This window comes from Abrus precatorius, unplaced genomic scaffold (assembly GCF_003935025.1).
Source record: "Abrus precatorius isolate BTA unplaced genomic scaffold, Abrus_2018 Scaffold9, whole genome shotgun sequence".
Taxonomy (NCBI): domain Eukaryota; kingdom Viridiplantae; phylum Streptophyta; class Magnoliopsida; order Fabales; family Fabaceae; genus Abrus; species Abrus precatorius.
Window position 1 is genome coordinate 18,050,341 of NW_020874439.1, and position 72,089 is coordinate 18,122,429.

Here is a 72,089-nt window from a genome sequence, read left to right on the forward strand (position 1 = left end):
ATTATTTATAAAATTGTATAAAAAATTTTACAATTATTTAATAATTATCAATAACACAAATCAAAATTTGAATATATGTACACTAATTTTATAATCAAATAATTATATTTTTATTAATATTATTCAATAACAACAATCATTATAAATTTTTAATATTATACAAATTTTATTTTATTTTTTTATCTTTTTTAAGCAATTTTATTGGTATAAAATTTATAATAAAAAATTTCAGTGATTCTATTTACTACATCACAACAAATCATAAACCTAGTACAACCTGTACCTCTAAGCCAAAGCTGCTATCGCATTTATTTTTTATTCTTATTTTATTATTATCTATAGTTATTTTGAATATAAATATAAGGTAAATTATTATATTTGTTTGAACAAGTTAAAGAGCAACAAAGTCTTCAAATAAGATTAGAACGCAATCAAAATTAAAGAAACTAATATTTAAAAATAAAATAATAATATTATATTAATTTATTTTTTATATTCTTAATTTTATTATTATTAATATTTAATTATTATATTAATATATTATATTATAATTTTTTATTTATAATAAATAAAAATTATATTATACTCAAAACTAAAAATATTTATACACGATTACACGTGTTTAAAAAATAAATTTATTTAATTATAAATTATTATATTTGTTATATTTAAACAAGCTGAAGAAGAATAAGACACGATCAAAACTAAACGAATTAAAATTTAAAAATAAAATATTAATATTCTTTTTATAAATTTTTTATTTTTTTAATTTTATTATTATTAATATTCAATTATTATATTAATATATTATGTTATAATTTTTTATATTTATAATAAATAAAAATTACTTAAATATAAATTGTATTTTATTTGAAAGGAAAAAATTATAAAAAATGAAAAGAAAAGAAAATAAAAAATTTATTATAATATATATATATATATATATATAATCAGACCATGTAGCAAATAATATAAATAATATAATTATAAATAAATTATATAATAATATATATTTTTGTAACTTACACGTATTTTAATTAAATTATTAGTTAATTTATCATTTTATATGTAATATATAAGTGTATGTTTTAATTTATTATATCAGTAATATTTTCTATATTACATTAATGTTATAATGTAGTTAATTTTATATTTATTTGTTAATTTAAAATAACAAATTAATGAAATAAATAAAATTAAATATTTTGTAATTATTTTTTTAATTTAATAGTTATTATTATTGTGATTATATATATATATATATATATATATATATATATATTGCATTAAGTTTAAATTTATTTATTTTTTAAAACATAATAACTTTCTTTTAATTGATTCAAAAAATTGTTTGAATATTATTTTTTTTATCAATTTTATATGTTTACTGTAGCTTTATTTGTTGAATATAAAATGTCTTTAAACAAACAAAATATGTTTTTAAAATAAAAATAAAATATTTACTATTTATATAAATTTTAAAAAATAAATCAAAAAAAATATAAATATAAATTTTATTAATATAAAATATTTATAATTAATATTTAAATAATATTTTAAAAATTATTTATAAAATTATATTAATATTATTATAATTTTTTAATAATTATTAATTACATAGATAGAAATTAAAAAAATATATAAACTAATTTAATAATAAAATATTTATATTTTTATTAATATTAAATTTTTTTTTAGTAACAGGCTTTGTTAGCAAACTTCAGGTCAGGTCAAGCCACTTAAACAAAACAGGGTAGACCTAAAATAAAGCCTTTAACAGGTAACAAGTCTGGCTCAAGCCTAATAATTATGTTACAGGTCAAGCCTATTTAGAGTAAAGCCTAACCTGACCTGCTTTGTTTTCATCCTTATTACGTAGTTTAAATTAGGAAGGAATTATGTACAAAGTATAACATAGACTCAATGAATTCACTCCAACCGTGGATTTATAAAATTAATTGTAAAGTTAAAAGATTGAAGAAGAAAAATTCATTAGGAGAGTTAAAAGAGATAACTGTTACTCCTGGATTTATAAAATAACAGTTAACAACAAACAATGATTTTCATTAATCAACGTTTTCCAAAAGAATTCATATACAGAAGTCTTGTATATCGATCCAAATAATTTTCAATTCAAGATGGAATCTGACTTTGGTGAGATGATTCCCATTGAAGTGATGCTGGGTTCTCTCGGTGCCGGAGAAATTCAGGGTTGCAGCATTTCCAGAGTTCCGGATGAGCTACGATACCGAAAGAGGGCATTTTCAAGCCAAAAGTGGTCTACAAAGTTTAAATGTTCATTCAAAATTTTGGCTCATGCTTACAGCAGTGAGCAAGGAAGTGCATGGCAGTTCGAATCTTTGATATGCGAAACCAATTTTTCATATATTTATGTTTAATTCTTCCTAACAATTTACACAATAGGACCCGAGTATGTTTCCTTTTTCCACATCGTTTCCTGGGTCATTCTTATTTCCCTCTTCTTTTCTTTATGAAAAAATATTTTTTTTTACTAGTTCAATCCCATGATACAGATTCGCGGAAAAACCCTAAAGCGTAGAAAGAAGTAAGAACTTATTTTTGGCTCTACGCAAGTGATTATGGCGGTTGCTGAGAATGTGCTGAGAAGGAAGTAAGATGTTTAAGGACAACAGTGTAGTGTCGGCGGACTCCATTAAGGTTGAGGAGAAAACATCGCATTATATGACATTAATGACCAGTTTTTATATTTTATCATTCTATTAGTTAATTTTTTATTAATTAATTAGGATTTTAGCCATATGTCACAAAAGTATTGGTTGGGACCACAAATTACGTGCTAGTTTCTGACCATGCTAATTTTATTTATTAATCAAATCGTGTCCCTTAAAAATTAAGAAAAAAAAATGACAAAAGCAAAACATGCTAATTCAATCAAAATAGCAAAATATTAGTTAGGATAATTTCAATTTCTTAATCTGATCTAAATAAATTATAAGTTTTATTTATAATTAACTTCGATGAATTTTTATCTCAAAATTTAATTTAAACTAAACTGATAACATCCCTAAAACGGATCAATAAAAGAATAATTCAATTCATTAATCTATTAAATTTTTTGTTTTATAAATGAATGGATCAGTTAAAGGCCAACGGCAATTAAATGTAGTGAGGCTAATAGTCCTGTAGAATCTAATCGATCCACATGGGAATATATAAAAGTTCGTAGAAGATGTTATTGTTATTCGGCTGGTTCTGGATGTCGTTTTATATATCTAATCCTCACTAGTATAATTGACTCAAGTCGTCGTACATAGACTATGCGTACATTGAAATTTGGATATACTATCGGGTTTGTATTTGATGGATGGTTGAGGATTATAAAATCAATGATACACTTTATTGTTTAAGGTTTTTTATTCATTTTTAATTAATAAGTGATTCCTATATAATTCCAAAATGTAAAGGAAAAAACTTGTTTCTAAAATTTTCTTTACTATACTGTCAATTAATAATAATTATATTTATTATGTGATAATTGTTATTTAAATCTTTAAAAAAATAACTTGAGAATTTCATAAGATATTTGTTTTAAATTAAAAGTTTAATTATAATTTTTATTCTTGTATCACTCTTTCAAATTAGTTTTTTTTTTAATTATTAAAATTTAGTCTTTTATATACTGTCAAAATATTTAGAACTAATTTCTGCCATTAATTATTATCTATTAAGTGATAAGTTAAATAATAAAAATTTAATTTATTATTATTTTTAATATTTTATTATTTAAATATTAATATTTTTAAAAAGTCCTTAAACATCTTAAAAATTAAGAAAAAAGCGAAAAAATTGCATAGGAGTGAGAAGTTAACATTGAGGATATTATAGAGGTATGAGTATCTTCTTAAAGGCTCAACGGAATTATTGTGAGGTGATCATCAATCATTGTTACGGTGACTGCAGTCAGGTAAGAAGATATAATAGAATAAGACAAAGAAAAAAAGTAAAAAAAGAAAAAGACATTATTATCTGAAAATTTTAAAAATTAAGAAAAATAAATTATTTTTAAATAATTTTAAAATAAACATTATTTCTTATGTATAATAAGATTTAACGTGTTAATTAACGTAACAAATTGTTACTTTCTCTCTCTATACTTAATTTTAATATTTTTAATAAAAAAACTAAATTAATTAACAGTTAATATGACAGATAAGAGAATATTTAATTTACTTTTTAAAAATAGTTTATAACTTTTAAAAATAAATTAATTTTTTTTTAAAAATAGTTTATAACTTTTAAAAATAAATTAAAATACAATTTTAAAAAAAATCAAACATACTCTAACTCTTGACAATCTTTTTTTTTGTAAATTTTAAATAAATAATATATAAAAAATTATTATTATTATTATTATTAAAATTTTAAGTTGATACTTGTTATATGTTTATAGCAACTATTTACTATTGTTTAATTTGCTGTAAAGTCAAAACAATTTGAAAATGTAATCATTGTACATTATTTTTTATTTTTAGGTAAGAGACCATGAGTGTCTCCAAGTTCAAAGATTTAAAAACAAATCCTTACTATAATTCATAACTGTCATTGGCTTAAAAAAAAAATTACGCACGGTAAAATTTAAATACCAATTTTTTGGTTAAATAGATCAGTACACAAGTATCAACAACGTCTACTAGCACTAGGAAAGTCCATCTAAAAGAAAACCGCTAATAATATTATTTTCTTTTTATTGCTTAAATTCAGTGTAAAGTTCGATGCTCCATCCTCACTCTTCGAGTAATCCAACGGCTTCCCAGAAGTTACAGCGAAAGTTCTAATTTGTGTTTTTCATTTTTCCAGTTTTCTGTCCCATCTATAAAAGCATGTGTCGGGTTACAGCTGGAACAAAGGGTAAAGTTACATGCACTCAAGAATCTTTGCTCTATCTATTATCTATCTCTCTCTTTCCCCATTCACTGCTTCCTCTTCCTTGAAATCTTAGTAGTGTTACCCATTTCAGGTTTTAGCTCTTCCCGTCGACCCAATCAATTTTGCTAACTCAAGATGCAACAACAAGACTTTAGTTGGATGGTTCCCATCGAAGTGATGTTGGGTTCTTTCAACCACGGAGAAGTTCAGGCCTGCAGCATCTCTATCGTTCCGGACGAGATCCGAGAAGAGAAAGAAAAGTCTTTCAAGCCAAAATTTGTCTCCATAGGACCCTTACACAGGGGAACCACAAGGCACCTCCAATTAATGGAAGAACCCAAATGGAGTTACATGCGCGAGTTTCTCAACCGAACCGGAAACCGAACCGAAAACCGAAGAGCAGAGACACGGCTCAGAGACTGCGGCGCCGACATTCTCAAATTAGTTAAAGTAGTTAGCGCAAGCTATGGCGGTACTGTCCAATCAGAACCTAACGAGTTGGCTAAAATAATGATAGTAGATGGTTGCTTTCTGTTGGAGCTTCTAATCAAGCTCGGCGATTATATAACCCAACAGGGGAACCAAAGTAGTAGTAATTCCAACGACACCATTCTAGAAAACAAGGAAAAGGTTGTGTCTGTTTTGAACGATATCACAATGCTTGAGAATCAAATACCTTTCATTGTTCTGAAGAAGTTATATAGGAAGGTTTTCCAAGACAACAGTGTCATCGACAATGATCACCGTGTTGCTAACATTGTGCGCAAAGCCTTTGGCTACCCTGAAGTTGATAGTTCAGGAGGAGCTCATGTACTTCACCTAATGCACTTGTCCACTGTCCAGCAAGACCAACAGCAACAGAGTGAAGTTAATAAACGTGCAAAGAAAGAACTAAAGCGTTGTGCTGCAAGGCTTATAGCTGCTGGTGTAACAATTCAACCTGCCAAGGACGGCTCTCACCATAACTTAGTCGATAAGTTCAACTTTATGATAAATTTTAAAAACAGTGCGCTGGAAATTCCGGAGTTGCGTGTTAAGGAAACAACGGAAGTGAGGTGGAGAAATTTGATTGCTTGGGAACAGAGCAAGATTTGGGTAAGTTGCAAATACACTTCGTATGCTTTATTCTTTCAAGGTTTGATCTGTTGTAAGCATGACATTGAGATGCTTTTGGAGAAGGAAGTTATAATAAATGAGGCTAATAAGAGCAAGGAAGAATTGTTGGATCTGTTTCGCACAATGTCCAAGGGAGCTGAGCGAATGGATTCGAGTTATAGTGAAATTTGCAACAAGTTAAATGAATACCGAGGGAGAAAAATTAAAACGGTGTTGCAAAAGAAGCCTTTAGTCATTTGGCATAAGTGTAGACATGTGTTTGAGATCATGTTGTACTACTGGGGGAATTGGTACAGGATTTTGATTCGCGATCATATACCCACCGTGTGGAAATTTATAGGAGTGCTCGCAGCTGTTGCGCTTCTTGTTCTCACTATTATGCAGACTTATTATTCAGCTGAATCAGCTCACAGCAGTGGCAGTGGCAGTGGCGGTGGCGGTGGCAAAGGCAAAGGCTAGTTAACATTTAACTATTTCCTTGTTTCTGCAAGTTTCCACTGGTCAAAAGATTGCAAGAGATATGTAATCATGTGTTCATATTTTAGCTGTTATGCCAAATGAAAAAAGAAATGTGTAATCTGTTTTAAGCATAATGATTTTTCTGCCAGGAAAGTTGAAAAATCCTCTATAGCTGAATTTGGTGGGTGTCTGTACATATGTGCTTTATATCCAGGTAGATGAGTTCGGGACTTTTGAAGAGCTTCAACTCCCTGTTGAAGAGATGGGAAAGTGAAAATGCCTCTACTGCGTTTATTTATAAATTTATTATTTCACGATTCTTGCTCAACTATCTTCTAAGTATTGCTTAAAGAATTAATCAATAACAATTTTATTAAAAATAATACTAAAATATGTTAAAATACATTAAAATAAATATATTTAATTTTTAGTTTTTTCTATTAGAGCTCTTTGAACACTGATTAACATTTTTTTATTTCACTAGGAATAGTATTAATATGTAATTAAAAGTTCAGTAACAGCTATTATATTCCAACGACTTCGCCACATGATTCCATCAAGCTGCAATCCGTATTAAATATGGCTGGACAACACCACTTTTGTTTTAGTCGAGAACCCCACAACTTTACAAATATCACAATAAAAAATGTTTTAAGACCCCACAACTTTTGTTATTTTTTATCATATTTTTCTTTTATTTTCAACGAATAAATCGACAATAACCTATTTTATAATGTTTATTTACGTGCCTTGGGATTACTAATTTTATGTCATCTTTCATGTGAAATGAGTTCCAAGAGTCTGGATCACATGATGATTCGAAAAATTAATATAAAGGATTGATCAGAGAGGATTCGGATATTTTGTGCAGTCGTGCTGCCTCTACAGCAGGGATCACAGTCATTAATTTTATATCCAACGGTTATAAATAATTATAATATTTTCTAATTATTTTTAACATAAATCATGATTGGCTATTTTTGTGAGGGAGCAGGTGGGAGGGCTGCAGAGGATCCAAACTGGATTGAAGAAGAGAAAAGTAATAAAAAAAAAAAAGGAGCAAGTTATTTTTGGCAGAATATGTAAGTCAGTAAGTGCATTTATAATAATAAACAACATATAATTAATAGCTTTTTTCCATTCTACTGTATGATTTCTTTGTAAATACTAGAAGACCGCAATTGCTGAGGTGATATTATCTTCTATTTTATTTTATGAACTGCATTAAATTGTTTTAATTTACACAATCTTATTTTTTTTTACTTTCTAATTTTATTGAACAATTATTGGCATTAATTTATTTATTTTTTTGAAATGTCAAAGTGATCTATCTTCAATCTCACAATTTGGAGATGATGGGCTTTTTAAGGCAGAAAGAAGTGATTTAGAAAGTAAAATACACCTTAAGCACAAAAAGTGGTTAGGAACAAGGATATGAACTATTAAATTCTTGTAAGGCAAGATATATGAACAATAATGTGGGCGTTAATATTACATATAAATACATAACAAAATTAAAGTATTCACTTAATATGAGTTAATATATTTATCATTGAGAGTGTGCTATTTTCTTTGCATTTTCATACGAAAATCTCATATATGCTATTTCCATGAATTTATGAAATCTTTTATGTATTAAAAGTTTATGATTTTCTTTTAACGTTGGACTATAAAGTCTACATTTTGTGTTTTGCTAATTGTTTGTTTTAGTCTATTAAGACATGTGATTCTTTTATTCCTTATTTTCTCCTTGAACTTCCATGTCTTTGGTCTGTATCATGCAAATTGCTCTTGAAAGGATTTTCTTTGTTTATTACAATATACAGTTTGATAAGCTTAATCTAAGAGGATTAATCCTAAGCTTAGGGTGTGAGGCCTCCCTATAAAAAAATTATAAATTTATACCTATCATATCTCATCTGAAAAAAATATTAATTTTTTGTTTGATTGGTCAGATATAAAAGAAAAATATATTCATTTATCATCTTAAACTAACACTATTGATTTTTCCTTTAATTACTTTTAAGATTTCACAATCACAAATAGGATCAAAACCCTAGCCTATAATCAAGTGGTGCTTAATTCTATTCATAGACATTAAATTCATTGGTTTCGTTTTCTTTTGTATTAATATCTATTTCTTATTCCAACTACGTCATGCTCCAACTAATTGTTTCCTATTTAAAATTTCTTATTTTGTTGAAAACCGAATTTAAAGAAAAACTTGATTTTCGATTTGTTAATTTCTTATCATGTGTAGCAGAAAGAACCATTTTTCGGAGAATTTTCTTCGAAGTTGACTGTTGTATATGGTTATAAATCTTTGCTATGAAGTCTATGTCAAAAGTGTCATAATAAATAGGATGAGAAAAATTAAGAATATATATTTAGTGAATCTTTGGAGAAAAATAACCCGCAAAGGGGTTTTGGAACAATTTTTGCATATACTCTTTACTTTTTTTTATGCTTTCCTTAATCTATATCTGTTTAATTAAATGAGCTTAATGAATGTTAAACTATCAATGATTTATAGACACACTTAAATTATTAACTACAAATCATACATAACTATATTATCTTAATTGTTTTTAATTTAATTATCATATGCTTATAATTTAAATGAGTTTGAGTATATAGATTACCATGCTGGAAGGTTTAGTCTGTCATATAATATAGACGATGAAGTGGTGAAAGAAAATATGATAGTCGATAGTATTTAGAGGAGAATGAATCTATTTTATCTTATTGGTGATTAAAAGTTTTGCATTGATTCATCATAAAAGATGCAAATGATAGATTTTCGGTTATTGTGGCTATTGTCTTTTGCTTGAAAATGTAATGAGACATGAGAGAGAATTTATTTATGATTAGATTAGAAATATACATATCACTGTAGGCAAGAATTTTTGTTTTCATTTTGGAATGTCAAACTAATTCAATAATAAAAGAAATTAAGTCTATTGTAATTGTTTGTGTTTTGTTGCATTGAAAAATTTTAGTTGTTCTTATTTGGGAAAACAAAAATTTTACTAAATTATTACCAGACACTCATAATCTTTAAAGAAAGTTGAGTTAACCTTAAAAAATTGTTGATAGAGATATGTTTCTGATTAAAATATGTAACTTTGGTTCTAGCATGTCGATTAACCAGGGATAGATAGGAAAAACCTCAAAGTTAAAAATTATATTCAAAGGATCATATCTCGACACATCCTCATAAAAAGAGGTAAAATAAACTTCATTCTACGTAAAAAAAAAGGGATGTGATACTTCGAGAAGTTTTTTTTTAGAGTTTATAGCCTAAGATGGAAAACACTTAAAAATTAGTAAAAAAAAAAGAATCTTCGACATATTTTGATATGTAGTTGTCAACAAATAGAGATTGACAAGAAAATTATTCCAAGTTCAAAAGATGAAGAAATATGTCAAAATAACTGCAAAGCTTAAAGTAGTTACTATGTCCAACTAACAATTATCATTAATTATGAATCAACATTTATTGACAATTCTTACCAATTGAAAATCAAGAACACGGGAACTTATCATAGACAAAAGCGGTTGTCGAATAAGCACGATCATTAACGATAACGGTTATAGAAGAAACAAGTGCAAGGGGCTATTACTAAGAGATGTTTGCAAAAGATGAAGAATGTTTGAGTTGTATTTATTTATTTATAAATAATATCAAACTTTACATCTAAGAAGAAGATTTTTATTTTTTAATTTTTTACACTGAACACCAACACCCAAAATCTCTGCAAACCAAAGTTTTACGCATTAGTTACTCGAGATCAACGGACTTATGTTAATCGTTGCTAAGAGTTGTATGTTATATTTATGTAAAATTTACTTTAATGCAAATTTACTTTATAATTCCTTACATTTGTTTCAATATTATTTCATTGTACTTTTACTATTTTTACTTTAAGTCTTTACTTAATTACGTTAAGAACACACTTAAAAGAATTTTAAAAAAAAATAAAACTCAATCTTAAATTATTCTTAAATTTGTTTATTTATTATTTATAATTTTTAAACAATTGTTTGATACACTTTTAAATTTATATTTTATGGAAATGTAGAAATTTGATCAGAGTAACGATAAAAAAAAGAGAAAGGAAAAACATAAATTCCTGTTGAGCAAATAAAAAAGACATCATTCTTTTTAAAAAAGTAAAAATTCATTCATTGAGGGAGTTGAATTTGCAGATATTTAGATATGTTAAAAAGATATAATTATATAATTATATTTTGGTCTATATATTTTTAGTTTATATATATATATATATATATATATATATATCATAATAAATCATTATTATTATTATAGCCGTGCGTGGCGTGGGTTAATTATTAATAAAGCGGTTAATGTGTAATTAAAAGTTCAGTGTGAGCGATCACATTCCAACGACTTTGGCGCATGATTCCACCAAGTTGCAGTCCGTATTGAATCTGGCAGGATGACACAACTCTTGTTTTAATCGAGAACCTCAGAACCCCTCAACTTTACAAATACCAACAACATAAAATTGTTTAAGAGGTAGGAGAGAGTAACTAAGAGCATGAGTGAGGGCACTAATGACTACCTTTATAAAATTGGTATTTTACACGGAGATTTGTTGCATTGTGTGTTTGTTGTGTGGCTCGAAGTTGAAACCACTTATCTTTTTCTTCGTTGTGGTGCTGGTGGCTCCTGGGTAATAATTATCCCAACATCAAAATTTTGTTTGAATGTTGGTGTGAATTGTCAGTAAAAAGGATGAAAAAAAGGGTGGATTAGACTGTTTTTTTTCCCGATAACCTGGTGCATCTGGGGCTGAAAGAATAAAGCTATATATTTGAGAATGAATAAGAAGTGTTGATTCAGAAAATCCAATATCATTCGTCCAGGTGATTTAAGTAATCTTTTCATGTAAAGAAAAATGAAATATATTAAAAAAGGATCTTCAATCAAACATCATTTCAGCAATAATACTAAGCCCTTTGGAAGAATACTATTGGTGATACTGTGTGAGTTGTCGTGTTAATAAAGATGTATATGCAGTAGTAGGAGAAGTGTTGCTATCCTTATGAATGTTTGTTATCGTTGTTTCTTTTATTATATTGCAGGAAACATAAAATTTGAAGTTGAAGTTAATGCTCTAAATGTAGCTATGGATTTTATTTTGTTTGGACTAGGATATGCAGGTGCTTAGGGAAAAATTAAAACTAATTCTTTATTACTAAATGATTGGTTTAAAGGTGAACAAAAGATTTGTTTTTTTTGGATTAATCGTTTTTGTGCAACATTTTTCTAAAATTATTGGAAAAGTAACAATATTTTTATTTGATATTCTGCCAAAAAATCAACCACAAAATTTTTCAAGGATGATTTGATCAAGCATAATCTAATTCATCGAAGAAAGTGTTGCAGAGATGATGGAATTTTCAAAAACTCTTTCATACTTAGAATAGTTGCCTATGATGTTTTTGCATTTGGAGCGCTTCAAAGTGTAGTTAGATGGAGTTGTGCAGATGTTTGTCTCTTTAAATTTAGGTGGAGTGCAATTATTATTTTGTGTATTACTAATTTTTTCATTTAAAGTTATAAATTTAAAATAATAATACTTAAAAATTATTTTTAAGATTATTTTAAACACCTATTATGTGTAAAATATCTTAAAATTTAAAAGAAAAAAAAAAGAGTTTAAGAGGTAAGAGAGAAAAAACAAGTGCAAAAAAGATTAAGAAAGATTAGACTCATATTATTTATATATGGAAAAATCTTTATAAATAAGAAAACTAAAAGATATAAAGGAATAAAATTTTAAAAGAAATAATAAAAAATCCTCAAACCCAATTTTATTGCTTTCAAAATATCCTTAATAGAGAAAGGTATCTTGAAAGTTTTTTTTTTTTATTCTGGCCCAAATTAAACTTGCAAATAAAACATAAAATAACATCATATTTTTTATATTGTAAAAGTATAATATTTTAATTATTAAAAATTAATTGAAATTTAAAAAAAAATGTAGTATCGTGTGATAGATATTTTTAAAATTTAGACTACCTTATATGTATTAATATAATCCTATTTAATTAAAAAATAAAATAGCTAATCTTAAGAAATAATAATAATAATAATAATAAATAAATAAATAAATAAATAAGATAATTAATCATATAAATAAACTACTAAGATACAATAAAATCAAATATTTTTAAATACTTATATTTATATATATATATATATATATATATATATATATATATATTCTCGTTGTTTAGTCTAAGATTTCTAATTTTATTATTATTTTTTGTTTGTCAAGTTTTTTTTTAAAGTTGTAGTCGTAAGATTGTGACCACAATGATGGACAATTTTAAAAATTAAAATTTTAAAAATAATTTTTTTATTATTACTAATTTTATTAATTTAAAAAAATTATAAAATAGTTTATAAAATAAGTAAAAAAAAGGGTAAAGATTGGATGAATTTAAGTCATAAGTAGATTTATAAAGCTAATTGTGAATTAATTTAGAAGAATGAAAAAGAAAATATAAAAGAAAAAAGTGAATTAAAATGATGATTTAGCAAGAATTACTTAAAAAGAATATATTGAAAAATATTAATAAATAATAAGTAAAATTAGTCTTTTAATCTCTTAATTTTTGAATAAGTTTTACTTTCATCTTCTAACTTTTTTTAAAAATTTATTTTTGTCCTTAAAATTTATTTATTTGTATATCAATCATTTGATTAGCATTGGAAAGTCATCGTTCCACATAGAGAGGTTGCCTCACCTTAGCATCTCTCTCTTGGTCTTTAGTCTTCAATCACAATTAGGGATGAAAACAGGTCAAGGCAGACCAGACTTTACTCTAAACAGGCCTGACCTGTAATATAATTATTAGGCCTGAGTCTGACCTATTACCTGTTAAAAGCTTTATTTTAGATCTGACCTGACCTGTTTAAGTGATCTGACCTGGCCTGAAGCCTGTTAACAAAGCCTGTTACAAAAAAAATTAATATTAATAAAAATATAAATATTTTATTATCAAATTAGTTTATATTTTTTTAATTTCTATCTATGTTATTAATAATTATTAAAAAATTATCATAATATTAATATAATTTTATAAATAATTTTTTAAATATTATTTAAGTATTAATTATAAATATTTTATATTAATAAAATTTATATTTATATTTTTCTTGATTTATTTTTTAAAAATTATATAAATAGTAAATATTTTAGTTTTATTTTAGAAACATATTTTGTTTGTTTAAAGAAACCTTATATTCAACAAATAAAGTTATAGTAAACACATAAAATTGATAAAAAAAATAACATTCAAAAAATATCTTTAATCAATTAAAAGAAAATTATTATGTTTTAAAAAATAAATAAATTTAAACTTAATGCAATATATATATATATATATATATATATATATATATATAATGACAATAATAATAATTATTAAATTAAAAAATAATTATAAAATATTTAATATTAATTGTTTCACTAATTTATTATTTTAAATTAACAAATAAAAATAAAATTAACTATATTATAACATTAATGTAATATAGAAAATATTACTAGTACAATAAATTAAAACATATATTTATATATTATATATAAATTAAAAAATTAACTAATAATTTAATTAAAATACGTGCAAGTTACAAAAATATATATTATTATATAATTATATTATTTATATTATTTATTACATGGTCTGATTATATATATATATTAATTAATATATATTATAATAATTTTTTATTTTATTTTCTTATCATTTTTTATAAATTTTTCCTTTCAAATAAAATATAATTTATATTTCAGTAATTTTTATTTATTATAAATATAAAAAATTATAACATAATATATTAATATAATAATTGAATATTAATAATAATAAAATTAAAAATATGAAAAATTTATTAAAAGAATATTAATATTTTATTTTAAAATTTTAATTCGTTTCGTTTTGATCATGTCTTATTCTTCTTCAACTTGTTTAAATATAACAAATATAATAATTTTTAATTAAGTAAATTTATTTTTTAAACACGTGTAATCGTGTATAAATATTTTTAGTTTTGAATATAATATAATTTTTTTATTATAAATAAAAAATTATAACATAATATATTAATATAATAATTAAATATTAATAATAATAAAATTAAGAATATAAGAAATAAATTAATATAATATTATTATTTTATTTTTAAATATTAGTTTCTTTAATTTTGATTGCGTTCTAATCTTATTCGAATACTTTGTTGCTCTTTAGCGTATTTAAACAAATATAATAATTTATCTTATATTTATATTCAAAGTAACTATAGATAATAATAAAACAAGAATAAAAAATAAGTGCGATAACAACTTTGACTCAAAGGTATGTAGTTGTGCTAGGTTTATGATTTGTTATAATGTAGTAAATACAATTACTAAAATTTTTTATTATAAATTTTATACTAATAAAATTGCTTAAGAAAAGATAAAAAATAAAATAAAATTTGTGTAATATTAAAAATTTATAATAATTGTTGTTATTGAATAATATTAATAAAAATATAATTATTTTATTATCAAATTAGTTTACATATATTCAAATTTTTATTTGTATTATTGATAATTATTAAATAATTATAGTAATTTTTATACAATTTTATAAATAATTTTTAAAATATTATTTGAGCATTAATTATATTTTTTTATATTATAAAATTTTTATATTTTTATTTTTTTCAATTTAATTTTATAAATTTATTAAATATTTAATTATTTTTTAGGATAATTATATTTTGTTTGTATAAAGACATCTTATATTCAATAAATAAAATAACAATAAACACATAAAATTGATAACAAAAAATAATACTTACAAAATTTATTGAATCAGCTAAAAAATTATTATATTTTAAAAAATAAATAAATATTGTCATTATAAAAATTGTAGATAAAAAATATTTATATTATAAAATTTATAGATACAGAAAAATAACATATGAGTATAGGAAGAATTATTAAAATTTATATTTAAATTAAAATAACTTAAATTTCTAAATTTTTATCTTAATTAAAAAATATGTGATAAAACTTAATATAAAAATTTAAACTTAATGTACTATATATATATATATATATATATAAATTGACAACAATAATAACTATTAAATTAAAAAAATAATTATAAAATATCTAATTTTATTTGTTTCATTAATTTGTTATTTTAAATTAACAAATAAACATAAAATTAACTACACTATAACATTAATGTAATATAGAAATTATTACTAATACAATAAATAAAAACACATACTTATATATTATATATAAATTGATAAATTAACTAATAATTTAATTAAAACATGTGCAAGTTACAAAAATATATATTATTATATAATTTATTTATAATATATTATTTATATTATTTGCTACATGATTTGATTATATATATATATATATATATATTAATATATATTATAATAAGTTTTTTATTTTATTTTGTTATATTTTTTTTATAAATTTTAATGTTTAGATAAAATATAATTCAGATTTAAACAATTTCTATTTATTATAAATAGAAAAAATTATAACATAATATATTAATATAATAATTAAATAATTAAATTAATAATAATAGAATTAAGAGTATAAAAAATATGTTAATATAATTTTATTATTTTATTTTTAAATTTTATTTCATTTAATTTTGATTACGTTTTATTGACGTTCAAAGACTTAAATATTCTTTAAATTGTTTAAATATAATAATTTATTATTAAATAAATTTATCATTTAAAAAGTGTAATCATGTATAAATATTTTTAATTTTTAATAGAATATAATTTCTGTTTATTATAATTATAAATAAATAAAATAATAACATAATATATTAATTTAATAATAACAGAATTAAGAATATAAAAAATATATTATTAAATAACTTAATTATTTAAATATTTTGACAGCTCTATTTTTAAATTATAATATATATATATATATATATATATATATATATATATATATTTATACAGGCCCAGGCCGGCCTGTCAGACTTAACAGGCTTTATAAACAGCTCAGGCCTAACTTATTTATTTAAACAGACCTTAAAAAAGCCTAAGCCTGATTTGTTTATTAAAAAGGTCAAGCTAAGTCAGGCCTAAACCAGGCCAGGCCACAGGCCCCTGTCAGGCAGCCTAGCCTGTTTTCATCCCTAATCACAATCCTTGCCTGTATCACGACCTCAATCTGGTGAAAAGGAGTAGCAGAGCACTCCTTTGTGAGAAGATAGTGGAGGTCGCAATAAATTTATGGTGGTTATAGATGATACAAAGTTGTTGTAGCAAAGCGCTCCTCCTGGAATAAATTCTCCCCATACATGCCCCATAACTGATCAAAAGATTAACCTATTTCTTCTTCTTGACGTTGATGTTTATCATATCCAAACCACCCGCTATGTTTCAATGCAGTACAATTAAAAAAAGCAACACATTTATTTATTTAATAGTTAGTAATATCCCAATGCACATTACGTGAGAAGGATAAAATTTTCAATTATCCTACAATAGAGTTTAGAGGACTATGCAATCTAGCCCTTAGTTAATGATGTATGCAGCACCAATACAATGCTAGAAAACATGAAATAATATCCAAAAGATGCCACGGGAAAGGAAGAACGAGATCCTTGCATAAAATGTTAGATTATTTTAATAATCTTATTATTGTGGCCTATGTAACTTATAGCATGACTTTAATTAATGATTTAATGTAATGGTGGTTAAATATAAAATATAAAGTCATTAAGGGTATAATTGTAAATACAATTATAAATAAACCCTCCCTTCTTCCTTCATATAAATAAAAGAGCGGTTACCAAATAAAGGTTACGAGATTTTTTATTTTCTATCACTTTCACAGTCTCTAAGTGTGCTTACAGTAAACGCAAGAAAGGAAATTTCTTTCAACCATCCAAGAGGAGCTAAAAGAGGAAGGAAGAGTTGGGGAAGATACAAAGGGATCAATGACATCAAAGAGAGAGGTAACATCAAGGAACAATGGATTCATATTAGTGCTCTCTAAACCTTTAATTGTATGAGAACCATGTATTGTGTTGTGAGAACAACGTAATTCAAGATCTAATGAGAAATGGTAATTTCATAATAGTCATTGCATAATGAAAATTACATAATGGATTAAGAAAATTCTAACATTTGGTATCAGATCAAGGTTGTAAATTTCGTTGATTCTTCATAAGAGATTAGTTTTCCATTAAAGTTTTTCCCAAATTACATGAACCCTAGGTATTTGATATGATGGATTGACATAATTTTGATGTTAAATAATCATTTTGGATTCAATAATTGAAAACCCTAAGGTTTTGAAAGCTAGAAACATTAGATTTTGAATTTGTAGTATGATCAGGGCCATATATCAGTGAGCAGGGCCGCGCATCAGGAACAAACACGGCCATGCTTCAACGAAGCACGACTTTGCATAATGGAAGCACGACCTTGCATATTGTAAGCACGACCATGCATCAATTATAAGCACGACATGCATCAGAAATGAGCATGGCCTTGCTTCATCGAAGCACGACCATGCATCAAGTAAAAGCACGACCGCGCATAGTGATTTCACGGCAGAATAAGGAATATAATTCATAAAAGTTATAGATCATTTTAGAATTATATCAAGGAGAATTTTACTCACCAAAGTGATTAACTTCTCAAATTAATTAATTCTAAATTGTATGATAATGGAAACCTCACAATTTAGTGCTTAATTTTAAGGGTAGCTTGTTAGTCACCAAAGTGGCCTGGCTTTAAAAGTTCTTTAAGCATTTAATTGTATGTTGTAAATTGTTCAAAATTGTTTGATGCTATATGGAAATATAAAGAGTGAGCAATTTAACTCATTAATTATAACGCTAAGAGATTGCCCAAAGGTGAATCATTGCATATGATTAATGACGTTAAGGAGACATGTAAGCACTTCATAATATGTTTGTATATCCAAAGATGACTTGCATATTGGTTTGTGTGACTGGTTGTCAATTAAAGTTGTTTATTAGCATCATTATAGATAAATTGTGTATTTAGGCGTTACCCAAAGGTAAACATAGATGCATAATTGATGACGGTTGGCTGTCTGAATACATATGGCATGAGCAATGTGTTAAATTTTTCAGTCCCTATGAATACGTATGGCATGAGCAATGACGTAGTCAAGTTCAATGGGCTCAATTATGATGATTGGGCTGAACAAGTTCGATTCCAGCTAGGTGTTATGGAGTTAGATCTAGCAATTATTATGGAACAAGAGCATGCAGCCATCACAGAGACCAGTACTGAAGAGGAAAGGACTTTTCATGAGGCTTGGGAAAGGTCGAATAGGCTGAGCTTGAGCTTGCTGAAGATAACTATGGCTGAAAATGTGAAGCCATCAATGCCAAAGACTAAAAATGCTAGGAAATTTATGGCAAAGGTAAAAGAGTATGGACAATCGAACATTACTGACAAATCCGTGTCAGGTACCCTATTGACTGAGCTGACTACTAAGAAGTTTGATTGGTTACGGCCTATTCATGACCATGTGACTGACATGATCAATCAAGCAGCAAAGTTGAAATCAATGGGCATGGAGGTAAATGAATTCTTTCTAGTTTAGTTCATTTTGAACTCACTCTCTCTTGAGTTTGGTTAGTTCTAGGTGAATTACAACACCATTAAGGACAAATAGAACATACAAGAAATTAAGACCATGCTGGTTTAGGAGGAAGGGAGGCTAAAAAAGGTGAAAGAACACTCCGTCTATCTCACATTTCATGAAGGGGCTAGTAGTAGCAAGGCTAAATTAGGTAAAAAGGACAACAAGGACAAGAAGGATAAGGCCTTATTAAAGGTTCGTGAAGGCCGAATCCAGAAGGTCTAGAGATGCTTCTTCTGCAAGAAGACTGACCATTTCAAGAAAGATTGTCTGAAGAGAAAGGTTTGGTTTGAAAGGAAAGGGATTTCTTTCGATCCAACCCATAAGCGGAACTGAAAAGCTCTTGTACATGGGAAAGGAATATGGACTTACAAATTGATCTTGCATACTGGTTGTTGTATAGATCTAGAAAAGTGTTTTTATGTTCCTAAATGTGCTAGAAATTTGGTTTTAGTTGCAAAGTTGGACAAAATTTGGTTTTAATTTTAAGATTGGAAACAATACATTTTTCTTATATAAACACTCGTACTATTTTGGATCTGGTACATTAATTGATGGTTTATATCGTTTTAATCTTAATGTTAAATTTGCTGAATCTCTGTTTCATGTTGAGAATGTTGTTAGTAATAATTTGAATGTGCGAAATGAATGTTTTGCTTTCTTATGGCATCAAAGGTTAGGTCACATATCCAAAGAAAGGATGAAGACGTTAATGAAAAGTGAAATTTTACCTCAGTTGAATTTTATTGACTAGGATGTATGTGTGGATTATATTAAAGAAAACCAAACGAAACACACACCAAAGAATCCAGCCACAAGAAGTAGTCAACTCTTAGAGTTGATGTACACTAATAATTGTGGTCCATTTGACATCCCATCTTGGGGTGGTGAAAGATATTTTATTACCTTTATTGATGACTACTTATGTTATTGTTATCTGTATGTGTTGTATGAAAAATCTCAATCAGTAAATGTCTTACAGTTGTTCATTGATGAGGTAGAAAGACAACTAAATAGAAAGGTAAAAGTTGTGAGGTCAAATAGAGGTGGTGAATATTATGAAAAATATAATGAAAGTGGACAATGTTCAAGTCTATTTGTGAAACTTCTAGAAAGTCGAGGCATATGTTCACAATATACTATGCTTGGTACACCATAACAAAATGGTGTGGTTGAAAGGCGGAATCGTACTATCATGGAAATAATTAGGAGTATGTTGAGTTACAGTTTTGTACCTATGTCTTTGTGGATGTATGCATTAAAGACCGCTGTGTATCTGCTTAACAAAGTTCCTAGTAAGGCAGTTCCAAAGATTCCTTATGAATTATGGACAGGAAAAAAATCCAGTTTAAGACATCTTCATGTCTGGAGTTGTCTAGCAGAAGTAAAAATGTATAATTCACATGAAAAGAAGCTTGATGCTAGAATCATTAGTGGTTATTTCATCGGCTATCCTGAGAAATCAAAAGGGCACAAATTCTACTGTCCTAACCATAGTATGAGAATAGTTAAGTCTGGAAATGCAAGGTTCATTGAAAATGGTTAGTTTAGTGGGAGTGGTGAAACATGAAAGTTGGAAATGATAGAGACACATGCGGAAACTCCTGTAGTTGGTGTCTCTTTTCAAGTTGTTGTTCCCCTTGTTGTATCACGGTCACACAATATAAAGAGACAACAAGTTAATGTTCCAAACCCACAAGAACAACATATAGAGAATGAACCAGCTGACAATGCGCAAGTCACAAATGAGTAAGAGGAAGGTGAATCACAAGAGATAACATTAAAGAGGTCTGTAAGGCAGAAAAGACCTGCTATTTCGAATGACTATATGGTTTACTCACTTGAGCATGAATGTGACTTGAGTATTGATGAAGATCCCGTCTTATTTAAGCAAGCCATGGAATGTTACAATTATGAAAAGTGGTTGAATGCCATGAAAGAAGAGTTAAAATCAATGAGTGACAACAAGGTATGAGATCTAGTCGAGTTGCCTGAAGGTTCAAAATGAGTCGGTTGCAAGTGGGTCTTTAAGACCAAACGTGACTCAAAAGGCAATGTTGAGAGATACAAGGCTAGACTTGTTGCTAAAGGATACACTCAAAAGGATGGCATAGACTATAAAGAGACTTTCTCTCTAGTTTTAAAGAAGGACTCTTTAAGAATTGTTATGGCTTTAGTGGCTCATTATGACTTAGAGCTTCACCAAATGGATGTAAAGATCGTTTTTCTGAATGGTGACTTAGAAGAGAAAGTTTATATGGATAAGTTAGATGGCTTCTTGACCACAGGTAAAGAAAGTCTAGTGTGTAAGTTAAAGAAATCAATATATGGGTTGAAACAGGCTTCCAGACAATGGTATCTTAAGTTCAATGATACCATCACGTCATATAGTTTTGTAGATAATACTGTTGACTGGTGTATCTATATGAAGGTCAGTAGGAGCAAGTTCATCATTTTACTTTTGTATATTGATGACATTCTTCTTGCTACTAATGATGTTGGGTTGTTGCATGATGTAAAAGAGTTCTCTCTAAGAACTTTGAGATAAAAGATATGGGTGAGGCTTATTATGTGATTGGAATAGAAATATTCCGTAATAGATCACAAGGATTACTGGGATTATCTCAGAAAGGCTACATCAACAAAGTATTAGAGAGATTCAAAATGGAAAAGTACTCATCAGGGGTAGTTCCAATTCAAAAGGGAGACAAGTTTAATGAAATACAATGTCCCAAGAATGAGTTAGAGCAGAAAGTAATAAAATCTATTCCCTATGCATCAGTGGTCGGGAGTTTAATGTATGCTCAGACATGCACTCGGCCTGATATCAGTTTTGCTGTTAGAATGTTAGGCCGATATCAAAGTAAACTCGGAATGGACCACTGGAAGGCTGCAAAGAAAGTCCTTAGGTATTTACAAGGCACCAAGGACTACATGCTTACTTATAGGAGATCTAGTCACCTGGAAGTGGTTGGCTACTCTGATTCAGACTATGTTGGATGTGTAGACTCAAGGAAATCAACTTTTGGCTACATCTTCTTGTGGCTGGAGGTGCGATTTCATGGAAGAGCGGAAAGGAGTCCATTATTGTTATGTCTATCATGGAAGCGAAATTTGTGACGTGCTTTGAGGCCACTATTTATGCTTTGTGGTTGTGGAACTTTGTCTTAGGGCTTGGTGTTATTGATAATATAAAAAAGCCACTAAGAATGTACTGTAATAATTTTGCAGCCGTCTTCTTTTTTAAGAATGATAAGTATTCAAAGGGAGTAAAACATATGGACTTAAAATACTTATTAGTGAAAGAAGAAGTGCGGAAACAAAAAGTGTCTATTGAGTATATTGGTACTGATTTAATGATAGCGGATCCGCTAACTAAGGGATTGCCCCCTAAAACATTTTTTGGCCATGTTGGTAAAATGGACATTATAGACAAGTTCTTGTTAGCATAATTGTGTGATTCACATATATGTGTATAGATTGTTTTGCTCATATTATTATAGACATTTTAGGAATTCAATAAAAGTATTGTTATCTGAATTGTATTAATGTACATGTATGGTTTGAGTTTGATAACAGGTTCAAAGTTACAGTCTGTAGTATGACTGATTAAAGTTATTTTGATTTGAGTTAATTCTGTGATACTTGGAAGGAATCACGTCGTTAAATGACTTATGACCGCCATGATCCAATCAACTTAAATCATTAAAAGATGATGACTTGATATTATCAATGATATGCGCACTTACAGTTCATTGAATCTTCAAGTCGTCACATAGGCCAAGTGAGAGATTGTTAGATTATTTTAATAATCTTATTATCGTGGCTTATGTAACTTATAGCATGACTCTAATTAATGATTTAATGTGATGGTGGTTAAATATAAAATATAGAGTCATTGAGGGTATAATTGTAAATACAATTATAAGGAAACCCTCCCCTCTCCCTTCACATAAATAAAAGAGCGGTTACCAAATAGAGGTTACGAGATTCTCTATTTTCTATCACTTTCACGGTCTCTAAGTGTGCTTACAGTAAACGCAAGAAAGAAACTTTCTCTCAACCATCTGAGAGGAGCTAAAAGAGAAAGGAAGAGTTGGGGAAGATACAAAGGGATCAATGACATCAAAGAGAGAGGTAACATCAAGGAACAATATATTCAGGTTAGTGCTCTTTAAACCCTTAATTGTATGAGAACCATGTATTGTGTTGTGAGAACAATGTAATTCAAGATCTAATGGAAAATGATAATTTCATAATAGTTATTGCATAATGAAAATTACATAATGGATTAAGAAAATTGTAACATAAAAACCTAATGACAAGTGTTAACAAACATATAAGAGATCATTGATAAGCCTGAGAGCATCATTTCATTATACAATCTTCCATATTTACAACATATAACAAAAAATAAAAAAAATGAATGATATATCACATGTTTGAGAAATCCTTTTTTTAGTAATGTTATTAAATTAAATATGATCTCATCTACAATTGAAAATATTCTATACTACCTTGTTGTTGGCGTGATGATGGTTCATGATGCAATAACCAAAAACAAAAGCCAACTTCCTTAAGACTTTCTGATAAGAAAACTAGAGAAAAAATTCCTACGGTGAAGATCTGACATTACTGCAATATGTACACTCTTTCAAAGTTAAAATGGCCAAGTAGTTAAAAAAATTGATCTAAATAAAATCAGCTACTAAACTTACTAAACATTAAATCCCTTCCAATTTTACCAACTGTTTAAGTTTAATGACAAGAAAGATTTGCACTAAACTTCCACACCAGTTTTATATTCAACTTAAAATGAGGCAGCCAATTTGCCAAGAAATGTACATAGACATTTTGTTTAGTCTAACTAAGATGTTAATATAGAGAAAAACCAAAGGAAAAGCTTAGAAGTTTCTAAACCATTACTAATACTAGAAAGCCATTTTGAGCTCTAATATATATGACAAGCATATTCCTATTTGCAATTCATAAGTTCATATGTACATAGACATCTCAATTTCATGAATAAAAATTATAAAAGAATGCAGGAAAACTACATTTTAAAATGAAGAGAGACGTTATGAACTAACTACACACCTCAAAAAGGAGGACACTAAAGCAATAGATATTTGATGATGCTGTGCAACATCCTCAAGGACTGGCATACCGTTTATTTTCCAATCTTTCATTTGACATGCTTTAGACACAAGAGGGATGTCAGATATTCTACCAATGTTATATTTAGAAAATTGGGTATCTTCTCATGTTCATGTTCTGTTATTCATACTAGATTGTTGGTAATAGTAAGTTACAATACATTTTATTTTTTCACAAAAAAAAAATGCTTAAAACATAAATTAAAAACCTTTGTGATAAAATCTCTCATTAATTGGCAACTGCAGAGAACAACAATTGAATTAAGTCTAAGTTTAGAGATATGTTAATGTAGATTAAGTTTAAGTTTCATCTCATTATTTATTAAGTTGCATGCAACAACAAGAAAATAAAAATAATATATAAAATAATCTCAGCTAAACTTTTGGCAGAATAAGATAAGAGTTAACAAAAAAAAAAAAAAAAAGGCAACTAAATTCAACTTGTCTTTTATGATCATGCTAACAATTAAAATGACATATTTTGAATAAGTTTTGCTACCTGATTTATTTCTAGATGCATCAGTATAAATAGAACGATTCATACTATTAATTTTATATAATGAAATCCAAATATATGCACTCGAGTTAATTTTTGAGAATTAAGAATTTAATGTATAGATCTTGACTTGAACAATGACAAGATTATTTATAGTTTCACAAAGTATATCAAATAGGCCAAAAACTAATTATATTGCATTAAATTGTTATAACATTGACTATAATAATAATATTTTTAATAGAAACTATTGCCATGAAATAGCTTGCAAACTGTAAAGCTTGATAAATAAAAATAGCATAATTATTTTTCTAATTATTATATTAGCTCCTGTTCTCTGAGTGCAACATTTAATTTATCATTCAATGAGATAAAGCGAGTTATTATTTTCAGAAAATTAAAAAATTCAAAACAATGAAAGATATAGTTTTTAGTTTTTATATTTGATGAGTATTCCTAAATTTTAAGATTGACAGTTAAATATTTTGTAGTTCTTTCAGTATAAATAAAAATTACAAGATTTAATTTTTAGAAATAAGTTCAATAAGTGTTTTGAGAAAATATAAAGCCATTTTTACTTTATCAATAAGTACTAGAGGTTTTAACATTTTTACAATTATGTCAGAAATTCATCGATAATGAAATTATTAGAGAAGTTCAGCTTATTCTATGACAGTACTGTTAGAGTTTGAGGATTTACGATCAAGCTCTATCATTTTTTAATAAATTTTAAAATAAAAAAGTGAATTAAATAAAAAGTGTTAAGACCACCTCAGTGTTACATAAAATATCTCTATTAGGTTATGTAACAAAATTAATCTAAGAAAAAGAACTAACTTAAAAAAAACTTTAAGAATGTAAATGAATAAAAAAAATTTAAAGAACAAAAATAAAACATTTTAAAATTAAAGAAAAAAAGACTAATTTTATTTAAATAATAATTATAAATTAAATCTTAATAATTTTTAAATAATAAATTAGAAATATTTAAAAAATTTAATTATAAATATTATACCTATCTTATGAAGAAGTGTTGAATCAATTAAATAAATTAATAATTTAAATTTGTATTGATATAAACACTTTGGTGTGCATTAATGAAAAAGAGAAAATTGAAACATTTTCTATAAATTTTTATTATCTAAAGTTTTTCTAGTACAAGAATTTTTAAGGAAAAAAATGGTATTCAATTTTCAAGTAAAAAAGTTGAACTCTTACAAAATTGACTTTATAAAAAATAAGTGTTCAAATATGTAACTTATTAGATGCGAGGGTTCTTTTTTTATACTCAATCCACCCTCTAAGTTAATAAGAGAAGTCAAAAGTATTAAATTAAAATAAAGTAGAAATTAAAATAAAAAAATAAAATCTTAAATATATATATGTTTAACCCAATTTTTTTATTACGGAAACATTTCACTGAAAATAATTTTATTTGAATTCTCGTATCTCTACCGCCAAATTTTCTGTGTCTAATTGCTCCCTGACTCTAATACACAAAACAACTTCAGCTCCAATGACATATATTTTCCTTCTCAAACCTTATCCCTTGAGTTATCCTCAGCCATGGCGTCACTGTTGCTAGCATCACCTCCTCCACTTGTCATTCAATCTCACGCTACCTCTTCTCACCTTTCCTTCTTTCACTCCCAAACTCTCTTCTCCCCGCTCTTCACACCCCTTCCTTCACTCTCCGCCTCTGCCACCTCCACTTTTTCACCAACCCCTTTTGGTACTTGCTTCAAAATAACATTTAAATAGGAATAAAAAATTCAAAATTTGCAAATATTTTGCTTAATTTTGTATAATTTTCAACACTTCATTTCACAATTCTACCTTTTCTTTCTCTCCCAGTCTACTGTGGCAGAGGCGACAGGAAAACTGCAAAGGGAAAGCGCTTCAACCATTCATTTGGAAATGTAAACTTCTTCTCCCATTTTCTCTTTTGTTTTCAATTTTTTTAGTTACTTGTTATTATTATTATTATTATTAGGCAAGGCCAAAGGATAAGAAGAAGGGTAGAGGACCACCGAGGCTTTATTCTCCTCCGGCACCTTCCAAGAAAGACAAATTCGAAGATAACGAGGTCGTGAAGATTGAAATTGATGAGTCCCTCTTTTCTGGTTGATTTTTGTGGTGAAATTGTAATTTGTACTATTTCGTGGTTTAGTTGTTGATATATGTGATTCCATTATGGCATGTACGATTTGGATTTTGATAATGTTATATCAGTTTTTATTATTTTCTTAGTTGAGTTCACCGTGCTTTATTTGTCTTGTTTTAAACTCTATTATGAAGACTCTTGCTTTAGCATTTTGGAATTGGGGATTGGAAGAACAGTAATAATTTAATAAAAGAGAATAAAGAAGGGTGATATTTTTATCTTAGGATTTGTGCTTCATTGGATATTATCTCATTGATTCTAAGCAACAACTGCCGCTTTTGTTAATGAAAAGTCTGAGATGTTAGTCAAATGAGACATAGGAGACGGAAAGGACTGTGAGCGCATCCATAACACTGGAAAATGTTTCTGTTTTACTAAATTAAACCGTGCCATGAAAATGCATGAGATGTTCTTATACAGTAATTCTGCTTTGTTCAATAAGGTGCTTGGGTATAATGTGTTTTTCTATGTTCATCTCCAAAAGAAAAGTGCAGTCATCTTAATTATTTTCTAATGGTATTGGCCCTCTTAGTTTTGTCCATTATGTTAGATCTTTCTAAAATAAAAGGAGTAAAGAAACCTTTCAAATTTATTTGCTTTATAATTGCAATACCGTTAGGCATGCCATCTATTTAGGAAAAGTTGTAGAAGTCCACTGGTTTATTGCCTCTGATGATTAAAGGAGTAGATCTGGCAGATGATAAAACACCAGAATTCCTTGTACATGTCTTCATCTTCGTTGTTATCTTCAGCTGCTTCCTGTTGTCTCTCTCCTCAGCTTATGAAAGTAGATTTTTGCTAACGTTGATGTAAGGCAAACAAAAAAAACACCCCTGACAAGATTATTTGAAATGGAGCATGTAGTCTTGGGCATTTGGCAAACGGCAAACCATTATTATAGTGGCTCACTATGACTAATCCTTAATATTTGTTGGGCAATGAGCATGAATTTCAGGATCCTTGGGTGGTTAGGCTATCAGGATATTGCCAGAATTCATTCTGTAAAAATGTGGAAAATTTAGATTCTAACTAGTTTAGATTGCTCTGTGATTTTAAATTGCAATTGCGTTGTGGTTGTGTTTCGTTTACAAAAAATATGGGGGAATTGCAACTAGTATTGGATTTTAAGCTATTGGTAAAGATATAAAATCAATATCATGAAAGAAAATTCATGCACTTCTTGTTGAGTTAGTTTTGGTTTACGACAATCAGAGTGCTTCCTCTACAGTGGGAAGAGTAAAATTTTGGTATTCAAAAGAGAAATTATTTTCTTGATAGTCTTGATCTTCAACAGGTTAATATGGTTACCAAGTGATGAAATCCCTGCCTTTTTAATGTCATAAACTATTACCTAAGAACTATATGTATGGTTACAAATGACATAGTGATTTGATACTAGTCTTCCTATGACACTTCCTTCTTCAATTGTCAATCTGCTACTGTGTTTGTTCCATAGATGAACCCCATAAGTCTTCCCACTAAGCTGAAGAAGTTTAGCTTCTACCCATCTTGATTCACCCTGAGTATTTGGCTTCATAAAGAGCCCACTTATCTTATTCCAATCCACTGGATAAAAGGCCACAGGAGGCAAGATTGTGAGGTTGAAATCATGTTTTTTCCCCAGCCTCTTAATCACTCGGGAAACCAAGTAGGGGCCATTATGCCCCCATTTGTTTCCATCAAAAGTCAATGCAAACTCGTTGATGAATCTGTGTAGAAGTGGATGTCTCATATCAAAAATCAAAACAGCATTATTCAATCTACTCCAGTGTGTGGAACCCAAATTCATGCTTTGTGCACCAATAGAATTCCTTAACCTTGTTAAGGGTTTTAGCACTATAAAATCTGTGTCTATGTAGACACCACCATATTTGTAGAGAACTGCAAGTCTTATTAAATTAGATAGATTCTGAGACAGAGAAATCTCACCAGGGTCCTTTCTACCTTTCCTTAACTCACGAAACCAAGCTTCAGCGGGTGTCCTCTTAAACAAAAATGACAAGTCTGGGGTCACTGCCTGAACTTTGAACCCGCAATCAAGCAGTGGTTTCAGGATCCTGTAGCCGTGTCTGGTGTCCAAAGTTCTTGATAGAATTATTAGACATGCCTTAGGATGGACCTTGAAAACACTTTCTACAGACAGCAATTCTCTTCCTCCAAATAACCTTGCAGGTGAAATCCAAGTCATAAAAAACTGAGCCTGACATTCTTGGCTGAAAAATCCTAAAACCCGAGCATGAAATTGTCTGGTCAAGTTGCTTGAGTTGAGAATCTTGAACTTATGCAGGTGTTCTCGAAACCAAGTTATTCTTTCTTCTTCTGTGACATTCAATGGAGCAACTAGAGCATTCTGATTTGTTTCAGCTTCATCCTTCTCTTGAATGGAATGTAAAGGTATGTGGGTAAGTCTTAAACTTATTCCTTCTCTGCTGCTAGGATTGTGAACTTGCAACTTCTCTGGTTCTCTTGTAATAGCCTTAGAGTGTAGCGAATCATGGTAGATAATACTATCTGCATGGATAAGAAATATTATGGCTGAGAATGTGATTAGAGAGAAGATAGATAGCTTGGTATGTTTATGCAGCCGATGAGCGAACATCCTTGAGATTCTTCTTGTTCCTGATGAAAGTTGCAATTGGAAAGAAGTTATGCAGAAGAAATATGTGCGGAATTGGAATACATTACAATAATTTTTTAAGACTTAACTAGTCAAATTTTATATTAAATGATACATGAAAAATATTATTATGTTGTGTCTAATATACAACAATCTGTATTCATATTGGCATATAATACATATTGAGAGCTTTATAAGAATCTTGCTGTGGTCAAAGATCATCCAAACACGATGCTTCGAGTCAGGATATTACTCTTATGGATTAAAATAATGGATGATGTTGCACATTGATAATAATGATACTCTAATAAAATCCTAATTTCTTCAACATAAATTTGTTGAATTATTTCCCTTAATTATTTCTTTTTATTAGGATCTTGAATTATTTCTTTTTAATTTAGTATAAAGGTGTAAACTTTTTTTTTTTTTACCGTTGCTGCAACTATTACTTTTTATTTTGTCCCACTTGTATCACATTTTGGGGGGTTTAAACTTTTGTATGACTTCGTAGGTATCTGTTAGTTGTTTTCTTTTTTTAACTCAAATCTTTTATTTGAGCTAAGTTGAAGTGAATTTTATCCTGCCAAACTCATACAGCAGCGTATAATACAGTATGCTATGTTCTAAGAATAATACATATTCTTAATGTAATTACCATCACAGCAAAATGCGAAGTGTAGATGGCAGGTCATGCTACTACTTAAAACTCAAAAAGTGATGGACATTATGTAAAGAAAGAAGAAAAACACAAAAGATATCAACTAAATCAATTTTAAATTAATTATTCGAAATTGATGATTTCCTCAGCATTAGTAATTTATGATGTTTTTAGAGATGTAAGGTACACCCGTTGACTACATCTTTATCGAAACATTATCAATAACATTATTATATGGAATTTAATATCTTGGTAGATGAGATTTCTCTGCCATGAAGATTATTCTACGCAATAATGAAACAGCAAGAAATCCCATTAATTTCTCATTACTTGTGTATGTAGAGAATGTTATTGTTCAAATTACTTAAATAACTGACAAGATATTATTGATATTATTTAATCACAAAATTTTGTTTGCAAGCTTTCAAAAAATTATATAAAAGAAAATGAAATAGATTATGGTTTGGTCGTATTGGAAAGAAGGGTGATAGGTACGTGGGCTAGAACTGAGTTAAACATAGAAACTGAATGAGCTTTTCTTTCACAGGGAAAAAGAAAACTTACCTTTTCTTCAAGGTCAAGCTCAATGACAATATATATATACTTCCTTATAAAATGAAATAATAATTTTAATTTAAATACTAAATATTTTTTTTACAGTTTCATCTAATCATATATAATATTGTCATATATGCAAGAATCTTTGATTTTTGTAATAACTGATAAAAAGTATATTTGCAATATATTTTAATTGGTTGATAGTGTGAAAATTTTTGCATTAATTGTGCACTAAAATTACACTAAAAAAATAATTTTGAGTCAAACCGAATTAATACTAATGTGTATTAAATAAAGGTATTATTATTGTTAAGGTCATTAGAGTTTGTCTTGTCAGACATTTGATTAGATTACATGAGGTCATAGATTTAAGCTTCATTAACACCAAAAATGTATTATTATTGTCTGAAACTACACACTAAAAGTATTTGTTTCAGTTACCAAGGAACCTAGATACATTGTAAATTAGGACAGAGTTAGAATTATTAGCTTAATTCATATAAATTACATTTTGTATATTTCAGATTTGGAATCATCCTTTATAGGCTAAGCATTTCTCACTCAAGCAAATCAGAATTGTAAATTTAAATATTTTTTATATTTTACTTAAATCTAAAAATATTCACACAATACCAAAAAAAAAAAAAAACTTGTTAAAAATAGTGAAGGATTACCACGATTGAGACTTGAGAAGATGTTAAGTGTGGAACAATAGGTTAAAATTTTCCGTTATTATAAACTGAATTGTTTTAAAGAAAATTATCTTAAAACCAAATCCAGCCCATGGAAGAAAACTAGTGCTATTGCCCCAATCACATATCCAGTCCCAACTCTTGAAATCCTTTGAGGATTGCACCAATAAGGCCTTAGCTGGGTTCTAATAACCAAAAACAATACTCGTTTGGATCGGAGGAAAGAAAATATAAAAGGAAAAAATATATATAAGTAATGATAACCAGTGAAACAAATTAGATACAGTATTTTTAAATGCTATTTTAATTACTTTTTAATTAAAATTTCATCATTATAATCAGCATAATATACTAAGTTTCAAAGTAAAACTTTTAATCTGTTTAAAAAATAACACTAAAGATATATAAAATATTACATCTAAATCTTATCCTTAACAGTTCTTAGGACTAATGCTTCAAGTTTTAAGCATAGATACAAATTTTTTTACTTGCTATCAAGGTATTTTTTTGGTAGTAACCAATTTTTGCATATTTATAAATTATTTAATACTTTAGTAAAGTACAAATAAGTCTTATTTTAAAAAAGTACAAGAAGTTGAAGTTGTTTTTTTTTTTATCTGATTTAATCAGGATCCGACCCAAGTTGCGCACTTAGATATGGTAGATAAGTGTATTACTGGAGATTTTTTGCATACGCAAAAACTCAAACTCAAAACTTTACTTATGTGATACTAAACCGCCTGCCACTTAAACTAACATCTGTTGGTTAAAGTTGTTATTTTTCATTTTTTTTAGACTTTCGCTATCAATGAAGAAAAATATAATATAAATAGTTGAGTTAGTATAAGTAAGACAATCAGTTATATAAACTCCTAGTGTTAAAATTGTTGACATCTTAAATTTTTTTTTTACGAATAATAAAACATTAATTTTTTTTTTAAAAATTGTTATCTAACCCGTCAATTGAAAATGATTAAATATGATAAAATTATAGTAATCTATAACTAGCAATAAATATATATGTTGAACTAATAATATTGCAAAGTATTGGTTATTTAAAAGTGTGTATATATATATATATATATATATATATATATATATATGTATGTGTGGATGTATGATTGATTGGATTGGACTGGTTAGGCTGAAAATGGACTAAATGTCTGGTGCAGGGAGCTCTCGCTACAGCGAGAATCTTCTTCTCGCTGTAGCGAGAAGGCTCTGGGAGGAAAGGGCGAAACTGTCGCCTTTTCGCTGTAGCGAGAAATGTCTTGCTGTTGCGAGAGAGCGACAGAAGGGACTATATTTCTAGGTTCAATCTCGCTGTAACGAGAGGGTAGCGAGATTTTGCAAAAATCAGAGTGCAGTTTCATCTGAGATTTTTGCTGTAGAGACAAGGGGCATCGCTGCAGCGAGAGATGCCTCGCTGTAGTGAGAGATGCCTTGCTGCAGTGAGAATATCTTGCTGTAGCGAGAGTGTCGCGACTAGAGATGATTTAAAGGGGTTAGGGCTCGGGGAGATTTCATTTCTCCCTCCTCCTTCAAAATTTCTCTGGCCCTTTTGCTCTCAAAGCCCTGTTCCACCGATTAATTGCCTCCAAAGCCGTTCAAGAGCTTGATTGAAGGTTGAATCCGTGTAGGGAACGCTTGGAGGTGAGTTTTAATGGTTAGAGTTCCATTTCTCATCCCCTTTTCTCTGTTTATGGGCTTCCTTGGGTTCTCATGAAGTTCTTCCATATGTTTTAGGTCGCAATCTGTGTAGGGAGCACGTCCGTGGTCGAATCCGAGTTGGGTCTTCAATCTAAGCTAAGGGAGGACTCTATCCTACTCTATTATGTGTGATTTGCTGTTAATTGTTGAATATTGTGATGTAATTGAGTTAGAGGGTAGGAAATTGTTGAGAAATGTGATGAGGGCCATGTGCCGTGAGATGTGAATATTGTGTGTGTTTACTCAAAATTGATGAATGTGAATTGTATGCTAGATGTTGCATGATAGAATGAATATTGTGAACAAATATGGGCCTGAGGGCCGTGTAATATAGATGAACATTGGCTATGTGCCGTGTAAAATGAAATGAATGTGGGCCTAGTGCTGTGTATTTGAATACAATATGGGTTGTGTGCCGTGTGTAAGCATGATTATTGTATGCGTGAATGGAATATGTGTGAATGGGCGTGTTAGCGCCGTTGTAATATGCTGTGAATGGTTTAGCGATACACTAGGGGTGTGGAAGATGAGGACGGTAGAAATACTTTAGGGAAGGGAGAGTGGTGGTGACACCGACTGTGGAACGGGTGCACCACGGGCCACACACTCTCTTCCTGACTAGACCTCTGACCACTACCTTTGCTAAGCGACCCGTGACTGCCCACGTGGTATCTGTGAGGCGGGGGTAATCGGCGACCATTCATGGTGTAAATCTATGCTCACAGTGCCACATTGAGTGTGGCTGGCGTACGTGAGCACGAGATTGTTATTAATTGTAATTTTGATGTAAAGTGTTGTTGGTGCCATGAGTGCATCAATGTTAAATTGAAATGTACTGGATAATGATGCTGTTTGTGTTATATCTGTATAAATGTATTGAAAATGAGTTAGAGGTGAGGCTCTATGTTTGATTGTATTTTGGTAGTGTAGAGTACTCACCCTTACATTCATTTGAACTGCTATAGGGCTTAGGAAATTAATTTGAAAAATGTTGTAAATGAACTAGTCCTGTAGCGGTGAATTGATGTGAAACTTGTAACCCTTCTCTTATTTTGAAATGCTTTATGAAACTTTTATTATTCTGAATTTGTGAAATTACTATTTATTGAAATTAAATTTAAGATGTTACATGTAGAATTTATTGACATTTTTTAAATTATAAAAAGAGTTAGACTCACTTTGAAAAATAAAGAATTAATTTTTTTTGAAATTGGTAAATACAAATGAAAATTTATACTCTTTATACAACAAATCTTTTATAGAAAAGAAAAAGGTTTAGATTACTACTTCATATACCTCAAAACATAAATTTAATAAAATAATAATTTTGTCTGAAGATGCTATAATTTGTAATTTCTGGATATTTTTCTTCAAGAGAAAAGAGATGTAAAATCTTAATGACTGCAAGGGACATTATCTTATACAAAGGATTTCTCATTGTTACTAACAAATTTTTTTTTTAAGTGTTTGAAAAACTCTAATATATGTAGTCATCTCTTTCTATCACTAAGTTTTTGTTATATATTTTTAAATAGCCTAAATTTTTTGTTCTTAGGAGTGTAATGACTAAAAAAAGTTAGAAAGAATACTTGAGTGTTGACCCTAAAACAAAGTTGAAAAGTGAAAGAAAGTTGATTTTCTTGCTCATTTACATAATCAATAGTCAGTGATATACATTTTACAAAAGAGATTCACAGCTAACATTAAAGTAATAAAATGATACACCTAATATATACCAAAAATAAGATTATGCTATATTTACATTTAATCTATTAAATCCCACAGTTGAAGCCAGGGTTGTCGAATATTGAGACTGTCTTGAAAATCTTTAAACAAAACTAATGGGGGCATACACAAGGTTACAAGGAAAAGGTGATTTAGTAACATGGATAAGAATACTGTACTTGTTGTTGGGCATAAAAATCCCATGTTGGCTCCTAGTGTAACACCTTAATTTGATTTCCAAATAATAAATTTCACAAAAATGAGAATATTAAAATTTTTCATTTAAATAAAATTCTCATCACATGGTTTCATAAAATGTTTCGAAATGGAGAAAAGGGTTACAAGTTTATATCAATTAACTGCTACAGGACCATTTCAAATACAACATTTTCAAAATAATATCCTAAGCCCTATAGCAGTTGCATCCCCCTTCACTGAGCCCAGTGCTGATCGTCTTGATTACTTGAAAAATAATGTAAGGGTGAGTACTCTACACTATCCAACACACACAACTAACATGGAGTCTCACCATGCATATCTATAGGTATTCTATCATATTTACTCAAGTCTAGGTAACTACAAGCAACAATTCAACCATTTCATTCCAGTTCATAGCCGATGCACTCACGACACCATAACAATTTACACACATGCTCTCACCGCACGTAGCCACGTTTGTTGTGGTACTGTGATCACAGATTCACACTATGAATGGTCATCGGTCGCCCTCGCTTCACAGATACTGCGTGGGCAGTCACGGGTCGCTCAGCAAAGGTAGTAGTCAGAAGTCTAGTCATGAGGAGAGTGTGTGACCTGTGGTGTACCCATGGTCACTGTTGGTGTCACCACCACTCTCTCTTCTCTAAGGTATTTCTACCGTCTTCATCTTCCACACCTCCAACATATCGCTGAACCAATCACAGCATCATTACAACGACATTCAACATGCCCCATTCACACACACATTTCAACCACACATATTACTCATTCACAACGCACGGCACAATATACATAGTTATTAACATTACACGACACATAGGCCTCCATTCATTCGCACACACGGCACAAGTGCCCACATTCATTCACAGTATACGACCCAATGGCTCACATTTATTTACCACACACGACACACATGGTACACACAATATTTCAACATGCCATCTATACTCATTTCCATTCATTTACATCATTCAAGGACACGCAACACACCTATTCATCTATATTAGGTTCAACCATTCGACTCATCACATTCAACATCAATTCTTCATAAAAATTCACTCAAATCACTTTCAGATCATCACAATCATGCCCACCACACATTATCTACCTCAATCACATTACAAAACATAGAAATTAAATAGGTTTTCAAGCAAAACAAGATAGGGTAGAGTCTCCCCTTACCTCAAATGAAGACCCACTCCAATCGTTCTCCACACAATTTCAACCTTCAACCTTGCTCCCAAACGGCTTGGAAGCAATTTAATCGATGAAATAGGATTTTGGGTCGAGAGAATCGAAGGGACCTTGAAGAGAGAAAAGGAAAAAATGAGTTTTCCAAGCCCTAGCTCCTTTAAATCTTCTTTGGTCGCGACACTCTCGCTATAGCGAGATATTCTCGCTGCAGCGAGGTTCAACGACACCCTCCCTCACTGCAGTGAAAAACTTAGACAAAACTACACTCTGGTTTCTGCAGAATCTCGCTATAGCGAGACCCTCTCGCTGCAGCGAGACTACACCCAAAAATGCAGCCTAAACTGTAGCTTTGTCGCTACGGCTAGGGACCTCTCGCTACAACGACAAGGCGACAGTTTCATCCTTCTCTCTCAGTGCCTTCTCGCTATAGTGAGAAAGGCACAGTTTCATGCCACACGCCCAAGGCCCTCTCGCTATAGCGAGAACGCCCTGTAGCAACATCCACACTTAGCTTGTACACACACACACACATGTACTTATATATATATTGAATCTATTTTTGTCCAGTCACAATCCACATCTTTACAAACATGTACAGATCATTCTCATGTCAATCAACACACCTCATAGGGCAACCTACACATAAACACACACATACACACACACACACACACACACACATATACTTTACTAATTACACAATATTACAAAATTCGGGGCATTACACTAGTAACTGGATGTTGGGCTTGAATTGGAGAAGGTTGGACAGGAGAGGTAGGAGATGTGTTTGGGCCTAAAACTGGTGGCCCGACAACAGTAGAGAAAAGGGAGTGTGACACATTAAGTATTGGGCTGTCAAAGGCTGTAGTTTTGGCTTGGGCTGGTTTGTTAGACCAAATGATGGATTATATAAGGAGACAAATCATCATCCAAGAAATCATATGAAGTATGTACTTTGGCAAAAGGGAATTGGATTTTATAATAAATGTCATGGCGATTTATAATGATTTTATTGGAGGATAATTCATAACATTTGTACCCACAATGATTGGATGGATATCCCAAAAAGACACATGAGGTAGTGCAGGCTTGTAACTTGTTTATTATTTTAGATAGGAGAAGGAGATAGCACAAACAACTGAATACCCTAGGATGAGAATAGGAAGGGTCTTTTTGGTAGAGAATTTTAAGAGGAGATTGATAGGCTAATTGTTTATTCGGAACAATGTTAAGAAGGTAGGTTGTCATTTGTAATGTATAATGCCAAAAGGATGGTGGTAAGGAAGCATGGGCAAGTAAGGTGCGAACAATGTTGTAAATGGTTCAGATTTTTCTTTCACCCTTCCCATTTTGTAAGGAGGTGTGAGGACAAGAAAGGCAAAAATATAAACCATTAGTTTAACAAAATTCCCAAAATGGCTCATTATCAAATTCTATTCCATTATCACATAAAATGTTCTTAATTTCCCGTTCAAATTTAGTGCGGATGAAAGCTTTAAATATTAAGAAAGTGGAAAAGACTTGAGACTTTTTAGATAAGGAAAAAGTCCACAAAATATTGGAGTAGTCATCCAGCAATAGAATATAATATATGTGGTCTGAAGAGCTTAAAACAAAAGTTGTCCAAAGGTTGCCATGAATAATGTCAAAAGGCATAAAAACATGAGAACTATGAGTTTCATTACATTCAATGAATTTATTTAGCCTAAGGGAATAAAAAACAAGTGCTCCTTAATGACCTAATCGTTCATTATTACATCTCATTAGACGCATTCCCATCTAAAAATCATTCACAGAAAACCCCAAAGGATCAAATTCAACAGAAATAGAGTTATCAGTAGTGAAATTTCAAACAAAAATTAAGTTTTTAATAAGTTCAGGAACATGAAGGACATTTTTTAAGAAAAAAAGGTGGGTGTGAGGGAGACAAGTTTGTATCACCATATCTATGAATTGGAATTAAATGAACACTTCTGACAAAAGAGTTATCAGTAGTGAACTTTCAAACAAAAATTAAGTTTTTAATAAGTTTAGGAACACGATTATTACGCAAATTAGAATAAGACAAAAGAGTATCTTGCGTGGATATCATATGAGAGGTGGCTCTGTTATCCATATAGGATCAGGCTTAATAAAATATGGAAACGGATTGCTTTGATGAATAAGCGTTCCCACCCATTTATATGCTTTAGTGAGGTCGACTACCATTTGAAGGACAAGGCAGTTGTTGGAGACCAAAGTGCTGACATTCTTGAGTTAATCTGATAACACTTTAAGTCGTTGACAATACGCGAAAAGTGAGGGAAATCTTCCATGTATGTGTGAGAGAATTCTTGCTTAAGGCTCACGACTTGAGAATTTTTGTTGTCTTGGAAAATAAGTCAGTTGAGTCAGGTTCAAGAATTGTATGCAATAAGTCATCAAAGATGGTGGCATAGATCCATTGGAGAACTAGAATATCAAAAGTCGACCAAAGTTCCTTCATGTCGTCAATGGTAGGCACTTTTTCCTTGTCTTTTCTAGCGAGATTATATGATGGAGAACTCAATGAGAGTGTGTGTGAATTTTTAAGAGTTTTGCACATGTTGCATATTGGATGTTCTCCATTTCCAGAGTGATGGAGATATAGTTCTTGATATTAAAGATAGAAAGAGCTGAGTGGAAGAAGGTTTTAGAGTCAGACATGGTCGCAGGCAGGGGAAAGAGGGAAGGAAATACCAAGGCAGTACTAGATTGTTGATATGTCATGTTAAGTGATATGTGTAATTGATTACATGAAAAAAATGATGTCGTATGTTGTATGATATATGTTTTCATTTTATTTTAGTCCTTGAAATTGTCACCAACGAGTATTTTAGTCACTGGATCTTAAAACCTTCTCACCATAACCACTCAAAGCCTCCTTCTCCCTTGATGAATCCATATTTTATTGGATTTTTACTTGTCATTTTGATGGTTCTTAATAGAAAAAGTAAACTTAGGAATTGTAAATAACATAAAAACATCATTTTGGTCAATTTATCATAGGTTTCTTAATTTTTGGTTAAATTACATTGATTTTCATAGATATAGTTTGTAATTTTGATCATTTGAATAATTGTGCAGGAGTTTCTAGACTTATTCCAATGATTTTTAGCATTTGAGAAAGTTTGAGATAAAAGTGATCACTTTGGAGTCCATAGTGAATACTACAGCAAGCTAGACCCAGAAGGGCAGACCAAAGTGATCACTATGAACCTATAGTGATAACTCCAGAGAGGCCAAAAAGCACAAGACTTGCGCGTAGCTACTATGGAACCATAGTAGACACTCTGGAGTAGCCAATGTTATCACTCTAATACCAAAGTGGCAACTCCAGAGAGGGCTAAACCACAGGACTTGCGTGTAAACACTATAAAGCGAGAGTAACTACTATGGAGCGCTGTGCGTTATCACTATGAAGCCAAAGTGATAACTCTAGAGAGGCCCAAATCACAGGACTTGCACGTAACCACTATGGAGCGAGAGTAACTACTATGGAACGTTGCGCGTTATCACTATGAAACCATAGTAGTTACTTTGGGCGAAAATTTCTGCACTATAAATAGAATTTGAGAAATTAGGGTACGAAGCATTTTACATGATTTTAGATTCTTTTGCCACTTTGGGAGCATTTTGCAGAGCTTAGGATCCTTGGGTGACAGCCAAGGCCAATCTTAGGGTTTGATTTACAATTTCTCTTCATTTTCCTTTAATTCTTGCATTGATGATGTTGAATTTTCCTTGTTTTCATCTTGAATTTGTAAGACCCATCCTTATGGAGGGCTAAACTTTCTTGTAATCCTTAGTGAGTTCATGGATTCTTGAATTCCTGGGTATGAATGTCAATATAATTCCCTTTTCTTCATGAATTTATATTTCCCAACTCTCTGAATTGAATTAATGGTTGAATGAGGGGGACATTGCTTAATTAATCCTAATTCATTTTAATGAAATTCTTAGCTTAGTTTGCTTAATCCTAAGTTAGTTTCTAAGGTTGCGTAATCTTAGGAAAAAGAGTTGGAGCCCATGAAGATTGCTTAATTTGTATGGGACATTAAGGTTAATTCCTACTTTTTGAGTTACCCTAATTCAAAGGAATAAGAAAAGTATTGAATCTTGAGAGGGATAGGGATAGAATTACATGAACAAACTAAGGATTGCACATTTCATTGATTGGACTCATTAATTTCATCACTTGCCTTTACATTAAAATTGGAATTACACAAAATCCCCTTGTTTTAATTACTTTTATAGTAAATGTTTACAACATGTTCAATGTATGTTACAAACCAAAGTCATTGGAGACAACCTAGGCTTGCATCCTAGATTATATAAATTTTTCTGCATATTTTGATGAAGGTTGACAACAAATCTTTTTGCAGATGAGAATAAATTTTTGCTCATCAAATTGGTGCTGTTGCCGGGGACTTTGGTGTTAATTTTGCATTGAACTTGTTAGTTACTCTGTTTTAGTGTTCTGTTTTCAATTTTTCTGCATTTTGCCCTGTTTTTGCTGCATAATTCTGCAGAATTTGTGAGTGTGTTACGTTTTTCTTGTCATAGTTTGCAACTTCTTTTTGTTTTTGCTGTTTAGTGTTAATGCTTCATTTTTCTACACTTAGATATTGGTTTTTCTGCATAATTGTTAGCTGAATTGTTCTGCATTTTTGCTATTTCATTTAGCTTACTTCTTTTCATTCCTCATAGTTAATTTTTAGTGTATGACCAGATCGAATCCTGGAGGCTTGTATCCATTTGAACCATAGATTGATAGGACATTTCATAGTAGCAATAGATTACATAGACATAATTTTGAACATTTTGAGGAACCTTCATGATAAGTCTGTAATTAGGCCCTCTTTTATAGCCCATATATTCATATTCGATCTTTATTTTATTTGGGTTTTACACTAATTTATTTATTAATTGTGCAGTTTTGTATAAAAGGCCGCAAGTATATTTTGGGCCCAAATTTATAGAAGATTAGAGCTTTACAGTAGTCAGTACGCCCAGCCCCTTTAAACAAGCACGATGGTGCTTCTAGCCCATGCACGGTCGTGCTTAAGGCCTTGCACGGCCGTGCTCATCTGCAGAAAGCCCAATAATGAAGAGTTTTTAGGGTTTTCAAACCCTATTAAAGGAAGACCTGATGCACCATTGAAGACATCTTTGACACACCGTTTTTATCTAGTCTTTGGCTCTGGGATACATCGCATCTCGTCTCTCTTGCATGGGATCTTTGGCACACTCTTGGCGAGACTTAGAGCTTCGAGCGATCGTACTTGAAGACCGAGAATACTCATCACACTCTAGTTTTGCTATTTCTTTTCTTTATGGCTTTGTTTATGATTGTTTTATTTCTTTTCTTTAGCATGAGTAACTAAGTCCATAGCTAGGGCTATGAGAACTATCATTCATGAATTTATGGGATTTTGATGTTTGAATCTAAATTTGATTTCCGCTTTGTGATTAGATTTTATCCTATTGTGCTTCTTTCTTAATCCTAATTAATTATATCGTCAGGTGACCGTACCTTGGTTAATTAATAGATCTATAGGGTAAAACGAGACAAAGGATTAGGTGGACCAAACCAATCTTTCTCTTCTAATTGTTATTAAATTAACAAGTTCATAGGCTCCTTAGGCTTTCTTTAATTGATGTCTTGCATGACCATTGGGGATGTTAATTTAGATAAAAGAATATTAATATTGCATAACCAGTGGATATTAATAGTATTAGTATGAATGATTAGTAATTACCAGGAAATCGGATTTAGATCTAAATAGAAAAATAACATAAAGGATTGAATGAGAACACTCATACGCCCTAGGTTCCTCTCTGATAAGTTTAATCAAGATGTGCATTGTATTCCTTGCTCTTAGTTTTATAATTAATTTTATAAATTCTTGTTTTTAATTAATTTCGTATCTTTGAAGCTTAAACAATTGAATTAGAAAATTCTCAGTAATTGAAAACCAATCCTTGTGGGATGATATTTTGGGAACTTAATTTAAAAACCCTTTATTACTTCTCAATGGGTACACTTGCCCTCCAAACACTTCATCTCCTTCATCTATCTATTCATCACCTCATTCTTTAGAATCTGAATTTGAACAAATGGCTAACAATGAAAGAATATTAAAGGAACTGGCTGCACCGAATGTAACATATCAAACTTTATGCATATAGTATCCTAACGTTGATGCTCCTTTTGTACTAAAGACTGGACTAATACACTTGTTGCCAAGATTTCATGGCCTTGCAGGTGAGGATCCGCACAAACACCTCAAGGAGTTCCACATTGTTTGTTCAACCATGAGGCCACAAGGTGTGCCTGAGGAGCATGTTAAATTAAAGGCTTTCCCATTCTCTCTGATGGATGCAGCCAAGGATTGACTTTACTATCTTCCTCCAGGATCTATTACTAGTTGGGATAACTTGAAAAGGCTTTTCCTAGAGAATTTTTTCCCAGCATCAAGAGCTACGTCCATAAGAAAGGAAATATGTGGGATAAGGCAGCTTGAAAGAGAAAACCTTTATGAATATTGGGAAAGGTTCAATAGACTATTGCTAGCTGCCCCTATCACCAAATTAGTGATCAATTGTTGATACAATACTTTTATGAGGGACTGCACCCTATGGACCAAAGCATGATAGACGCCGCAAGTGGAGGGGCGTTGGTTGACAAAACTCCAGTTGCAGCCCGCAACTTGATTGAGAACATGGCTGCCAACTCCCAACAATTTGCAACAAGGCAAAATTCTTGTTACTAGAAATGTGAGTGAAGTACAAGTTGTTGAATCTAGTAAGCTGGAACACAAGCTAGATGAATTAGCATCCATGGTGAAGCAATTGGCTTCCATGCAAAAGAGTGATGTTGCATCTTCACCTCCTCCACCATCCGTTCCAGCCATGTTGTGTGGTTTTTGCTCAACTACCGACTGATAGCTGCCCCACACTACAAGAGTCTGACACTCTAGAAGGTGATCCTCAGGCTTATGCTGCAAACATTTACACTAATAAATTTCCTTTTCCAAATTCACAGCAACAGCCCAATTGGGATCTATCTTCCAATAGATACAACCCAGGCTAGAGGAATCATCCAAATTTGAGATGGGGGAGCAATTCTCAACAACACAACCAACAACAAGGCACTCAATATCAAGCACATCATGCTGGCTGAAATAGATCCCATCAATTCCAACATCAACCACAACAAGCCCAGCACCATCGCCAACCATCTTCTTCACAGCCAAGTGCATCCCAGAAAAATGAACCATCATTGGAGGAGCTCATGAAGCAATTGACCATGAACAACATCACTTTCCAGCAGAGAACCGAGGCTAGTATTAAAACTTTGAAGAATCAAATGGGACAGTTAGCCTCCTCTCTAAACCAGATGCAATCTCAAGGCTCAGGGAACCTCCCTGCACAAACTGTTATGAATCCCAAAAATGTGAGTGCAATCACCTTGAGATCTGGAAAAGTGATGCAAGAGCCCACAATTCCCAAAGAGAAGGAAGACTCAAGCTGTACTCCAGCTACAGTTGGTCAAAATGGAGAGGAAATGACTCAAGAATAACCAGAACCTACCCCTGTCTAACCAAAGGTAGCAGAAAATGTTGATAGGCCAATTCCTCTACCATTCCCTCAGAGAGTTATTCAGCCAAGCAAAAAGATTGAAGAGGCTGAGAAAGAGATTTTAGAGACCTTCAGGAAGGTAGAGGTGAACATACCTCTACTAGATGCAATCAAGCAAATACCTAAGTACGCCAAGTTTTTGAAAGACTTATGCACCCACAGGAGGCGTCTTAAGGGTAATGAAAAGGTAAATATGGGTAGGAATGTTTCTGCACTCTTTGAAAAACAAAGGTCCACAATGCCTGAGAAATGTAAGGACCCAGGAACATTCACTATCCCATGCATTATTGGTAATAATAGAATTAAGAATGCCATGTTAGATTTAGGAGCATATATAAATGTCATGCCTTTGTCCATTTTTAGTTCACTGTCTCTTGGCCCTCTACAGCCTACAGGTGTGGTTATTTAGTTAGCCAACAGAAGCATAACAAACCCAGCTGGGATTGTTAAAGATGTACTAGTCAGAGTGAATGATCTCATCTTTCCAGTTGAATTTTACATTTTGGACATGCAAGAAGGAGAGTAAATGAAAAGTGCTGCACCAATCATATTGGGAAGACCGTTCTTGAAGACTGCAAGAACAAAAATTGATGTGCATGCCGGGACACTCACTATGGAGTTTGGGGACAGCATTGTGCGCTTCAACATACTTGATGCTTGATGAATCCACATTTTACCAAATTTTTATACATCATTTATTACTTTTTATAGAAAAGAATAGACTTAGATAGTGTAAATAAGATGAATATTCCAATTAGGCTAAATAATATAGGTTTCTTAGTTTTTAGTTAATTTACATTGATTTATACAGTTTATTTACATGTTTTGATCATTTGAATAATGTGGCAGGAATCTCCAAGCTTATTTTGAAGAATTATTGGATTTTGAGGAATTTAAGGTGAAAGTAACTACTTTCAAAATTGATAATGACAACTACAACAAGCCATTTCCAGCAAAGGGACCAAAGTGATCACTTTCAAAGCTTAAAGTGACAACTACAGCAACCCAAAATCCACTAAACCTGCGCGTGGTTACTATGAATATTCATAGTAGTCACTCCAGAGCATGCAGAATTGAAGGTGCTGTGCGTAGTTACTATCAAAATTCATAGTAATCACTCCAGAGAGGCAAAACCCAACTGATGTTGCGCGTGTTTATTATGAAAGAATGAGAGTAACTACTTTAGAGGGCACTAGCTTTAGTATAAATAAATTTTTACCAAATTAGGGTAGAGAGTTCTTACGTTTTTTTGAACCTTTTCTCTTCTTTACTAAATTTAGGATATTTTCCAGAGCTTAGGGCAACCTTGGATGACAGCCAAGGGTCCAACCTAGGGTTTGGTTTCTCATTTCTCTTGCTTTTACATTAATGTTAATGAATTTTCTCCATTTCCCAACTGCATTTTTGACCCCCATTTCCATGGAGGGCTAAACTTTGTGTAATCCTTAGTAAGTTCGCATAGATTCTTGAGTTCCTTGAATTTAATGATAATATAATTCCTTTCTTCTCATGAATTACTTCTTCCTTGTCTCTTGAATTGAATTAATGGTGAATGAGGGGGTATTGCTTAATTAACCCTAATTCGTTTAAGGAGATTCTAAATTAGGGATTGCTTAATCCTAGATTTAATTCTAAGGTTGCGTAACTTTGGGATGAGAGATTAGAGCCTAACAAATTGCATAATTTCGTTGGGATCATAAGGTTGATTTTCGCTTGTTAAATTAACCTAATTCATGGGAGAGAGGATGAATGTTAAATCTTGAGTGGAATGAGAATAGAATCTTTATGGATGAACTAAGGATTGCTGCTTTCTATTGTTTGAATTAATTAAACTCGTTTGTTTGTTACTCTTTATTTTGATTTGAAACCACAAAACCCCCCATTTTAATTGCTTGTTCAATTAATGCCTTCAACATGTTTAATGAAGATTAATAGCCAATGTTCACGGGAGACAATCTAGGGTAACCCTAGTACTACATTAAATTGTTTAAATTTTGATGAGGATTTGCGACAAATCTTTTAAACACAAAAACATGCTTCATCAAATTGATTTATTTGATGATTTGATAGATCAACAATTTTCTGAATTCTTAGAAACAAATTTTTCTTTTAATTTTACTGAATGTATAGATACTTCCATTTATGAATATTGTAATAATTCTTCTATGTGTGACTCTTGTATTTCTGACTTTTTGAATGTGAATTCTGCAACTTCTAATATTGAAAAGATTGAAAAACTGATAGGGGAAGAATGTGATGTTTTAAGTTCAGCAAGTACAATTGAATCTAACCCCTTTGATTTGAATGTTGCAAAGATTTCTTCTACTGAGCGAGCTAAACCACTTCCTTCTGTGAAGCAACCTCCCACATTGGAGCTTAAACCCTTACCAGAACATCTGAAATATGCCTATCTAGAGGCAAATGAGAAGCTTCTAGTGATAATCTCCACCAAGTTGAATGTTGAACAAGAGGAGAAACTCCTAGAAGTGATTAAGAGGCACAAGAAAGCTATAGGTTGGACCCTTGCTGATATTTCTGGAATCAGCCCCTCTTTGTGCATGCACAGAATTATATTGGAGGAGGGCGCTAAGCCAGTGAGGCAGCCTCAAAGGAGGGTAAATCTCATTATTCTGGACGTAGTGAAGAAGGAGATCACCAAGTTGCTGCAAGCTGGGATTATCTACCCTATATCAGATAGCACTTGGGTCAGCCCGGTCCAGTGCTATCTGAGTTGATACCCACCAGAGTCCAGAATAGTTGGAGAGTCTGCATAGAATACAGAAGGCTTAACTAAGCAACCCGGAAGGATCACTTTCCATTGCCTTTCATTGGTCAGATGTTGGAGAGGTTGGCTAGTAAGTCTCATTATTGTTTTCTTGATGGTTTTTCTGGTTATTTTCAAATTTGCATAGCACCTGAAGACCAGGAAAAAACTACTTTTACATGTCCTTTTGGCACTTTTGCCCATAGGAGAATGCCCTTTGGCTTGTGCAATGCTCCAGGAACATTTCAAAGATGTATGTTAAGCATTTTTTCTGATTTAGTGGAGCATTGCATAGAAGTCTTTATGGATGATTTTACCGTGTATGGCCTATTTTTGTCTGCATGTTTGAGTAATTTGGAAAAAGTTTTAAAAAGATGCATTGATACTAAACTTGTGCTTACTTTTGAAAAATGCCATTTTATGGTAGAACAAGGTGTAGTGTTAAGCCATATCATTTATGAAAAGAGAATTGAAGTAGATCTTGCAAAACTTGATGTTATTGCACAATTGCCTTACCCCTCTTGCATTTGAGAGGTTCGTGCTTTTCTTGGCCATGCAGGTTTCTACAGGAGATTTATTAAGAACTTCTCCAAAATTGTCATTCCCCTTTCCAAGCTTTTGCAAAAGGAGGCTGAGTTCAATTTTGATGAAAAGTGTAAGGAAGCGTTTAATATGCTTAAGGAAGTCCTGACCACCACACCCATCATCCAACCTCCAGATTGGACCACATCATTTGAATTAATGTGTGATGCATTCAATTTTGCAGTGGGGGCTGCATTGACACAACGGGTTGGTAAGTTTCCTCACATAATTTATTATGCTTCTAGAACTTTGGATCCAGCACAATGTAATTACACCACAACTGAAAAAGAATTGTTGGCCATAGTTTTTGCACTGGACAAGTTTAGATGATATCTGTTAGGATCAAAAGTTGTGGTTTTTACTGATCATTCTGCCTTGAAGTATTTGCTAAAAAAGACAGATTCTAAGCCCAGGCTTATAAGGTGGATGCTCTTACTTCAAGAATTTGACTTGGAGATCAAGGATAGAAGTGGAACTCAGAATTTGGTAGCCGACCACCTGAGCAGGATAGAGGGAGTTCTAGACCCTATTCCAATTTTAGACGATTTTCCTGATGAACAACTCTTAGAGTTGTATGCTTCACAGGCACCCTAGTATGCTGATATTGTCAACTTTCTTATTGCAGGGACTTTTCCAGCAAGTGCACCAAAAGCTAAAAAGGATAATATAAGGAGTGATGCCAAACATTACGTTTGGGATGACCTTATTTATGGAAATTCTGCAATGACCAAGTCATCAGAAGGTGTGTGCTTGACGAAGAAATCCCATCCATACTACAGTTCTGTCACGCCTCAACTGTAGGAGGTCATCAGGGACCTCAGATGCGAAACTGTACTGGCCATCAATTTTTAGGGACTCATGGCAAGCATATTCCACCTGTGAAAGATGCCAAAGAGCGGGAGGAGTAATTACATGGAGACAGGAGATGCCCCAACAACCCATCCTCTATTGTGACATTTTTTATGTCTTGGGTATTGATTTTATGGGGCCATTCCCCTCCTCTTTTGGTTTTCTTTATATACTTCTTGCTGTTGATTATGTCTCAAAATGGGTGGAAGCTAAAGCCACAAGAACTAATGATGCTAGAGTTGTTGCAGAGTTTGTTCGTAGCAACTTATTTTGCAGGTTTGGAATCCCTAGAGCCATCATTAGTGATCAAGGAAGTCACTTCTGCAATAGGACTTGTTGAAAAAGTATGGAGTTGTGCACAAAGTTTCCACTGCCTATCAGTCACAGACAAATGGGCAGGCTGAGCTCTCTAATAGGGAAATCAAGAAAATACTTGAGAGAGTAGTGCAGCCTCACAGAAAAGACTTGAGTCGCAGGCTTGATGATGCCTTGTGGGCACATAGAACAACATTTAAGACACCCGTGGGAATGTCACCATACAGGGTGGTCTATGGAAAAGCCTGTCATCTGTCAGTTGAGGTGGAATACAAAGCTTATTGGGAAGTAAAGACTTGCCATATCCATTATGACTCAACTGGAGAGTAGAGGAAATTACAGTTGCAAGAGTTGGAAGAGCTACATCTAGAGGCCTATGAGAACTCCAGAATTTACAAGGAAAAGACCAAACAATACCATGACAAGAAGATTTCAAGCAAGGAGTTCTACATTGGTCAAAAGGTTCTCTTGTTCAATTCTCATCTTAAACTCATGCCTGGAAAGCTCAAATGAAGGTTGCTTGGACCTTTCACAATTACAAAGGTATTTTCCCATGGTGTAGTAGAGATCATAAGTGACTCCACTAGCAAAAGCTTTATGGTGAATAGGTACCGCTTGAAGCCATTCTTGCAAAACTTAGCTACCTTGGAAGAAGTTGAGAAGATTGACTTGCAACCACCATGCACTAACCTCCATTCCAACCCTTGGCCCCCATAACTCATTTCATACATCAAGCTAGTGACATTAAAGAAGCTCTGTGTGAGAGGCAACTCACAAGTTGATTAAGAATTTTTGCTGTTCTTTACATTCAATAAGCATTTTTATGATTGAGCTATGAATTGTGATGAATTAGACATGGTTTTATTACATATTCTTCATTCTTTTTACAGTGGACAATGTTAAATTTTGAATTTGATTGATGCAAAGACCATAGGAAATTCATATGCGCAAAGACATATCAAAGGTGCCCACTTCCATTTCATAGTAGTTACTTTCAAGCTAAGGTAAGTGATCCCACTCTCTGTAGATTTCACTTTCAGTCTATAGTGATCACTTTCAAAAGGTTCTGGGCTCATGAGTTTGCACGTAATCACTCCAGTTTATAGTAAACACGCGCAGAGGCACTGGAATATAGAGGGCTCTCTGTAGTTATCACTTTGGTTTCATAGTGACAACTACAGAGGCACCTCCCTCCTAGAGCAATCATGCTGTGCGTAGCCACTTCCATTTCATAGTAACTACGTGCACCTCACTTTGGCATTTTATAAAAAGTGTCTCCTTTGTAGTTGTCACTTTTGCCCCATAGTGATTACACGCAACATTCAACTTGAAAAATACAAACGCGCGTGCCTACTATGGTTTGAAAGTGATGATGCCCACAACCTATATAAATTAGAAGTGATTACTCCAGCCCTCACTTTCACTCATCCTCTGAACGCTCTCACTTTGCATTAATCTCCAACCTTCCTATGATTTCTCCCTTTCACCTTCACTATTTTGTGCTAAACCCATTCCATTCTGCAATAATCTCGAACTCCCATCTAGGTAAATTTTTCAATTTTTCTCTTTCTGTGTTAGGGTTTATAACTGCAACATTTGGGGATTTTAATCTGAGGCTACATACTTTGAATTTTCTGTGTACATTCTGTTAGTCGAAGTATGATTGCTTGATTCAAAGGGATTGGGGGTATTTAATTGTGATAAATTTTGCATTTTACCATTGCTCCAACCCTAGCATGCTCGCTGTCAACTGGGGACTTTGATTTTAACCCTCGTTTCTGGAATTGTTACGCAAGTTCTATCAATTTGAGAATGATTATGTGTTTGAAAGGGGTTGGGGTACTTTAAATTGGGTAATATGTTGTGTTGGTTGTCACTCCCATTTGAAATTATGAACGATTGTGTATTCTGATGTAGTGGCAACCATCCTAGGCTTGTATTCACTGATCTGGGGTACGCTAACATGATTGCCACAAGGTTTGGAGTGTTATCTTAGTTTCACCCAATGCATTTAGGGTGATTACTATAAGTTGGGAATTCTATTCAAAGCCTCTACACTGAAATTGTTTTAAACATTCTGTTATTTGAAGTCTGACTTGTTGATTAAAAGGAATTAAGATTATGTGTTTGCTTGATAATTCATCCTTCTATGCATGCCTTGCATTGACAACACTGTGCTACAATTCTTATATATACATATATTTCAGCACTTAACAATTGCCACACCATGCATACCTGCACTCCAAATTTTCAATTTCTATGTTATAATTCTCACTGTGATTTTAGATGTATTGCTTTGCTACGTATTGGTTAATTCAGATTGCCATTTTTACTTCACTGCACACATATGCACTTCTATTTCATTTCTGCATTCTAGAATTTGAGACTGCCCTGTTTGTGCTTGAACCTTTCATACATAACAATTGTGTTGTAAATTCTATTATTCGCAGTGCACATGTTTGATCACAAGGGATTGAGAGTTGATTGTCTTAGCTTAATTGCTATTCTTGTGCCATTATTGCATTATAGTGTAAACTAATTTCAATCCTGGTGGTGATTATTTTGCATGTTTTGATATAATGGCCACTAAAATAGTCCCATCTCTATATGATAATCACTGTTTCATTACAACTTAACCTGTCTTACTTGAATTATATGGTGCTTGCTGCATAACTTTCATTCTACGGTATTCACTGTACTTACTCTGAGATCCCCAATTGTGTGTGAATATGAACAACAATAACCCAACACCATGCTGTATTTCCTTGTAACTACTCTGCATATGGACCATGAATTTTACCTTACAACAACAACTCTAAATTAAAATCCAAAAGAACCACTTAATTGTGGCTGAATGCAATTATCTGTGCATCTGTCCTTGTGTTATGACAATCACTTGTCCTCCTAACTGCACACATGCATAATTCCCTGTTAATTGCTCTCTACTAATTGAAAATGACCATCCTTGTCAATTGCCTGCATAGAAACTGCCATGTATTCTCTAAGTGATCTTTCTTGACACTTTGTTGTCATACATAGTGGCCTGCTACTACTTGTCATACATAGAAACTGCCATTTATTCTCTATGCACTTATTTTCATTCTGCTGCATTACTGTCCATCTCAAATTTGGTTGCCTTGCTGCTGTCTTGCCTGAACCACAATGTGATCACTTTGGCATTGTACCGCATCACCAATATTCTGGTTTAATCCTTCATTGTCCAGTTGAATGTTATTTTAGTTTATGCACACAATTGCTGCATAATATAAATGTATATCTCACACAAACTCTTTTCCTCTGTAGCAAATATGGTCAATACACCAAGGAAGAACACTCCAAGGTCCAAGAGAGCCAAAACAGCCGGTGCATCTTCCTCTGCACCCCCACCTAACCATGACCCCAAGTTTTAGTCATTGGAGCATGAGGAATATTTCAAAACAAACATCCAGAGAAGGAAGTTGGTGCAGGACTGCAACTTTGAAATTCAAGAAGACGCCTATCCCCAATTTGAAGAGGAGATTCAGAGGAGAGGATGAGACCTTTTCATGACCTGTGCTAGTAATGGGTGGAAGGAAATCATCCAAGAGTTCTTTGCCAATGTAATGAGGGTTAAAGGCTACACTCTCCCTCCCAGACACAACATGGTGAGGGGAAAACTGGTCAACTTCACCCTTTCCAACATCCAGAGAGTTCTGAATATCCCAGCTGTGCATAAATCAGCTGGCTAACTGGACTTCATCACTTTCAGCATCCAAGAGGACAAGGACTATGATGATGGTTTATTTTGAGGTGTTTAAAAGATTTGTCGCAAATCCTCATCAAAATTTAAATAATTTAATGTAGTACTAGGGTTACCCTAGATTGTCTCCCGTGAACATTGGCTATTAATCTTCATTAAACATGTTGAAGGCATTAATTGAACAAGCAATTAAAATGGGGGGGGGGAGTTTGTGGTTTCAAATCAAAATAAAAAGTAACAAACAAATGAGTTTAATTAGTTCAAACAATATAAAGCAGCAATCCTTAGTTCATCCACAAAGATTCTATCCTCATTCCACTCAAGATTTAACATTCATCCTCTCTTCCATGAATTAGGTTAATTTAACAAGCAAAAATCAACCTTATGGTCCCAACAAAATTACGCAATTTGTTAGACTCTAATCTCTCATCCCAAAATTACGCAACCTTAGAATTAAACCTAGGATTAAGCAATCCCTAGTTTAGAATCTCCTTAAAATGAAATTAGGATTAATTGAGCAATACTCCCCTCATTCACCATTAATTCAATTCAAGAGACAAGGAAGAAGTAATTCATGAAAAGAAAGGAATTATATTATCATTAAATTCAAGGAACTCAAGAATCTATGCGAACTTACTAAGGATTACACAAAATTTAGCCCTCCATGAAAATAGGGGTCAAAAATGCAGTTGGAAAATGCAGAAAACTCATTAACATTAATGTAAAAGCAAGAGAAATGAGAAACCAAACCCTAGGTTGGACCCTTGGCTGTCACCCAAGGTTGCCCTAAGCTCTGGAAAATATCCTAAATTGAGTAAAGAAGAGAAAAGGTTCAAAAAGTGTAAGAACCCCCTACCCTAATTTGGTAAAAATCTATTTATACTAAAGCTGGCACCCTCCAAAGTAGTTACTCTCATTCTTTCATAGTAAACACGCGCAACATCAGTTGGGTTTTGCCTCTCTAGAGTGATTACTATGAATATTCATAGTAATCACGTGCAGCACTGGGACATTTTGGACTCTCTGGAGTTGTCACTATGAATTTTGATAGTAACTACACGCAGCACCTTCAATTATGCATGCTCTAGAGTGACTACTATGAATATTCATAGTAACCACGCGCAGGTTTAGTGGATTCTGGGTTGCTGTAGTTGTCACTTTAAGCTTTGAAAGTGATCACTTTGGTCCTTTTGCTGGAAATGGCTTACTGTAGTTGTCACTATCAATTTTGAAAGTAGTTACTTTCACCTCAAATTCCTCAAAATCCAATAATTCTTCAAAAGAAGCATGGGGATTCCTGCCACATTATTCAAATGATCAAAACATGTAAAATAAACTATCTAAATCAATGTAAATTAACCAAAAACTAAAAAACCTATATTATTTAGCCTAATTGGAATATTCATCTTATTTTCACTATCTAAGTCTATTCTTTTCTATAAAGAGTAATAAATGATGTATAAAAATTTAGTAAAATGTGGATTCATCAACAAGCCTATCCTTGAAACTGTCTGCAAGGAGGGTGAGAATTGGGAATTTGACTGCAAGATGCAGCTCAAAAACTTGACCACAAGGCACCTCATCCCTGCAGCAAAAGTCTAGAGTGTCTTCATTCTCAGCTCTTTCATGCCAGTCCTCCACTTCTCTACATTGGCAGTGAAAAGAGTAGAGCTCATTTATGCAATTCTGACAGACATGCCCATCTATGTGGGTGAGGTAATCAGCAGTGCCATCATAGACATCTTGAGCAGGAGCAGAGATTCTATGGGTTTTCCATCCATCATCACCATGCTATGCCAAGATGCTGGGGTAGATTTTGGAGACTACCTGCAGAAAATCAGAGTAGCCCCTCCTATTTCTGCAGCAATGGTGAAGGACTTCTTCAAACCCAAAAAGACTACTAACCAAGGACTATCCCTACCAGCTGACTACAGGAGGGATACTCCAATGAGGATGAGGGAGCAGATGAAGCAGCTTGCTCTGGGCAAGACTCCATTCATTCTGGACAGAAGGCCCTCATGACACTTATGGACACGATGTTGCTGAACATAGGGAAGAAGCTAGGGATGACTACCACGTAGCTTTATGATGCCCCTACTTTCAGTGCCCCTTACCTACAAGCAAAAGTCCAGAGTGACCTTCCGCCTTTTCCTCCTACTGCCCCTGCCAGAGTTGAAGCAGATGACAACAGCTCCAGTGCCTTAGATGAAGACCCCCCAACAGCAGCAGAAGATGATGATGATGATGATGACTCTACCTTTTCCAGCTCTGATGAAGATGCTATTTAGCTTCAGTTTCTTTTTCACCGCACCCACTTTTCACTTACTTTCTTTTATTTCCCTGTATTTATTGCTAACCGCCATTTCCATGTAATTATTGCACATTACTGCTTCCATCTTTACAGCTTTACTTTCATATTATCACTCTTACTTTGAACAATTTAAGACATTTTCACTTATATATATCTATTCCATTTTCTGGTTCAATATTTGCTCCCTATACTGAATTCTATGTATATTTGTGTAGAAAATGCCCTCAGTCCCATCAAGAGGAGCATGAATGTGACCCCTGAGTTGTGAATCTACTTTCTATGAAAGGGGGCTTATCTCTTTGCTCCTGTTTCATATTTTCTTAGTCTATATTCCTTGCACAGTACTAAATGAAAATACAAAATTGTTTTCCTTATCTCATCTCTCTTTTACTTTAGTCCAGTTTTGTAATTCCATAGTTATATTCAGATTGCACTTCCCATTCAACTCATAATCATTCTCTGTTTTTGGATATTATCGTTCCTACCATGCTGTGCATATTTTCTTGTAAGGTGAGCTGTGATCACATGTTGTTAAGTAATTATCGCCTTTTACCATGGTAGAAAATTAAGCCTCCACATTCTTTTCTGTGTGCATTATAACATGTATATTTGCATTCAATCCTCTAAAACTTGCCCTATTTCTTAATTGAATATGCATTGTGCAATTTTTCATCTAGATGATTGAGGCCATCTTTGCACATACCCACCCACCCTTCAACACCTTTGCACTTAATTTCCCTTGTTCCACATTCCTTCTTTTGCCAAACTTGGTCTGCAACAACATTTTTCTTACCTTAAGAGAGGTATTTCTTTTGAGTTGCATCAAGAGTGAATGCAATAAACTAAGTTCGGGGTGCTGATTATGATTGTAGTTGCTTGAGGACAAGCAAGTTCTCAAGTTTGGGGTGGTGAGCATTTTATATGTCAATATTACATGTCAAAAAAAAAATTGCTTGAATTTGAAGAAGAGAATGATTGTCAAAGTCCATTAAAAAAATGATGATGATGATGAATGAACGAAAAAAAAAATGAAAAAGAAAAAGAAGAATACAACAAGTCATCTTGATAGAAAAAGAATCCCACATAAGGCAAAGTAAATGAAAAATATGATGAAAGAATGCTTGAATCTCACTTGCTGCATCATTTATGCATTCCACTCTTAGTTGTTGTACTCATTCATCAAAGGAATTCCCTCCTCTTAAAAACCCACTTGAGCTTTTGACCCTCCTTGATTAAAATTGAATCTAACTTAATACATTTGTAACCAACAAAGTCCTCTTAATAGGTGGTTCATTGTATCTAGGCAAAAGAGATTGAGAATATGGGCAAGCATATGGTAAGGTGAGGCAAAATGCATGAATTGAGGGAAAACACTTAGCCTGAAACATTGATGAGTGAAGAGTGAAACACCATCTTGTGAGCTAGATAATTTCTTTGCATTGTGTGGATTACATGAAACCTTGCTAGATTTTTGTTTCAATTTAGTGGGACTTTGTTTGAAAATAATTGATTTGGGCATGATTTCTTTGTTGAATGAATCCATGATTGTGGAAACATTGGAAGTGTTAATTAGAGTCTGATCTTGGAATGAAAATTTTGAAAGAAAATTTTTGGATAAATCCAACCCTCTTACAAGTGACTTTATTGAATTTTGATTTGTTTAAGGACAAACAAAATTTTAAGTTTGGGGTTGTGATGAATCCACATTTTATTGGATTTTTACTTGTCATTTTGATGGTTCTGAATAGAAAAAGTAAACTTAGGAATTGTAAATAACATAAAAACATCATTTTGGTCAATTTATCATAGGTTTCTTAATTTTTGGTTAAATTACATTGATTTGCAAAGATATAGTTTGCAATTTTGATCATTTGAATAATTGTGCAGGAGTTTCTAGACTTATTCCATGGATTTTTAGCATTTGAGAAAGTTTGAGATGAAAGCGATCACTTTGGAGTCCATAGTGAACACTACAGCAAGCTAGACCAAGAGGGGCAGACCAAAGTGATCACTATGAACCCATAGTGACAACTCCAGAGAGGCCAAAAAGCACAAGACTTGCGCGTAGCTACTATGGAACCATAGTAGACACTCTGGAGCAGCCAAAGTTATCACTCTGATACCAAAGTGACACTATGGAGCGAGAATAACTACTATGGAGCGCTGCGCGTTATCACTATGAAGCCAAAGTGATAACTCCAGAGAGGCCCAAATCACAGGATTTGCACATAACCACTATGGAGCGAGATTAACTACTATGAAGCGCTACGCGTTATCACTATGAAACCATAGTAGTTACTTTGGGCGAAAATTTCTGCACTATAAATAGAATTTGAGAAATTAGGGTATGGAGCTTTTTACATAATTTTAGATTCTTTTGCTACTTTGGGAGAATTTTGCAGAGCTTAGGATCCTTGGGTGACAGCCAAGGCCAATCTTAGAGTTTGATTTACAATTTGTCTTCATTTTCCTTTAATTCTTACATTGATGATGTTGAATTTTCCTTGTTTTTATCTTGAATTTGTAAGACCCATCCTTATAGAGGGCTAAACTTTCTTGTAATCCTTAGTGAGTTCATGGATTCTTGAATTCCTGGGTATGAATGTCAATATAATTCTCTTTTCTTCATGAATTTATATTTCCCAACTCTCTGAATTGAATTAATGGTTGAATGAGGGAAACATTGCTTAATTAACCCTAATTCATTTTAATGAAATTCTTAGCTTAGTTTGCTTAATCCTAAGTTAGTTTCTAAGGTTGCGTAATCTTGGAGAAAAGAGTTGGAGCCCATGAAGATTGCTTAATTTGTATGGGATGTTAAGGTTAATTCCTGCTTTTTAAGTTACCCTAATTCAAAGGAATAGGAAAAGTATTGAATCTTGAGAGGTATAGGGATAGAATTACATGAACAAACTAAGGATTGCACATTTCATTGATTAGACTCATTAATTTCATCACTTGCCTTTACATTAAATTGGAATTACACAAAACCCCCTTGTTTTAATTGCTTTTATAGTAAATATTTACAACATTCAATGTATGTTACAAACCAAAGTCATTGGAGAAAACCTAGGCTTGCATCCTAGACTACATAAATTTTTCTGCATATTTTGATTAAGGTTGATGATAAATCTTTTTGTAAACGAGAATAAATTTTCGCTCATCGTCCCTCTCTCTTTCTTACTTTTAGCCACTTTCTTAGGTGCCCAATGCTTTCTTTAAAGCCTCACATGGTTCCATTGGCACTCCCTAGAGCCCTTCTCTTTTCTCTTACACCTCACCTTTTACATCAACTCATGTGTTCTCTACGTTCTTATGGATATCGTTAGCATCGTTACACTGGTTTAGGTGCTAATTAATAAAATTACCCTTTTCAGTGACTCATCATCGCTTTTCTAACCTTGACTCATTATATTTGAGGATAATTTTTAACCTCACAGAGCTAAATGATGGACAACATCATCAACATCAAAGCTTAATGAAGATGAAAAAATGTATATCAATGCAAGCAACATTTGCATAGGAATTAATCAACAACCCATAAAGTAACTTTATGGTACCATCATTTGAGGCAAATACAAATGCAACTTGTCTAAATAGTGTCTAAAGTAATGCCTCAACTACTAACAAAGAATGTAAATGGTAGTTGGCAAAGGTACTTTCTAAGAGAATGAAGAAAAAGAAGGATGAGTAACTAAAAGGTTTTAAGAATCAAGGACTAAAATATCTGTCAATGACAATCTTAGGGACTAAAATGCTTGTGGATGACAATCTCAAAGACTAAAATAAAATGAAAATATATATCATACCATATACGACATCGTTCTTACCACCTAATCAATCACACGTGTCACTTAATATGATATGTCAGCATTTTATTTATGTCTACTGACAATATCTGAGTCTACGGACTCAAGTACCTAACAGATATGGAAGTCAAGGATTAACATGACTTTTTTAAAATTTCAGAAACTAAAATGTTTGATGCTTACTATTTCAAGGACCAAAATGAGGGTTTAGTCCATGAAAGAAGGTTGATTTCCTTGTTTATTAACATGACCAATGGTCAGTGATATACATCTTACAATAGGGATTTACAACTAACATTAAGGTAATAAAAAATAAGATTATGCTATATTTACTTATAATCTATTAGAAAGAATGCATATGTAAAAATCTTAGTTATTGGTCAAGGACTAAATATATAACCTAGGTTTATGAGATGAACTAATATAAATTTGTGGTGTTTATCTTCTCTTGTTTTATATTTCTAACATTAAAAGAACTTTAAATTAAGAAGTGTTACCAAATTTATATTTTTTATTTGCCTTTTTTGTCATGAATCTTTATCTACTGATGCTTTGTATCATTATTATCAGTTTATTTCTTCAAACTTTTGTCCTAAGTGTTCTTATGAGCTTGAAGACATTAACAATTGTCTCAAAGATTATCTTTACTTGAAAGAAGATTGATTTTTCTTAGGATTTTTTTTTTCTATTATAAATTTCACTACTTTATCACTTATATTTCCACCTTAACCTAGGACATTTGTATTTTCTATGTATTAATTCTTTAGTAGTTTTGACATTGAAGGAATCATATGAATTGACAAAGAAAATTTGAATGTTTATCGCATTTTGAATTTTATTAGTTAGTCTAAAAATAATTATTTTTTAGCTAATTTTAAATAATTTAATCATCAAACTGACATCTTTTCAAGAGATGCCATCAAATTTACTATATTCAGGGTACCATATGAGTACATATTCTAGATCTAAACTTCTAGTTATAAATACTTCACATATTTTATAATTTGTTTTTTCTTACTTTTTTTTTTTCCTTTTCCTCTTTACTAATTTTTTTTATGAAATGAATTAAATTTTTTCTACTAACCAATCTCTAAATTTGTTAATGAATATAAGAAATAAATTTTTGTTGATAAAATTACTAAAAATAAAAGAATAATAAATTAAAAGGAACAAATTTCTTATGATAATAAATTATAGAAAAGTATGACTAAAGGTATTTAAGGGGAAAAGGCGAGTATTTAGACTATAAATCCTCCTAAGTGTCTAAATAACTAAAATTCTTCTTCAACTACTTAGTTCCAAACCCTTATCATTGCAAAAAATTCTGAATTAAATCAATACCTTTCTCAAGGATAATGATTCCTAACTCTCGGTTGATCAATCAGAATCTCTTCCTTAATTAATACCCCTAGGTTGCATTAAGTTCATTATGAATTTCATAATTAGGATTAATCCTAATACAAAAAACTTACGTCTTTCTATCTCTAGAAATACATTCAAGTCCTTTTAATTGAGCAATGTTAATTTCATGCAAGAATTTTACTCAAATTCAAACAAGAAAATAAGGTGGAAGACAATTGATACTACTCAATTAAACCCAAGAGAAAACAACATGAAATAGCGTTAGAAGAATTCTAGAAAATTTGGTCAATTAGGATTCATTACGTCTAGATACTCAATGGAAAATTAGAACCTACACATCTTCAAACTAAAATTACAAAAGAGATGAATAAAAGTGCTTGATCTCATCCTCCAGTCGTCTCTGAGTCTTTCTTCTCCTCAAAATAGTGTCCCCCATGTTTCTATGCTAAGTTTCCTTTTATATGAATAGCCCACGGGCTCATCTTCTCGCAAAAATTTAAATTTTGACGCACGTTAACCATGTGCATCTCTGGTTTTGATGATACACTTCAATTGACGCGACCAGTGAGATACACGCTCATATACACAGGCATGTACTTGCCCGTGTATATCTCTAGCTTCATTGTGTTCTTAATTCATGAAACCAGTGAGATACACACTCATATACACGGACGTGTATTTTTCTGTGTATATCTCTAGTTCTTTGTGTGCTTCAATTCCCAATATCTTTTAAAGCTTTCACTTCTTGATCCTTTTTCCTAAAATATGAATAAAATAAAATTAATAATAGTAAATTTTCTTAATGAATAGCTTAAAACTCCCAATTATCATTCATGAATTACAATGTAGGATCAAGTATAGAAAGCATTTATCACTTTTTTTATTTTAATAATACTATTTTAAAAATTCATTTCCAAAATAGGTAAAATTTAAAACTAACTCCCTATCTGGTGCATAATTTTATTATTATTTTAATATACTATCGTCGTAGACAATCCGATACATAGCCTAGTTGACACGTGTCATCATCAGACATGTATCAAAGAAAAGAAGCCGATAATACTATCAATAGTCAAAGTGCATTAGCACTATCGTTTGGCAGTAGGCAATACTTCTAGAGATATTTTTTCCTGCTGAACCAACAAATTTAATTAACAAACAACCAAACTTTTCAATACGTATGTACCAAACTTTCCATTGAACCAACATGCTCTTTTGTTATTTACACTCATAATTGGAATCATAGTTCTGTTGAATTGAGCTTCTTGGAATATCTAAAGGTCTTCCATTTTGGATATTTTGATATGCAGAAGTTGCACGATGATTAAAGAGACTCTTTGTGACTGGATTCTGTTCCATTTTCAGTGTAGGAACAGTCTTAGTGGAGCTATCTTTTGGAACCTTTGATTCATGGTTTTGAGGCCTCTTGGATCCATTTTTGGCTTGATCCTTGTGTTATGCAATGTTGCTAGGCTTCATGGTTAATGAATGAACAGAGGATTTTCTCTTCCTATTGCTTTTGAGTTACAAAATTCTCCCCATCAAATTGCAACCCAAAATTCTCCCTGTGAGTGTTTGAGAATGACCCTCCTACTAGAAAGAAAGCCTCCCTTCCTCTTCTTCAACAAGCTTTCCTGATTTTGAAACAACAAAATAACAACATCTGAAGCATCAATCCCATAACTCATTTACCAGAAAGAAGAGCAATCATGTCACAACCTTACCAAAAATGTAGAAGAAGAAAAGGTTGCTAGAAAGATGCTTCCTGAATAAGTTGATGAATAGTCAAATTGTAAAATGAGATGATAATAATAAATAAGTTCACAAAAATAAAAATAAATAAATAAAAAAGAGCAGAGATAGATGATTGTAGGTGCAACATATATTTCTAGATTTTGGAAGTAGACAATTTGGTGAAAATAAGGAAGGTTGAAGCTTTTGCAGTGTTGTTATTTTGAGAATAAATTCTTAGAAGCGGATGTATGTCAAGTTCTGACAGAGTATTTGGGAAATTATATAGAAGAAATGATGGAAATCAGAATTATCTCATATAGTGGAATGTAAGTTAGCTATAAGGATTACATTGGAACTAGTTTAAGGTCGATCACACCATGTAGTGTCACTAATGGAGTAAATTGTGTGAGGAGATTGCGGTAGAAAGTGTCTGTGAAATTAAGTATGATGTTATGAGAAGTACTTGTATTTTATTGAGAAAGAAGAGGATCATATCATGAGGATGTTTGCAAATCATCATCAACTTAATAGAGTAACTGGTGCTGAACATAAGTGATCTTTGGGGATAATCTAAAAATTTTCTTGATTGATGACATCACTAGTTGAGTTGGCTTGCTGGGAACATGTTTTATTTAAAAGAAAGAATGAGAGAAATGATTGATGTTGGTATTCATTTTAGATTTGTTTGATCGGGAGAAAGAAAAAATTTGAAATGTAGTACAAGATGTAATTGTCAAAAGTTAGAATGAAGGAAAATGTTTATACATTAGGCATGTATGACCATGTGAAGGAAAATATCTGGTATATGATTTAGAATTGACGATAATGGTATTTGCATTGAAAATCTATAATTGCTATATCAAAGGGACAAAAGATTGAAGTGATTACCCAATTAAGGAAAGTTACATGACCAATTAAGTAAGTGGGCGAAGTTTCTAAAGAATTGTGACTTTTAGTGGTTATACCCTTTGATGAAATAAGTATTGTAGCTACTATGTTAAGTAGGAAATAACTATACAATTCAACTTAAGGGTTTGTTTTTTTTTTTTGGAATCCTCAAAGATTATCGACAATTTACTAGTGCAAATTTAAAATATGATAAGGAAGTACATGTTTGAACGAGATGATGTGATGAAGAAAAAAGGTTATGGATATAGAGTTGCACTGCAATATTAGCGAACATAACATACATTTCTCAAGTAAAGGAGTTCAAGCACATAATATGGGAAGAAGCACCATGAAAATATTAAGGTGATTAGAGAGTATAAAGAAATATCACAAGGCATGAGAAGAGTACCAATGACCGATGCAGGAAGTCATTGGAGTTTCAAGTTAAGAATCTAATGTTCAAGAACCCTAAAGCTATGAAGATACAAAATGGACATTTTGGTATGTTTAGTGATGAGTGAATTTCGGGGACAAAATTCCTGAAAGGGTGGAAGAGTTGTAACACCCACATTTTGTAATTTATTATTATTGCAAATTATGTTAGTTGTTTGTTCATGTTATTTGAAATTAGAAGTGTTTAATTGATGTGAACAGTAGGATATCTCGCTGTAGCGAGAATGAGGCGGTGAAAATGGAACCTTTCAGAGCCTTCTCGCTGTAGTGAGGAGCTCTCACTATAGCTAGAATGACAGACAGTAGAGGAAGAAAACTTCTAGTCTTTTTCGCTGTAGCGAGAACTGCTCGCTGTAGTGAAAAAGTCGCGAGTTTGAGTGATATTTAAAGAACTCTCGCCCTAAAAACTTCATTTTCAACCAAATCACCTATCCCTCTCCATCCTCTTCGTTCTCTCCCTTTCTTTTCTCAAAGAAAACCTCCAATAACTCTAGATGTCTCTTGGATCTAAGCTCAAACATCTATTCCACTCGAATCTAAGTAAGGTTCCAGAGGTCATCCTTTGAGTCTCATTCCTATTTCTCTTTTCTCTCTTCCATAATAGAAATCTACCTTGTGATGTTAGGAAGAACTCTAGTCCTTAAGTAGTATTTTTGATCAAGATGTGGAGTTTCTCTCTAGAGCACACAAAAAACTTGGTTCTTGAGATTCATTTCTAGGTAAGGAGAGTTACTCTTGAACCCTAGGTTCTACCTAAATATGTTTATTAATCTTTAGAGAAGAGGGTTATCTTATTTTAAAAAGTAAATCCATAAATTTTTCTTAAACTATATAAGTTTGAAATAGATTTTTGGTATAAAAGAGGGTTTTGATATGTTTAAAATCACTTGAGACGAAGTTTATCTTAAATAGTCACGAGTAAGAATGAGTTAAATAGTTTTATAAGTAAGTTATTATATTCTTTATATATATGTTAAATGGTGAAAAAGTGGAATATGATGAACTTTAGCCTAGAAAATTCTAGCAAGACCAAGAGAATGTGATCTTTGGCAGTATATTCTGAACTACACAATTTCGGCTGAGTCAGAGGGTGTCCGACCTTCGGTCTATTGTATGGAATTGTGTGATAATATGTTACTGCTTTGTAAACATGTGCTTAAATGATCGAACATGATAAATGTATTAGACCTGTAATGATATGTGTTTGCCTTGTGATTATATGTGTAATTGAAAATGATGAATGAGATCAAGTATGTGAATTGGAGATTTTTTATGTTATCAAAAGAAAAGGGAATTATGTGATATGGAAAAGTGATGAATATGTGTAAAGAAAGGAATAAGGAATACTAGTGCGTGTGTCAAATATATTGATTGGTGCGCGTATGATATATGCGTTGTAATACACCAACAGGTGAGATTATAACACATCTGTTGTAGTATATCAATTAGTGTGTTTGCAACATATGTATTAGACTAGTATAACTTGATGTGCCACTGTTGAGATACTGTATGGATAGTTCAGGGATACACTAGGGTATAGGATCTAGAGTTGAATATGAAACTATGGTGAAAATAAGAGTGGTAAATGCGGTTCACTGATGTATACACGATGTAAAAGTGGGATGCATTTATAGGCCTCATACTCATTTCTTAGCCAAGGTCTTAACTATACCTTTACTTGGAAGGCTGTGAACACACACGTTGTATCCGTGTGTGTTTTGGCTTACCATCGACTATCTATGCTGCATAAGTCCTTCGTAATTAAGGAGAGTGCATTGACAACAATTTAGGGGTCTGAGAGTACCTAGAGTACCTTTAATTGATGAGATGTTCAGATTTGAGATAAATATAGTGGCATAAAGATATGGATTGGATAATGATAATTGGTTAAATGTGGAGTAATATTCATGGATAACTTTCGTTTGATTGAAATTGTATGATTAAGTAAAGTGGAATGAATTCAGACATTGAATTTAAATAGGTTAATTAAATAAGAAATTAAATACGTATAAGTAAATACAATAATGAAAGATGTATATGAATGATTTTGTTTGGTTAAATTTGTTAAGTATGGAATATTGTTGCTCGGTTACTTGTTGTATTAGAAAAAAATTTTGTATTATTATTTATTATTCTATAAAATAAGAATTTTAGTTTGGCAAGGGATGCTCACCCTTACAAACTTTTTCAGGTAACGAAGTGATAAAAAGGAGATTGATCCGTTCTAAGATCATACTCGCAAGGGATGGTATGAAAGAGACTGCTTTGTTAGGATCAATTATTTTGAAGAATGTAATTACATTAATTGTGTTTTTTATGAGAGTTTGAAATATTTTAATAAATCTATTGTAAATGACGATTCAAAGCACGTGTCTAATATTTAGTAATTAATTGTTAATATAGAAATTTTAGCTTTCTTGTAATTGTAAATTGATAATCTCAAAATTATATTCTTACTTTTATTACGAACAAGATTTTTATGTATGAAGTCTTAAAATTTTGCTTATTTTTCAGTGATTCAGAGTTTACGCATATGTGTATCCATTCTATTCATTCATCTCTACTTATTTTAATCACATTATATTGATATTTCTATTTTCTTTAGAGAAAAATTATGTAAATAAATTACGGATGTTACAGATTTAGTCAAATTTAATCAATTTTAATGATGCTATAAATGAATGTCCATAGGAAGACGAAAGAATAGAAACATTATGCAAGATAACAATAGAAATGTAATCAAGAATATCAAAATATCAATATTAGAATTAACTTAACATTAAAAGAATTGTCGAATTGAGAAAGATCACACTAAGAATTTATATTGATTCATTTTCTACAACTTGAGAACTATATCCAATTCCTAACATCATAGTTAAAAAATAATGAATCACTATTGATTCAAGTCTCTTTACACCTTACTTTAAGAAATTTCCTTCTTGAAGTCTTTTACTTCAAAACTCCTTTTTGAAGACATTCCTAGCTAGAACAACCTATTGCTAATTACAACAACTTGACATCAACGCTTTTCAACGAAAAGCTAAAAAGAATACATTAGGTAATTGAAGAAACTTTTATAAAATTTTTATCCCTTGCTTAGAACATAAACATCACTTCACAAGGAATTAGAAATTTTTGCTCTCAATGATTATTAATTTGAAATTAAATGTATATGTTTATTATTTTTGTGAAAGGTTTATATATTAATGACTATTGTTATTATGTAGTTATAATTGTTATTGGAACAGTTGAAAGCTTTTGGTAATCGATTACATCATTTGGTAATTAATTATTGATCCTTTCTGTTGAAAATAATTTTAGAATTAGATACTTGACTGAATAAGTAAGTCATCAATAATTCCATTAGGTAATCAGTTACTTTATGTCATTGTTTTAATTATTTTAAAACAGGAGTTTTAACAAAAGTTGTATGTAATCAATCACATCATTTGGTAATCTATTACTGTTTGTATTTTTCACAAATTTTAGCAAATAACAACTTATAAATTTTGAAAATTTTAATGTATTTAAAATACTTTGTTTGATTTTAAAAAGAGGTTTATTTAAACACCCTCTTTTTCATTTAGCTAATAAATTGATGATTATTTAGTATTATATAGTGTTAGAGTGTATTGGAATGATTTAAAGGTGTTTTGATAGAAATCTGGTGCAGAGGATCTTGCTCAGGCGAGACAAATCTCGCTTAGGTAAGACAAAGTGCCCAGAACTACATGTTTTCAAGGCAATCTCGTTTAAGCGAGATAGGATAAATTCAGCTCAAATGTCACCTTGCCCAGGCGAGAAGTAATCTTGCTCAGACAAGTAGTGATCTCGCCCAGGCGAGCTGAGTTGCTCAAGCGAGAACTCATAGGAAAAATGTCCAACTCTTTGGACATTATCTCGCTTAAGCGAGCTCGACCTCGCTCAAGCGAGCGTATCAAGAAATGCTTGTCGAGACCACTATTTGGTGGTCTCGCTCAGGCAAGTTATACCTTACTCAGGCAAGAATTGCATCGCTCAAGCAAGTTGTTCCTTGTTCAAGCGAGAGCACGCGAGGTTGGGGGGTATTTAAGAGATTTTCAGCATGAAAATTTTATTTCATTCCAAACCTCACATTTTTTTTCTCATTTTCTCTGAACTCTTACTACCTTCTCTCAAATAAAACTCCTTCAAACTTCGATCACCCACCAAGTCTGAGCTTGGATGTTAAATCTAAATGACTCCAAGTAAGTTTCTTTGGATTAAACTTTATTTTCTCCTATCATTTCTCATATTTTTCATTCTTCATAGATATCTCTTGGTAATCAGGAGAACTTCTATGGTTGAACTCAAAATCTTTGTCAATATCTCTCCACATACTCCAATCAAGGTAAGAAGAGCTCTATTTTTTCGTTCTATTAAAGTGTTTATTTTGTGCTCATTAGAGTACTATGACATAGGAATTTTGTGAAAATATGTGTTTGAAGATAATATTTATGAATAATAGCTGAGAATATACATGTTTGGTTGTTCGACTTGAATGGCTGTAATATGAATAATAGGAATTCCTTTTGACTTCCCTAGAAGTAGGATACACCAGACTCTTTGTATGTATAGAGGTAATGCTAGAAGTCCAACAACTTTCACGTATCTATTCACCTACCATGACCATAATTCTCTTGGAAGACCATCCAGATGGATCTTTGAACTCGTCACTGGCACAGAGGCCAGAGCTGATTCAAGCAATCTCTACCTGGGATCTAACGAGGATCTGGATTCAGAAGACTTAGTTGAGATAGAGAGTTGGCACAGAGTGGATGAGTAGGACCAGTCTTCAGTAGTTGGTTTTGAGGAAGACTGCTCTAGGACTTGTATATGTATATATGTTGTAAATATTTTGATGATGTGATTATTATTTTAAGTCCTATATATCTTGACTAATGGTTTGTAAATTAATATACTCAATCTATGAAATGCATGTTTAAAATTTCTTAACTTAAATCATTCAATTATGTTTTAAATTCAGCCTTTGAAATTACTGTCGTATCATTTATATTAATTTATATCAAATTAATTGAACAAGTACTATACCTTAGAGAAAATTTCATTAATTTGCTATAATTATCTTCATAATATTACGAAAATTGATGTTCGGATTCATAATAGTAAGAATAATTTATACATTGTACGGATTTTTGAGAATAAGGTGTTACAGTAATTATATGAAATATGCCTATATGAGATGTTATGATGAAGCTTGATATTGTATTTAAAGTTGAAATGTATAAACTATATGTCGAGATATGTATATGAACATTTTGTGGCTGTTATGAAGCATGACGCTAGTTTGAATGAGTAAATGAGTAAAACTATACTCTAATGGGATAAGTAGTGTCTTAGTCTGGAAGTGCTTTACTAAACACGATACTATAAGTGGAGAATGAAGGGATTCTTGAGATAAATATAAGTATTGGATAGGGAATGGATCTAATGTGAATAGTTACAAAGATATGCTAGGGGTATACAGCTCGGAGACGATAGAAAATATGAGGGAAACGTAAGGTGGTGAATGACATTCGCGTATGTGTACACACTCTTTCTGAGAGCGAATGTGTCACATGGCCTCATACTTCTTTCCTGACTAGACTCCTAACTGTACTTTTGTTAAGTGGCCTGTTATTGTATACGTTATATTTGTGTACATGAGCTAACTGGCGACTATTTACTTAGTTAAGTAAGACCTCAAGAAATGCTAGAGGCATCATTGTCTATGATCACAGTGTACTGGGAGTGCATATTGGAAGGAGAAAACTGAATAACTTATAACAAATTGTGGAGTTGTGTATATGTGATTATGTTGGTAATGTGAATTGGTTGTGAAAATGAATATGTTTTCTTTATATTATAACTATAATTTTTATGATGTAATGATTTATGAATGAAAAATAGACGCTTATCCTTACTGACATTTTCAAGAAACATGATGACGACGCCTCAAGAAAGGATTAAGCTGGTAGATAGTTCTGTACAATGTAGGCTTAATTATATATTTAATGAGTACCAGAGGATATGCCACTTTAAGTTTGCTGTACATGTTGATGATATACCTAGAAATATTATTATGTTAGAGATAGAATTATATTATAGTGTCCCTTTTGACTCTCCATAGAATTCACCATACCTTTTGTATATATATAATGATATGGTTAGGGCCCCAGATGCCATAACATACCTTTACCTTGGATCAGACAATGAACTTGATTGAAAATTTAGAGGAGATGGAGAAATGGCATAGGAAAGACTAGCACCAGGTCCTCAGTATTTATATTATAAATAAGAGTTTATTATTTAGGAAGTGAAGCATTAGTGGAACTACTCTCCTTCATAATTCGTCATGTATATACTTTAAGATTAAAATTGACAGAGATGTGTGAACTGCACTTCATCTTGCTACAAATAATTTTACTTTTTATACATCTTTGATAATTTTATTCTAAATTTTGGATATTAAAATTATTGCTTATATTTTCTTTAATACCTTATATACATTTTTAATTTTTTTGTAAATATCTATTTTTACATTTAAAAATATTACCTTAATCTATTTTAATTTTTTCAAATTTATAATTTTTAAAATACATTTTTGTAGTCTAAACCACATGTATTTTTTATTGAAGGCATGTTTGAGCCTACTAGAACGGTATGGGTATTGAAACTTTTTTTCTGAGCATTTAATACAATTGTATTCACTAAAACTGAAACTTGAAACCACAAGTTAATTATTAATATATATTAATTATTAACATTTAAATATTTAATTAAATTTTTAGCACTATAAGTAAAGTATTATTTTAAAATAAATTATATTTTAAAATTATTTAATTTTATTACATCTTTATCATTTGTATACATACTATTTATAGCTATAAAATAAATTACAATAATTTTAATATATATTATTATTTATAATATATAATATTTTAAAATAAAATATCATTGCATGATTTATTAAGGTAAATAAAAGTAAACTTTGACTTTAGTATATGATATATTATTGTTCAAATCATTCTCCAAATTTAAAATTTTAGTTTCTAAAATTTACAATCATCAATGACATCAGTCCTTATCGTTAAAAGACATTAACACAATAATATGTCATATTAATTGATAAGTATTAGTTTATTTTGGACATAAAAAGATGTTATTTTATAAAATTCAGTTAATAAAATTCATTCTTTTGCTTCGTCTTTCTTTTATTATATCTTTTTTCTTCTTTATTTTACAGCGTCTTTTTTCTTTATTCAACCATTCTTGCAATGGCATTCACAATGCAAAATTTTTGTCTCCAATTTTGCTATCTAAATCACCAAATCTAAGCTTTGCATAAAGATTTTAGTGAAAGTTTAAACGAATTAAATAATATATAGTAAAAATTAACTGATTTTATTGAAGATGAAAGATTATTTTTTATCATTGGAGAAAATGATGGGATTAATAAAGTATAAGTTGTGGAGTGAATTGGGATAAAGGTTGAATTTGAGGATAATTTTAATGGATGTAGTAGTAAAAAGAAATAATATTTAGATTGATAAGTATTTGAAAAAAAAATTATATTAAAAAAATAATAAAACAAATGAGATTACTACGTTGAAAAAAAGACAAAACATGTACTATAAAAGTTATCACAAGTCAAAAAAATAAAAAAGAATTTAGTGAAAAAAGCAAAATAAATATTTTATTGAATTATTTTTAAAAAATTATAAATTAATTTCATAAATAAATCATTCGAGACAAATGATCATTCCGTTAAAAAAATATCAAGGAAACATGATTAGAGGTTCCGTTGTTCCATTTGCTGTGCACGTGACACGTGCACTGGGATCCATTTGGGAGCATGATTCATTTAGTATCATAAAAATAAAAAAATCTTGAGAGGCCCCACTAATATAAAGTACCCCACCTCACCGCTCAAGGAACTCACCCTCACCACCAGCGTCAGATAGATTCTGCATCTTCCGCCACTAACCAACAAAAGCTGATCAAACGAGGAAACACCACCACTGTGTCTCCCTAGCCAAACTTCACCAGTTTTCAAGTGATGAAAGCCCTCACCAGTTATTGTTCTAAGACCACCGTTGAGAGTCTAGGATCTCTGTCTCCCAGAGTTTCTATTGGTGTTTCTGATAGACGCGAGTTCTGTTTTTCCCTGCACTCTAGAAATGAGATAAAAGGATGCAACTTTTGGGTCCTGAAATTGGTCCAAAACAAGGGTACTTACCCTCTTCATGCTGTGCCACCAAAAGACCAGGCATGTTTCTTTCTCTGCTTATTTTCCCGTTTTGTTTTTCCTTGTTTGGATTATCATGGGTTCTTGTTCTAGTCTTGTGAGGTGTTTGTGTCTGTCTGTTTGGAACTATATTTCTGTTTCTGTTTCTTTTTCTTTTTGGTGCATCTATTTTTTTAAATTGATACTTCGTGTACTGTAGTCTAACCACTGAAAATTTGAGTTACCAAGTTTTCTCTCCCCTTTTGGTCTCATTTTATATTCTAAATATTCTACCTTTTCTATGAATTTGCATCGATCTAAAATTTGTTGCTGAGTGCTGACCATTTTTACTGCTATACTTGTTAGTTCAGATTCCCTCATCATTTTTTGTTTTGGTTCCCTTTCGAAGAATGATTATACCACTTTAAATGAATTTTACTTTTATTTTGCTAAGTATTTTTTTTTATAGGTAGGCATGATTCTTTCCAGCATATTTCTATTTGAAGTTTTTTACTATTTCTGTGGCGATACTATTGGAGTCTCATCACTGATTTGAGAAATTATTTCCCTAATTCAAGAGGACATGAGCCAAACTAATTGATTATGCTTATAGCGGGAAATTTGTTAAGAAAAGGTTATCTGAATGTTGTATATACATTAAATAAATTGATAATATATAAGATTTTGGCATATTTGATGAGAGATTGTTTTGGTCTTAATATCATGTTGCAGGTGGAGTTGGAAACTGCAGAGCCTCAAGCTCAACAAAGTGAACATACAGGTGGGTTCTAGTTTCTTTTTATGATTTTTCTACTGCATATTCTGTAGAACTCAAAATCGAAACGTTGTAATCTGTTGAGCAGATGAAACAAAGCTTTTTCGTGTAGCATTTCAGTTACAAAAGAATTGTAACTTCGGTGAACAGTTTCTAGTAGTTGGAGATGATCCTGTGCTTGGTTCATGGGATCCTTCAGATGCATTACCAATGACATGG

The 72,089-nt window shown here is 31.5% G+C and overlaps 4 protein-coding genes across 5 annotated transcripts in view; 3 read left to right on the plus strand and 1 right to left on the minus strand.

Annotated features, from left to right (window-relative positions):
- The first annotated feature begins 5,043 nt into the window (after window positions 1-5,043).
- Window positions 5,044-6,483, plus strand: LOC113850918 (UPF0481 protein At3g47200-like). The gene has a single exon (XM_027481435.1). The coding sequence runs from the start codon at window positions 5,044-5,046 to the stop codon at window positions 6,481-6,483; it is 1,440 nt and encodes a 479-aa protein (XP_027337236.1).
- A 19,884-nt stretch (window positions 6,484-26,367) lies between these two features.
- On the plus strand, window positions 26,368-27,492 carry LOC113850499 (30S ribosomal protein S31, chloroplastic-like). Its single transcript, XM_027481061.1, has 3 exons — window positions 26,368-26,577; window positions 26,700-26,764; window positions 26,839-27,492. The coding sequence occupies exons 1-3, from the start codon at window positions 26,412-26,414 to the stop codon at window positions 26,971-26,973; spliced, it is 366 nt and encodes a 121-aa protein (XP_027336862.1). The 5' UTR covers window positions 26,368-26,411; the 3' UTR covers window positions 26,974-27,492.
- A 649-nt stretch (window positions 27,493-28,141) lies between these two features.
- On the minus strand, window positions 28,142-31,467 carry LOC113850181 (lactosylceramide 4-alpha-galactosyltransferase-like). Its single transcript, XM_027480590.1, has one exon. The coding sequence runs from the start codon at window positions 29,606-29,608 to the stop codon at window positions 28,361-28,363; it is 1,248 nt and encodes a 415-aa protein (XP_027336391.1). The 5' UTR covers window positions 29,609-31,467; the 3' UTR covers window positions 28,142-28,360.
- A 39,341-nt stretch (window positions 31,468-70,808) lies between these two features.
- The window catches only part of LOC113849429 (phosphoglucan, water dikinase, chloroplastic), a 3,693-nt gene continuing 2,412 nt past the window's right edge, over window positions 70,809-72,089 (plus strand). For both annotated transcript variants that reach the window (XM_027479337.1, XM_027479338.1), the window contains exons 1-3: window positions 70,809-71,137; window positions 71,828-71,876; window positions 71,959-72,089. The exon at window positions 71,959-72,089 is cut by the window's right edge and continues 30 nt beyond it. In XM_027479337.1, the coding sequence (XP_027335138.1) occupies window positions 70,928-71,137; window positions 71,828-71,876; window positions 71,959-72,089 (390 nt within the window). In that variant the 5' untranslated portion in view covers window positions 70,809-70,927. The remainder of the gene's footprint in view (window positions 71,138-71,827; window positions 71,877-71,958) is intronic.

What these genes read in the sequence shown, in the direction of transcription:
- LOC113850918 (XM_027481435.1), top strand. Translation starts at nt 5,044, where the DNA reads ATGCAACAACAAGACTTTAGTTGGATGGTTCCCATCGAAGTGATGTTG.
- LOC113850499 (XM_027481061.1), top strand. Translation starts at nt 26,412, where the DNA reads ATGGCGTCACTGTTGCTAGCATCACCTCCTCCACTTGTCATTCAATCT. An exon ending in TTTTTCACCAACCCCTTTTG is followed by an intron (nt 26,578 to 26,699) that starts GTACTTGCTTCA and finishes TTTCTCTCCCAG; the next exon opens with TCTACTGTGGCAGAGGCGAC. An exon ending in TCAACCATTCATTTGGAAAT is followed by an intron (nt 26,765 to 26,838) that starts GTAAACTTCTTC and finishes TATTATTATTAG; the next exon opens with GCAAGGCCAAAGGATAAGAA.
- LOC113850181 (XM_027480590.1), bottom strand. Translation starts at nt 29,608, where the DNA reads ATGTTCGCTCATCGGCTGCATAAACATACCAAGCTATCTATCTTCTCT.